At 42.6% G+C, this 71,789-nt stretch overlaps 1 protein-coding gene and 1 non-coding gene across 7 annotated transcripts; both read left to right on the forward strand.

Moving 5' to 3' along the window:
- Window positions 1-9,675: 9,675 nt before the first annotated feature.
- On the forward strand, window positions 9,676-56,491 carry ZNF217 (zinc finger protein 217). Of its 6 annotated transcripts, none has more exons than XM_033094800.1 (8): window positions 9,676-9,797; window positions 20,099-20,188; window positions 30,005-30,079; window positions 44,196-45,942; window positions 48,657-48,773; window positions 49,521-51,065; window positions 52,554-52,685; window positions 54,320-56,491. In XM_033094800.1, exons 4-7 carry the CDS (start codon window positions 44,556-44,558, stop codon window positions 52,661-52,663), a joined length of 3,159 nt encoding a protein of 1,052 aa, XP_032950691.1. In that variant the 5' UTR covers window positions 9,676-9,797; window positions 20,099-20,188; window positions 30,005-30,079; window positions 44,196-44,555; the 3' UTR covers window positions 52,664-52,685; window positions 54,320-56,491. The 6 variants fall into 6 exon arrangements, with proteins under 6 accessions (XP_032950691.1, XP_032950690.1, XP_032950693.1 ...); XM_033094799.1 differs by lacking the exon at window positions 9,676-9,797 and adding an exon at window positions 18,628-18,661; XM_033094802.1 differs by lacking the exons at window positions 9,676-9,797; window positions 30,005-30,079.
- Window positions 26,432-26,505, forward strand: TRNAN-GUU (transfer RNA asparagine (anticodon GUU)). The gene has a single exon. It is a non-coding gene; the product is annotated as a tRNA-Asn (tRNA).
- Window positions 56,492-71,789: the final 15,298 nt, after the last annotated feature.

Consider the following 71,789-nt stretch of genomic DNA (forward strand, 5'->3'; position numbering starts at 1 on the left):
ACATGATCTGGTCCCCCATGATTTCTGAACTCACCCACCCTGCTCCAGTCACAGTGAGTGTCTTGTTTGCCAAGAGCATACTAGATATGATCCTGCCTCAGGGCCTTTGCATGTACTGTGACATCTGTTTGTATGTTCCCTCCGATAAATGCATGACTTGCTCCCTCACTTATTTCAGTTCTTTCTTCAAATGACACTTAGGGCTCACATTGCCAAACTATTTGTGGAAAAGGCCAGGGAGTAAATATTTTTGCCATAGTGGGCCACACGGTCTCTTTGGCCTGCCATTGTCATGCAAAAGCACCACAGACAATAAACAAACGAGCAGAGGTGTGTTCCAATAAAACTTTATTTATGGACACGGACATGGAATTTCCTACCATTTTCATGTGTTACAGAGTGTTCTTCTGATTTTCAGTCCAACAAGTTAAAAATGGAAAAACCATTCCTTAGCTCAGTTGTACCAAAACAAGCAGTGGGCTGGGTTTGGCCCAGTCCCCAGTGTGTCCACCCCTGCCTTACAGAGTACTTTCTGGTCCATCCTCTCAAAAATTATATGTACACACATACAGCCTGTGATACACACACACCAGCAAAACACTGATGTCCATATCCTTTCTGCATAGCTTGTTCACATCTGGCTTTTTCTACATTGAGCTTACTATCTTGTTTATTTATTTACTTTTTTCTCGTCCCAAACCTCCAATTCTGAGGTCTACACGACAGGAATTTTTGTTTGTTTTGGTGCACTAATATGTCGTGGTGTCCCTAAGGTACCTGGCATCTGGTGTGAGCTTAGCACGAAGTGGTGAGAGAACGGCACCTGTGAGAAGACACTGCTGGGACAGACAGTCGGGGTGTGGTGACCCCCACACCAAGGAGCAGGCGGAGGGAGGGAGGCACGTTTGTGGAGCACACATTCTGTGCAGGCATCCGGCTTGAGGCTTCGTATGTGTCAGACCGAGAATATTCTTCAGCTGAGAGTGGGTTTGGCACGGTGAGATGAGATGTTTGTGGAGGAAGACGCAGTGTGCTGGGCAGAGATGGACTTCGGGTCCCAGACCTAGGTCTACCTCAGAATAACCTGAAAGTATTTTCCAGAAATTAAGTCTCTCAGACCACATGCCACACTTACCAAAATCAGAATCCCTTGAGAGTCAGGCAGTTGAGAGATTAAATCCAGACTTCATGAAATACTGACCATATGACCTTGGATAAGTTACTTAATTTTCCTGAGTGTTTACTGCAAAATGGAGATAATAATTACCTCATTGAAGGCCACAAGGATTCAATGAGCTAATGTAAATGAGTCTCCCAGCACAGCGCTTGGCACATTGTTTGCAATAAATACCAGCTATTGTTGACTTTTCATTAGAAAGGCATGCTTACTGTGGAGTAAGGAATGAAACATAGATCAACAAAAATAAGGCAAAAACCAAGGTCGTTCTACTTCCCCCAAATAACTACTGATAATGTTCTGGGAGATTTTGATCTCTCTGTGCTTTTTCACATAATACCGAGAACTGGGTTGCCTGTCATCTTAAATGGCACCAAGGAATCAACCCTGAATTTGATCAAGGCTATAGTCTAATCCTGTTTTTTCGTTGATTTGTTTTTCAATTTTTAAAAAATATTTTTCACTTACAGTTGACAGTCAATATTAGTTTCAGGTGTGCATCAGAGTAGTCAGATCACTTTATATACCTTACAAAGCGATCCCCCCAATAGGTCTAGTACCCACCTGACGCCATATGTAGTTATTACCATATTATTGACTATAATCTCTGTGCTGTACTTTACATCCCCGTGACTATTTTGTTCTAATTCCCGGTTCATAGGAGTACAGAGAAAGGAGAAACATGTTAAATGACGTGGGGGTTTGGAATCAGCAGAGTTTAAAACGTGGGCACCTTGACAGGACAAACACCCCGTTTGTGTGGTGTTTTTTTTAACAACTATTAGGTTGGTGCAAAAGTAATTGCGGTTTTTGCAATTTATTATTAACCTTTTAAATCACAATTACTTTTGCACCAACCTAATCAATTACAAGGGGAAAAAAGCGTCTGGAGTATCCTCCAGAGAGCTGCTGTCCCCTAGGACTTCCTGCGATGACGAAAATGTTCTCTATTTGTGTACTGGTAGACACTAGCCACACATGGCTATGGAACACTTGAAATGTGGCTTGTTTGGCTCAAGGACTGAATTTTTCATTTAATAACTGTTCATTTATTTAAATAGTTACATGCGGCGGCAGGTGGCTACTGTGTTGCACTGTGCAGCTATAGATTAAAAGGGACTTAGAGATGTGTCAACTGACTGCACTGAAATGACCTTGTTTGGATTCTTAGTCAAACAAACTTTAGAGAAAAAAAAATCTATGAGACAGGGAAATTGAAACACTGGCAAAAACCTGGGATGACATTAAAGAAAATATTAAATAGAAAATTCCAGAAATAACCAATTTATGAGTTTTAAATGGTGCGCCCGTCCGAGGAGCGTGCTGAAATCTCACGTGTCCCCATCCGTCCCGCCCAGGACATGAATCATCCCTCTGTGCAGTGTCTCCATGCTGTATGTGCACCCCATCTGTTAGTCACTTAGTAGCCATCTCTGTTATCAGATTGACGGGTGGTGGCATTGAAATGCTTACGTTCACGTCACCCTTATCGTAGCCGAACGCTACATCACGATGCCTGCATCATTCATCTCACTTTGTCTCGTCACGTAGGCATTGCATCATCTCACATCATCACAAGAAGAAGGGTGAGTACAGGACAATACGATACGTTGAGAGAGAGAGAGAGACCACAGTCACATAACTTTTATTACAGTATATTGTTATAATTTCTCTATTTTATTATCAGTCATCATTGGTAGTCTCTTACTGTGCCTAATTTATACATTAAGCTTTATCATGGGTGTGTATGTACACGAAAAGACACAACATACATGGGGTTTGGTAGTATCTGCCGTTTTGGGTATCCAGTTTTGGGTCTTGGAACATATCCAAGATGGGGGAGGCTACTGTATATAAAATTACATGGCATCTAGGTTTTGTATCAAAATAACACAATGGAGGGAGTGGGGGTACAGACGGTACCAGAGGTGGTGAGCTGACAGTTGTTGAAGCTGTATAATGGGCACACGGAGGTTCATTGTAGTCTTCTCTCTACTTTGGTGTTTGCGTGAAACTGTCCATGTATAATAGAAACTTCTTAATCAACTGGTTTTATGGACATGTCTTTCTTCCTGAGGGAGTTCCATTATAAGTGAACATCGACAATTATAAATGAAAAGCCATCAATCCTAAAAGTATTATTAGAATTTTAAGTGGTAGATAAAGCAGTGCTTTTACCAAAGTCTCAGCCAGGCCCATGTCAACAGCTGCCTTTATTAGGGCTGGAATCGTTCCCTCTCTCTGCTGTCCTCGCATAGCAAACTCAACTGCCAGGAAGAGACCACTAGTTGCCCCAATATCTGTCTCCCCTTCTCCTCCAGCAATAAAAGCCCCAACTTTCAGTTGGCACATGGCCACCCAGATAAAAGAGTATGTTTCTCAGCCTTCTTTGCCCGTGAGGGGAGGTAGTTATGTGACTACATTCTGACCAATGGTTTATAAGGGGAAGTGGTATATATATATATATATATATATATATATATATATATATATATACGCGCGCGCGCGCGCGCACGCGCGTGTGTGTGTGTGTGTGTGTGTATATATATATATATATATATATATATATATGACTTCCTGGAAGTGTCTTTAGAGAGGCATGTCTCCTTTTGTGACCTTCCCCCATTCTCCCTGCTTGCTGGAATGTGGTGTGATGGCTGGAGCTTGAGCAGCTATGTTGGATCATGTGGCTGCCACACGAAAGGATGTGGGGACAGTAAGATCAAAAGAGCTCAGTTCTTGACGTGATGGAGTGCCACACAGCCCAAAATTGGCTTCCTCCAAATCTATTTTTTATGAGGGAGAAATCAACTCTTATCTTGTTTTAGTTGTTGTTATTTGCAACTGATTCTTATTCTAAGTAATAGAGTGGCTGAAATATATCTTTATCAATTCCCTAATATTTATTGAGTATTTACTCTGTAGTTGTTGCCATGGTAATTCCTGTGAGAGAAACCAAGACGAAAGTCATAGAATCAGCACCTATAAGATTATTTAAGTTCAATTGAGAGAAAGATACAAAAAATACAAGATGATCAATTAAGATACAATTTAATAATAATCCCCAGCTAGCATGTATTGAGTACTTATTATGTGCCAGACATTGTCTAGGCGCTTTACACATAGTAACTAATTGGTTCTCACAAGAAGATTAAGAGCAATTATCATTGTCATTGACAGGTGAGAAGACAGAAGCACAGAAAGGTCAAGTAACCTGTCCAAGGTCAGACAGCTTATCAGGTGTGGAGATAGGATGGATAGATGGTGATTAGGAAGGTTTCAGAAGGAGAGAAAAAGTGAGGGTCAGCTGGCAAGTCTTTGTACAAAAGACAAGATCTTGGTTCATTCCACAAATATTTATTGAGTGCCTAGTGTGGGTTGGCCACTGTTCAGGCTGAGAATGAAACAAGCATGAGCCTAAATTCTAGCGGTAAGAATGAGGAGGTTGTGACGGGAAGACAAGGTTTCCATGTTGCCCCGCTCCAAGGCGCTGCTCTGTAGAAAGCCACAGCGGTGACCCCCAAATTTGAGGTTCACGGGCAGAAGGTGGCCACCGATGCCTTTTGGTTGGTCTGTGGTGTTTAGAAAGTTGGGAGACTTCACATAAAAACCCAGGTTTCTTTCTGGTTTCTTTTGAAAAAGTGGAATAGTCATCAGTATTACATCGGCATTCTCACACTTCAATATCTGGCTAACGCTGAATATAGCTGCCCCTTCAGACTGCGTGTTTCCTCTGTTTGTCACCATTCCCAGCCCTCCCTAATGTGCTAAGGGCGTGTGGTTACAGGAGGCCCCTGTGTGACATGATGAGGCAATTTCATGTGCCTTGTACTGCAAACGTGGAGTGTGACGATAAATGAAAATCACAGTATTCACGGTTTCATTCCCCCCCTGCCCCCCCAGAACAGAATTAGTATTTTGAAACTAAAGTCTTCACAAATATTCTTACAATCAGACATAAAGCTTTTGAGATACTTCCAAACTGTAGCCCGAGTGATGACCACGCGATTATGTCGCCTAACTATCAAATCTCCGTTTCAAAGAAACCAAGCAAACTTCTGGAAGACAAAGAAGTTTGTTCATGCTGAACTTTTTCCTTCCTTCTTTTTTAGAAGGTATCCCCAAACCCTAAGAAATAAAAATCTAGATGGTCATTAGCATTAAAAAGATAACAACAAAAGCTAAAAGTAGATACTCATGCACACTTTGCAAATCAATGAGACAAAAATCAATATATCTGAAAGATTCATCCTTTCTTGGAAGCAAACTAGGAATAAGGCAAAGGAAGGGAGAAAAAACAGACCCATATTTTTCATTGTCTGTAAGGCTGGCATTTACTGGCCCCTGCCCCAGTTCACACTATTCCTTCCCAGGCTGTGGTTTCTCTAACCTTATTGTTGTCTTTTAGTTCCCCACTTTGTCATGCTCTTTCCTACCCAGGGACTTTGCGTCTCCTGCTCCCTCGACTTAGAAATCCCTTCCATTTTCTAACTTCTCCCTGCTTATTCCTTCCTTCCCTGACTTTAGCATAGTTGATTTCTATTCTCTCTGCAGGTCTTCTTAGTTCAACTGTCCCTTCTACCTGGAAGCCTTATCCAACTCTCACCTCTTTCAGGGCCAGGTCCCTTATACAGATGTATACGTTTCCCGTAGCACCAGGACTGTCGTGGGCCTAAGGTGTTTTCGCCTTCGTGGGCCTCTCCCTCCACAAAAGGATATGGAAAGTTACATTTTGCAATGGCCTGGGCCTAAAGACAAATAAAATCCAGGCTGGATTTATTATTATGTACTCATTATTGTTACATTCATTTTTTTTCTTCTGGCTTTAAAAGACATTAAAATAAAAACGTTTTTCTGGGCCCCTAAAAGCGTCATGGATGGGCCCTCTCAGCGCTGGGTAAATTTTCTACTGAGCACTGACTCCAATTGTCGTTAAGTACTTTCTGCAAGATGCCGGCTAAGAACACCTGCATCTAAATCCCCTGGGGTGACACTCAGAGGGTGAGAGACCTCTAGGCTTCCAGGAAGGCCCCGCCAATCTGCATTTTAATCAAGCCAGTTGTTAATTCTAACTCTTACAGATAGATGGTTGAGATCCACTAGGATGAGCTGTCTGTTTACTTGGCTAAAACTCCGACTCCAGTGAGGGCAATGATTTTTTGTGTGTGTGCAATTCTTCATTTTTGCGCCAGCACAGGTTCTGGCACATAGTAGGTGCTCAATACATTTTCAGCGAATAAGCCAAAGAAAAGGAATGTGCCTAGCCATGTTTTGTAAGGCTCCAATCTCGTCATGGCAGCAGGAAAGATAACTATATTTTCAAGGACCTTTTGAGTACATTATATATTATTATATTGACATTATATGTTATGTATAGCATATTGACATTACGTATCAATGTACCCATGTCCCCTAAAATATTGCCTGGAAGAGCAGGTCTGCCATAGATATATGTTGTTGAATGGTTCTCCATGGGTGTAAGATTTTCATGTATATTGCACTCTATCATGACTTTACTCAGATTGCAAATTAATCATTTCATAAATCTCTTCTTGTGTCTATTTAAATCCAAGATTTGTAATGCTAAAGACATGAGAAATCCACAGGTTTTACATAGACGGTACATTTGGCTGCATTTAGTTTCCATGTTTTCCTTTCATTAAGGTTTGGGTGAATGGAGACCTTAATGAAAGGAGGGTTGGGAAGGAGGTTGCTTCTCCTTCTTTTGCACTTGTGGTGTTTGGTTTTATCAATATAAATCTATTTTGCTCAATAAGAACTAAAATTCCTTCGAACTCTTTCATACAATGAAATCATTTTGACTTTTTCTTAGGAGATTTATCCTGAGTTCACTTTAAGATGAGAACCTTCAGGTCTTTTCATCATACACAGAATGGAAAGCTTAATTAAATTATACTTGTCATAGCATTTGCATGCATTCTTTAGTGTCCAGCAACTTGAGATAAAGTTTTAATGGCCCACATAAGTTCTTTTTTTTTTTTTTTTTTTTTTAAAATTGGGGAATATTGGAGAACAGTGTGTTTTTCCAGGACCCGTCAGCTCCAAGCCAAGTCGTTGTTTTCAATCTAGTTGTGGAGGGCGCAGCTCACTGGCCCATGTGGGAATCGAACTGGCAACGTTGGTGTTATGAGCACCGCGCTCTAACCACTGAGCCAACTGGCCGCCCTGACTCACATAAGTTCTGCACAGTTCAGTTGTGTCCCAGAGATAGCTTTACTTTCTCTTGTTAAAATTGCATTGCAATATCCACACAGCATATGCTGCATTTAAAAATGTGTGTGTGTGTGTGTGTGTATAAAAACTGAGCCCTTTTATTTTTTCACTTCCCTTTAGAAGGAGGAAGAGATAAACCATGAGAACAGAACTGATATTAGGAATTTGGTCCAAAAAAAAAAAAAAAAAAAAAAGAAGCTTCCAGGGAATGTTATGAAGTCCATGTAGGTGAAACTTAGTGTTCTCTTCATTTCATCATGAAAGATTATTCATTCAGTTCACAACGAGAACACTGAAGAATTGTGAATTATCTGAGAAAAATGATACTTTTTTCTACTCTAGGCTTAGTTTATTGATATCTAACCTCGTTTCATAAAAGGTGACATGTTTACCATCCTGCACATGTTTAAAAATTGAAAAATATTTCTTGTACATTGAAAAATGTACAAGAAAAATGTACAAGAAAGACGTTTTATATGTCTATGTATACATAGACATATAAACATATTTTAAAATACGCACTTACATATATAAAAGATGAAAGTAAACTTTTGTTTGTGGAAATCTGAGTAAGCAGAAAATATAATTAAGCAGAATATATGTTTTCTCAAGCGTTATGACTAAGTTTAATTTGTTGTGGGTTTGCTTGGTTGTGTTTTTTTTTTTTCATTTTTGTTTGTTTCTAGTTAGCTTGCTGCTTGCTGTTTTTTTAGCTAGTAACTAAGAGTCCTTCAGCTAGTGAATAAAATCCTCCAAGTTTTAACATTGTATGATGAAAGTTTCATAAGCATTTAAAATGACCTGAATCTGCTTGTTCAAAGCTAAAGCATGTAGCGCTTACTTTTAAGCATACGTCATATTTTCTAGCTGACCTGACCTAGCGAGGGTATCACTACGTGTTTGTGTCGCAACAACCCAGTTGGCTCAAAGATTTATAGGAAACATTAATGGGTAGAAGTAAAGTGTTGACCCAGACCAATGTCACACATCTTCTCTTTCTCCATGGCTTTCCTGCTCTCTATTCAATGCAAGTCTCCTTGCCGACACTCTCCTACTTTCACCTACACTCCTGTGACATTGGAAAAAAAGTATGCCTCTGGGACAGAGGTCAGTGAGCTACCTTTGTGGAAGGTTTGCAGCCTCCATTAATGCCTGTAGGGAACAAAGAATAACGAGGCCCCTGACCTGTATGATCTTGGGCAGGTTAGTTAACATTTCTGTGCTTCAGTTTACTCCTCTGTACAATGGGACCTGCCCCGTGGGGCGGTAGTAAGGATTCACTGAGCTAATGCTCATATAACATGTTTAGAATAGCACTTGTGACGTGGTGAGCAAGATATAAAAATGTTTGCCATTATTGCAGTGTGAGTTGGGGACAACTACCCCTCCCCCAATGGTGACTGCTCAGCAAATAAGAGTCTTCAATGAGAGGGAGGGATCTGTAACCATTGGGGGTGGGAAATCATTTACTAGAAGAACAGCGTTTTTCTTTTTCACATATTTTGAAAACGGAATTGTTCACAGAAGACAGCTCTTCTGCATAGCAAAAATGCCAGCGAGAGAGAGAAATGCTTACTTCTCCTAGCCTGCAACACCAAGGAGAAGGGACTTTCGGTGCCAAAGGGACTTTTAGCTGAGTAATAAAGCAATATTCCTCATGAACACCACCCTCTGTCCTTCTCCCCGTGATTGTAAACTCTAACAGAATGTTCAAGCGTCTCCTAGGTATTTTACAAAAATTACTTGAGAAAGACTGCCCCGGAATCATCAATTTTTAACCAGTGCTTACTGGGCGTATTCTAAATAAGTGAGGCCTGAATGACTGTCTAATGGTGTGTCATGAAACTCTGCAGTATTTCTTTCTATTGGTGTTAGGAATAACCACCCATTGTGTGAATTACACAATGTGACTTCCACAAAAATAAGATAGCTTTAAAAAATAACTTTTGTCCTAAATGACTGGGGAAAAAAAAAGATCACTGTAAAAAAAATGTGAAAAACACACACACACACAGGAAATTAATTAAAAATCACTGGGGACTATTAGTAACATCTCAGTGGATGAGACATGGTGTTTTTAAAAATGTCCGTCAGATATGTAGTACAGAATCTGGTAGTTTTTTTGTGTGTGTTTTTTTTTTTGGTGTTGGGATAAAATAATACCAAAATAAATTCAAGGAGAAAAAGAGGAAGTCATTCTACACTAATACCAGACTCTACACCACTTCCTTCTCAAATAGGTACATCCCCCATTGTGAAAAAGGAGCAGGATCTTCATGGTAGGGAGTGAAAACAAGACTTGAATACTCCTTGGGAATTCTGGGAGTTGAGAAGTACTGGCTGCACGTAACTGCTGACCTAGGCACTCACGGAATCTGGATATAAGGTAGGGGACATGCAGATCACAGGGAGGTACAGTGGGAGAACCAGTGAGTCCTCTTTCCCAGGAGTCCTGGAAGGAAGTTTGGGCTCTGCAAGTGATTAACTTTGTGACCTTGGAAAGCTGAGGGTCTCTCTGAGCCACCCTTTCCTAATCTGTGAAACGGGACAGTATGCGGGTCCCCTCTCTACCTGGCAGAGTGACATTAAGATAACGTATCTGTAAATTCCTTTCAAGAGTACAATGCAAACGCAAGGCGTTTGTTAAGGAGGCACAATTCCAAGCTTTTCTGTATTGTTTGGATCAAAACATTGTTTCCTTGTCTACATTATTTGTCTACATGGAGTTACAGTTATTTGTAAAGATGAAATAAGTTGCTCCCACTGGGCCCATTCAGAAACGTTGACGGTTTAACTCTTAGTGAATTTCTCCAAAGTCAATGTTTGGAAAAATAGGTACCCAGAAATACTCTTCCTCGGCAAGAGACAGGGTGACGCTCTCTTGGGGTTAAAACCACCTCATTCACAGTTTATTCCTGACCCGAGCGTTTATTGACTGTCTCTGGACAAGGTTTAATGACGCAAGCTTAAGCTCTCTCCATAAACGGACCAAGAAGTCGGTATTTCCTCGCCAAACGCATGCTCATCGGTACCCCACCTCCAGCCAAATTCTGTAGGGCTCTGCCATAAATATGTAATGCCTCCTGAAAACACGGGCCTGCCTATCTGTGGGCCCACGCCCATCTGCTGTTCCACATGAAACTTGGAGGCAGGCCAAGGGTATGGCCAAATAATGGCTGTGCCAGAACTAGTTAATCGCCCCCCCCCGCACCCCCCCACCCCCCCAGGGACCTCTGTCCCCTCCCCTCCGGACCCAGGCAGTGGTGGAGGCATCCTGCTGGGACAGTCTCCCTTTAGGACTTCAGGAATCTTGGTTAAATTACTCCAGTCTCAGGGCTAATTTGCTGCCGGCTCCCTGGATTTAGGCCACGGTTACTAGTTGGCTTTTCTGAGCCTGCTTGCTTTTGGCACAGGTAGGGAAGGAGGAGGAAAAAAAAATGGTGTAAGCAAGTTTCGAAATCTTAGATCATTTCATGAATGACTCAGTGTTTCCTTTTGGAAAAGTGCAATAATTGGCTTTCATTAATAACTTAACTTTGAAAAAAGGTTCTAAATATTGAGGAGCCTTTGTGCTATCTGAACACAGCCTCCCTCCGATCTTCATTTTTAGAGCTTCCAGAGGAATTTCATTCACTTGATAACATGGACTTGTTGAAAAATAAACCGTCACATACTTCCTCCTTCAGGCTTCCTGTTCTTTCTGAGAAAAAGCATTGAGGTCGTTTCTCTCTCTTTTTTTCCCCTTTTTTTCTTTACATTTAAAATAATCAAAATATAATCAACACATTGTATATCTTCAACGTACACAATGTTACGAGTCAATTCTATCTCACTAAAGCTATTAAAAAATATAAAGCTGTTACTCCCCTTTAAGAGACTATAGTTAGATTCAGCACAAGGAGAGAATAGCCTTTATTTATAAATAGTCATTTATCCCTTTATAGAATGAGAAGGTCATATAGTATATGTCTTCAGTGTGTGAAATACATAACTAAATATATTTCAAAGATTATCTTGAAGTCATTCAGGCACATTTCAACTTCAGAATTAAACAAACAAAAAACAAACAACAAAAAAACCCTCTATCTCTGTCTCTCTGCACGTAAAGAGTCCTGAGTTTTAATATAGAAGGCATCCATTCTTCAGGCGTTAGTACTGTTGAATCCAACTCAGAGCTGTAAACCCAGAAGATGTCTCAAATGACTCATTACTGGAATAAATGTTGCTAATGTTAAAGGTATGCAAATAGAGCTTAAGCGGGGAAGGAAGACTCTGCAATTCAATAAATAAAGTTGAGAATGTTACTGTGGTTACTGGGGACTCTATTTGCATACAGGCTTATCTTGTTTTTAAAGCAGGAGGGACAAAAAAGAGGAGGAAGAGAAAAATCCCAACTTTCACCGCCGGTTCTCAAAATACAATCTCAGAATAAGGCACAACCGTTCCAGCTGTGTTAACAAGCAAAAAGTGCTTGGTGTGGAAGAATCCAAAATGTAGTAAACACATTGTCTAGTATATAGAAAGCAAACACGGGACTCGCCTCAGGTCAGTTTACTGAGAAAATTGCACAATCAAACTTTTTGTCAGTCAAGTCTGGTGTGTTAGGTCAGGGCAGATTCTGTTACAAGGGTGGCCCTGCCTGGGTTGTTGGGCTAATTACTAGTGGGTCCCTGGCTCGTCCTCCAATGGCAATAGAATAAAGTCCCATTGAAACAGAATAAAGACAAAAAAAGAGAGGCGTCCCATAGTAGATTCTCCTGCTGTATATCAAATTACAGATCTTGCGATCTTTCATACTGTGAATTATAGCCAGATTCACTTGTCGTTTTGGAAGGAAAACTCACATTGTCCATCTTTTTATATCTGTGTAAGCACAAATTATCCATTTTGTGCTCCGGAAGAAAATGCTTCATTGCAATTGCTCATCCGTGTAAGGTGGAAATAGTTCAAGGAAATAAGATGAGCAAAGTCCATACTGACTCAGGAAGAGAATGGATTTAAACAAACGCTTCAGAAAATGAATTAATCACACCCGCAGGGGAGTAGGAGGGAGGGGAAGCCAGTCAGAGACTGGTGCCCAGAGACTGGTGCCCGGAAGCAGCCTTCACAGGGCATCTCCCACTTTGGATTCCAAACCAGACACCAGGAAAACTTCCAGTCCCTGATTTACCATCTTCAGGTGGGACGAGTCAGGAGAATGCGTGAAAAAAAAAAACAACGCTTGGAATAGAAACCATACAAAATGCTGCCAAGATGCATTTCATAAATATCTTCAGGTGTTTCTATTTTATATGGGCAGATAAATTAGTTTTGGGGGCGTTGTCAAGGCTTTTCTGACAATTGACTCAGGGACAAAATGGAACAGGTGTCCTATTTTTAGTTGCAGTGCACCGCCCTCCCCAAATAAAGTTTGATGCTGACATGGAAAGTGAGACAAGGGAGGAGTGCTAAGAACCTTCTGGACTAAGAGACAGAGAGAGGCGGTTTGTTTCTTATTGAGTGAGCTTGGTCCCTTAAGATTGTAATACAAACACATGTATTATTGTACTTAAAAAAATCTACATATGTATTTTTTAAAAGAAGTTAATACCTGCTTCTGATATCCAGTTCAAGAGGTACAAAGAGGGCACAGGGAAAAGCCAGTCCCCCTCCCACGGTGGTCCCCAGTCTCCCTGGTCCCCTCCCTAGAGGTCACTACTATGACCAGAGTGAAGATTTTTTTTAAAGGAGATAATTACTCTGTCAACTTGGTTTTCCTTTACAATGTGAATATGCCCTTTGTGGTCTTTATTCCTGGATGATTCACTCTGAAATATCTTAAGATAGTAGGGTAGGGGAAAGAGAATCTCAGTGGTATCATAGTCTTTACTTATTAGGGTTTTGATTCAACAGTCAGTGAAATGAGTTTTTTTTGTTTTGTTTGTTTTTTTCTGTTTCACTTTCACAGATATTCTGCACCATTCTGCTCGAACAAAGGGAGTTGTGGAGGAATGGTGGCGAGGGGAGGTGGGGGAACTTGTACAGCATTTCTATTTTACACATTTTTACAAGAGAAAGAAAAAATGTGACTTAAGAAGCTAACATTTTTAATACTGAGGAAAATCATCATTGTAACACTCAGGTGAAGAAGGGCAGAATGTTACTAAGTACTGTTCCATTTTTAAAAAGCTGCAAGGATGTAAAAGCTATATACATATCAGAAGGGTAGTCGATTGGGGGAAGGAGGTTACCACTTTGTGAGGGGTGTAATCGAACTATTACATTGTTTTTTGTACAGCTGGAAAAAAAAAAAAGCTGCAAGGAAACATACCAATATAGGACCCATGGTTGTTTCTGAGTGTTCTATGTGTTGGATTTATGGGTGTTTTCTGTAATTTTCAAACTCTCTAAGGAATAGTAAGGCTTTCTAATCATAAAAATCAAAAAGTATTTTTTAAGGGTGGTCCATTGCATACTGGAATATATCCTCTGGTCATTTTGAAGGATATTACAAAATTTGAGAATACTTGTATTTAAAATATGGCGGGTACACAGGCTTAATAACAGTCTTCTAGGTCATTGTGGAGTTACCACAAATAATTGTGATTCGTTTACTGGGCCTCTATTATATTCTATTTGCATTAGTTCAACACACATTTATATATAGTTTGACCATATAGGTGTCATTTCCATGCCTAGCTCCACAATTTGGAAGATAGTATTTTTTTGACATTATGCAGGAATTCTGTATCAGGTCAATACATATAAATTAAAATTGAATATTGAGGATCTGATCAGCTTTTCTTAAAGGATATATCTTGACACCTACAATAAGCTTGAGAATGGATTAGAAACTCCATCAATATGTTATAAAATCCCCTGGTAGTAGCTTCTTGGCTTGATCAGCTTAATGATTCATTTATACTTGTATTGTTAGTTTTCAGTTGTATGCCTGTGTGTGCTTAAAGTAAAAAGGACAAAAATAAGTTTCAGGGGGAAAAAAAAACATTTTAATTGCTTTCAAATGTTCCAATAAACTCAAACCCATATATTCTTGCTCAAGAATTTTCCTTGCCAGATCATTACCTACTTGCTTGCCAAATCTCTCTAGCTTTCTCCTATTTTCTTAATCTTAGGCACTATAGAAGACATTAAGGGTTGCTGGCTGGTCAGAACACATAAATGTTTTCAAAACACTTAAAACATTCAAATGTCATACTAGGAAAGAATAATAATAATTCCAAAAAAAAAAAAATCAGATCTCCACTCAAAAACAGCTACAAGTTTAAGAGTCAGAAAATAGCAAAATAATCTTAAGCCCCAGGAAAAATTTTTTTCTTTCATATTCATGTTTAAAGAACCATTTTGTTATCTTCAACTGTAGTTCCTACTGAGAACGGCCCAATAAACGGCCGGTCTCTATGACTAAGGAAATACTCCAACTTATGATCCACTGATAAGTAAAGAAATATCAACAAGGCCAGGAGTTCTCCTAGATCACTCTATCTAGCACGCAGTTCACCAGAAGCAGGCCCAGCTATGTGACAAAAGAAGCAGTGGTTTTGCGCAAACCATCACAAGTCTGCTAAGATTACTTCAGTCCATCGAACGACTCCAGGTGGGCACCATTCACACTGGATCTATGTAAACAGAATAGAATAGAATATACTGCGGAGGGTGGGTGTCCTGTGTCCAAAGTAGAAGCTTTGAATTATTACAGGTTAAAGTTCCAGTGTTTCTCTGATGGATTTAAATGTTGCGCTGCCTGCTTGAAAACTCAGAAAGATAAAATCGTTAATAAGTTGGAAAAGTAAAGAGAAGGGCAGAAATTGTTTTCTAATATACAGACACGGAAGGAGATGAGACTATAGAGTGAATTCAGGTATCATCTTTTTGTCCCAAGCAAAACGCTCTTAGGTATGAATAATATCCCCAAAATACGAATAACAACAATTTTACTTCAGTCTTGATTTCTTCGAAGGGTGAGAGAAGACTCAGCTTCTTGGATTTCTGGTCCACGTCTTACAATGTACTGTGTTTATAAACATTATTTTCGAGAAAAACAGAACAAAACTATGACATCTGTATGTCTCTCCACAAAGACAATATCATAGCCAGAGGGTACTTTTCATTCACCCTCAGAGTATCTTGTGATATAGAGAGGAAATAGGCAAACTGAGTCAGGGGTAATGTCAAACTGTTGTTCTTTTCTTTTTAAATTTATTGGGGTGACAATTCAAACTGTTGTTCTTTTATGACCCAAGAACACCAGAAGCCCAAGATCTATTTAATTTAAGCCAGTGTCCATTAGCTCTGGACTCAACTTGACATAATTGTTATTTAAAGTAAATGAATTTTAAAATACACTTTTCATTGTAATGATCACATTGCTATCGTGTAGTGTTAAGAAGTAATTATTTTCCGGGATCAGAAGGAAAGGTTTTCATTCTTAAGAGATCCCATCAAGAGTTGGTCTACCCCACTAAACAGCTTCAGACATTTTCCAATGTCACAAGACGTCATCAGAAGAAATAAAATTCCTAAGTACACCTTCTTAGCTCTGTCTTAGGACACCTGAGAAGACAGGTTTGCCACTAAGGCAAACACTTGCTTTCTCCTGGGGTTTAAGAGTATGAGCTTTCCTTGTCTACCCTCATATTTACAGCTCAAGTACTTAATTAAAAAGTAAATATAAATTTATCAACCTGGTGGTCAAAGAGGAGAATTCTTTGAAAAGACACAGTGTAAGGAAGACAGGACTAAAAGCGGAAAATAGAATAATGTGTCATGTAGCACAGATGTAGGTAGGGTCCCGCTATGTGCAAAAACAATGTTCTCCGGATAGTTTTTTTAAAGTGTCTGTCAATCACCTGCTTAGCATTATTTTACATTTTTTAAAACCTCTGTAGTTCAAAGTGAATAACTGTTAGTATGGGTTAAATCCAATATTGACAAGGAGAATGTTTCCTGAGAATTTGACGTTTTGGTGAAGGTTGCAATACGGCTGGGAGCCCTTGTCTTTTCAAAAAGAATCAAATATATCACATTGGAAAACGGTGTAATCTTCCTTGGAAATCCTCCTCACACTCTTGCACCCTGTATGAGTTCTGCCAGAGAACTTTAATACAGATCAGGAACTTCATTTAAGTAATTGGTGGTAAAAAAAAACAAACAAAAAAAACAAAACAAACAAACAAACAAAAAAAAAACTTCTGGCCCAGTACCTTACTTTGAATCTTTTGACTATTAATCATGAAGGGAACTATATTTTCAGGTTGGTGAAGTGTTCGTCCATTCTGCTCTCAACTGTGATCTCAATAGATACAGGGTGTCCATAAAGTCTAGAAACAAAGAAGAATATGCATAATGTCACCCTGGACATCTTCCATCTGCAAAAAATCAGAATACAATGGAATAGCATATAATAGAATAAAACAAAAACAAAGTAAGTTAATAAAACAAATTGCACAACATTGTCTCCATTTCCAAAATTATGGAAATCTTCTCCATGACCTCGTGCGATGTGTTGGGCCAACTGAGTGGCTGGATGAAATGAGAAACTCCACTTGCAGGAAGGGGTGCTTTTCTGATACTGCTAATTAAGGAATGTGGAACCCTTCCTTCTGAGTCAGCTTGGTGGTATGTGGGCTTCCGCGCTGCTTGCCTGATCTTTGCATGAAACTTTAGAAATAAAACCAGAGTATCTTGCCACTTAACATTTAAGAGGCAGGACGTGGTGTGTGTTTTTAAATGGTCCCTAATCTTTAAAATGGCTCGTTGCAGCTGGCCTTTTTATCTGCCGATTATATTTACAGCATAGGCTCAGATGGCACAGTGCTATCCCGCAGACAGGATTTGGACCATGTAGGAGCTCACATTTTCAGGTCCACAGGCTTATCACAGCATTCTGAGGAGTCACTACTATTACACAGCAATAAAAACATCTCTGTGGGACTCTCAACTCTTATTTTTAATCTCTTTTTGGTAAAATCAATGTTAATTTGTTTTTGTCAAAGGTATATTATAGAAAATAATTCAAGAAAATAAGAGGTAGCAAAAGGTCCTGCCAATCCCATGATCAAAAAACAACAATTAAAAATTTAAAATTTTTAATAAAAAAATGTATTAAACATTTTTTGAATAGCCATATATGGCTATTTAAAATATATATATATGCATATAAATTTGGAAATGTACACAGAAATAGAGAATATTAAAATGAACCCCTCCCATCCAACACCCAGTTCTGCAGTTTCAATATGTTAACCACATTTGCTTCAATTCTCCCATTTTTAAAAATTTGCTAAAACATATTATAGATTCCACCATAGGATTCTCCTCCTAAATGCTTAAGTATATGTCTCTAAAAAAATATGTCTACATATTTTTTTCTAATAACCCATAATATGCCATTATCACAGATAATGGATTAACAATAAGTTCTTGGTGTCACATAATGCCCTGTCCATACTAAAATTTCCCTAATAAGAAAACCAATTTCAAATTTTTATGTATACCTATAGCCTCCCTTTTTGTTCACTAATAGAGCTTTATAGTTTGTTAAAAATATGATTTTGCATCTCGATTTTTCAGTTTCCTATTATAACTATTTCCCAATGGCATACTTTTCAAAACTTTCTAATTTCGAAATGGCTGTGTGCAAGAGTTGGGAGGGGGGTAACTTGGATGATTAATCATTCCTCTATTTGTCTCCACGTATATGGAGAGAGAGGGTGTGTGTGTGTGTGTTTCTTCCCCTTATAGTAAACTTGTTGCCATGAATATCTTTGTTCATAACACTTTTCCCTTGATTGGGGCTATTTCCTTAGGATCCATTCCAGGAGTGTTACTGCTGCACCCAAATGTATGAACATTGTAAGGCCCTTGACTTGTGTCCCTGAGTTGTTTACAAAAGGACTGTACCAATTTACACTTCCACTTACAAAGGATGAGAGAGCCTCTATTAAAATGTTTAAAGGCAGTGCTTTTCAGAGCTCTTATAAATCATTGGCTAAGGCTGGCTTATGTTTGTCATATGGTCATAGCCATCTCAAAATAAATAAATACACATTTTCTATAGCTATGAAAACATGGCATGTGCAGACTGCCAAACAACCACAAAGTAACTTTGATTAAAAGAGAAACCGGTCTATTTGAAAATGTGGTAATGAGATAGTTCCCACCCACCGGGAAGCCCAGTCCTGCAGGGGGAGGGGAGCCTGCATTTCTTCTTGCCTCTCTTCCCATCCTGAAGAAGGTAGAAATGAACAGGTCAGCGTTCTCTTCGTTTACTTTACGTTTTTGGTTTTTTTTAAGCTGGGTATTTTATTTGTTTCCATCTGGCTGAGTTGGTGATACAAAAATACGGTTGAAAACTAGCAGAAAACTTCTGGTGGCAGGCGTTTCCTGTAAACGCAGCCCCACAGTACTGGGTAACAGGATTAAGGCAGAGCCATTTTAGCTTCGAGTCCAAATTCTACTTTGTTTCCTTGGGGACACGTTGTTCTTATTTGTTGACTTCAAATAAAACTGCTTCAGAAACTGTTTATTTCTGTATATAGCATGCTTATTGTCTTTAAAGAATATAGCCTATCAGTTACAAATCCTTGTAGAAAATTCAATTGTATTGATTTGGAGAAATTTATGTGACAGATTTATTTATTTATTTATTTATTTATTTGGAGGCAGGGAGAAAGGAAAACTATCTCATTACTGTCGTGTTTATGGGGGAGAAAAAAAAGAGGAACTTGAAAATACTTAGCGAGATGGTCTTTAAAAGCCCAACATCTGAATCTTTATTTTTTGTTTCCTTTTTTTTTTTTTTTAAAGTTCAAGGATGGTCCTATTATCCTCATTTGCTTTTCACTGTTTTCGTCCCACTCAATGACGCTGAAGTCGTCCCTCAAAACAAATGGGAACAAAACATAATCTCTTAAAATAATTTTAAGAGGACACGCAGGCTTGGTGTTTGTAATAATAATAATAATAATAATAATAATAATAATAATAGTAAGTGAACAAAATATGCTAACTACATTTTTTTAAAAAAAAAGTTGTTAAAGGAACTAAAGGGATTTAGTTAAGTTGAAGGGCTGTTTTAGAACAAGGAGACATCCAGAGAAAATAATGGCTAATGCCATTTTGGCTGACATATTTTAAGTGATCGCCATGGGCATTGTTAAGGTTTCATTGACATTAGCTTATTTAATGCTCAAAAGCGCCCGTTGCGCTGGGCGACATTCTTCCCATTTTACAGGTGAGGCTGAAAGGTTAGGTCTGAGGTCTCCCAGCAGCTGAGCAAGAGAGTCAGGGTTTGGATCCAGGCAGGCTCTGAAGGCTGTGTTTTATTGAAGGCTGTGTTTTATATGAAGGCTCTGAAGTTCTGGTTTCTGAGGAAACCTTCTGTGTTCTCGGTGGGAGCTACTGAGCAAAATCCCATCAGCTCGAAGTGGTGAAGGAGCGTGGCTTTGGATCAAGTACACCACTGACGTTTAGGGCAGCTGTCTGAGCTCGAGTCTAGACTCATGATTTTTTGGTCACTTCGATCAAGGGTGTGGCTCTGACCTTAATCTCCTCTCCAGCATTTCCCCCAAATCCTGGGACTCTGTTTGAGGGCGTGGTTTGAGGGCACACCTTCCGGTCTGGAGACTTGGAGCTCTTTAAGTCCACATCCTTTCCTGCCTCCACTCACTCCTGACTCCTTCTCAGGTGTCGCTTGACCTACTGTTTGGAGAAGATCCCCAAGGAACACGGAAAGGGAAGACGTCTCCCAACTTCCTGAGGATCACCCAGATCCAGGTATCTTTCCTGTTTTGTGTAGCGTGGTCTAGCGGATGACTGATTGCTACTCAGGTTCTGGAGCGGACAAATCCGGGTCCAAATCCGACTGTCTCTCTCGCCTGCTATAAACATACTCGCTTCTCTTTCCCAGCCCAGGAGGACTAAGGACCCTGGCTGGGCCCTGCAGTGGTTAAGAACAAATCTGGCTTTGCGTGCCTGCGAGCTTCTGTGCCCTGGGCAATGGTCTTTATGATAATAGGTGTCTTAATTGAGTGCTTACTATGTGCCAAATTCTCCCTGAAGCATTTTACAAGTGAGGACTCATTTATTCCTCCCCAAAACACTTGTTAGTGAGTACTCTTACCTCCATCTATAAAATGGGGAAACAGGCGGAGGGAGCTCAAGTGTGGTGGCACAGCTGGTAGCCCAGAGTCTTAGGTTGAACCCAGAAAGAGGGATTCAAGAGCTCACTAGCCGGATCACTGCTCAGAAGCACAGCTTTCTAATCTGGGTGACGGGTGCTGACTCTGCCTGGGTGTCCAGAAAGGGTACACATAATGTGCTTGGCCTATAATGAGTACTTAATCAATGATCGCTATTATTCTCTATTTTCCTAAGGCCAAGGTTAACCACTTAGTACAAAAGAAAATGGCATGACTCAGCATGGGCTATTAGATCGGGCTAGCATTCCACTTTATTCTTCTTGTATGACCTTAAGTAAGTTAGAGAAGTTAGTAAGTCAGAAAGCGAGTTAACCACAGATGGCTACAGTTTCATCTGGCCATTACAGATGGCCAAATGAATTAAATATACAGGGGTTATCAGGAGAGCTAAACACCATGATTGGATAAATTGGATGTGTTCTTAAGACTGGCACATAGCAGGGGCTCAATAAATTGTAGTATTTTTTGCTTTTCTTATCCTTATTATCTCTTCTTACTGTTACTATTATTGTTATTGTTGTAAAAGTAACCTGACGTTGTGGACACACTTAAATATCTGAGTGATTTCAGCAAAGGGGACTATTGTCATTATTATTTTAGGAGTATTCTTGGTTTTATCAGTCTGTTAAATAAGCCTCTTAATATCCGAGCCAGGTCATACTCCTCTGCTCAGACCATTCAGGGGTTCTCGGGTTCATTCAGAGTAAAATACAAATCCAGTCTTTACCATCCTCCAACAACCCCAAGCAATCAATACGTACGTCCGCCACAAGTATTTTCTGACTTGTTTCCACTTCTTACTCCGAACCAACCACAGTGCCATGCTGGCTTCCTCGAGGCACTGGGTACACTGCTTTGAGGTCTTTGCATGCCAGGTCCTTAGTTAGCATGGACTGTCCTTTCCCCAGAACTCTGCGTGGCTCACACTGTCACCCCTTCAGATCTTCACTCAGTTGACCTCAGCTGTGGAGTCTTCCTGGACCAGCCTATTTAACATCACTCTTACCTGCCCCCTCCACTCTCTGGCTCCTTTGCCCCCTCTTATTTTTTTTTTCTGTAGCGTTTATCACTTAATACACTATCATATTAAATGTTAAATCCACAAGGACAGGCATTTTGATAGGTTTAGTTTCCTGCTGCATCCCCAGCACCTAGTACAGTGGCTGGTACAGAGTACGTGCTCAGTAAATATTTATTGAGTGAGAAAGTGTATGAATGAGTGAATAAAAGAATCTAGGGGGCGTATTTACCTAATTAAATAGAACAGCTAAATACTGGGACACTTTCTGTCTGCCCGCCATGTTCCATGACAGGGAGGAAATTGACCCTTCCCTTTTGAGGGGCCTGCCATCTAGTCAGGTGGTAAGACAAACACACAGCAAATGTCATAATGGAGGCACTGAACAAAGGGTGATTGAATAAAGAGAGTGGTGGCATTTCGAGTGGGCCTTGGGGGATGGGTGGGATGGATGCAGACTAATTTTTGCATATACTTGGCACGTGCTTTGGGGAGATTCAAAGTCAGGCTGGGTCAGACAGCAGGCACACAGCAAGGAGATGGGTAAGCAGACCACGGTTTATCAAATGTTTATCAAAAAGCAGTATATGGAAAACCTAAACATTTTATTCCCCATGTTTTATTCCTCAGGGCATTGAACACAGTTTGGACTTCTTTGCTAATAGGCCACTCAGTTTTAGCTATACTGGTACAATATGAATATGTTTTAATATATGTAAAAAGATCAAAATATTTAGCCACCACCAAACTGTCCTGGGTCCTTGCCAACACTTGAGAATTAACCACTTTTGGCATGGGCCTTCCTAACTTTCACGTATTTGCATATATATTTCTTTCTTATTTATTTATTTAGATATAAGCAACATAGAACATTATATTAGATTCAGGTGCACAACATAATTTTTCAGTATTTGTATATATTGTGAAACGATCAGCATACATATTTTTTATGACCAATGTGTGTGTATATCCAGACATAGGTATATATAACATGCATAATATATGTATATACACATACATACAGAAGATGCCAAAAAAAAATGTACACACATTTTAAGAAAGGAAAAAAACTGTATTAAACTTTTACCGATAACAAAAGATGAATACAAGTCATGTGTATACATTTTCTTGGCATCCCGGTATTTTACACATATACATAAATTTCCTTTAGAAAATATATCATAGTGTGTGTGTGTGTAAACAAAAACAGCATACCTTTTTGCAGCTTGATTCTTTTATTTCTTACTCCACAGTGTCTTGGTGATTTAGCCACCCAAATATATGTGACACTACTTCATGCTTTCCAACTGCTGCCTATATTCTTAAATTGGGATATAGCATAGTTTATGTGGCCATTTTCCTTCTGATGGACATGCAGGTTCTAATTTTTCACTATTATAGACAATGCTGCAGTGAATATCCTTGTGTGTGCTTCTTTATTTACCTGAGTATTACTATAGGGTAGGCACTGTATGTTTATTTACTTATGTTTTGATTTGTTTAATGTCTGTTTCTCCTAGTAACATGTAAGCTCCACGAGGGCAAAAATACAATTTGTTTTGTACCTCACTCTTTAATTACTACCTAGCCGAGTGCCTGGGACAAAGGAGTCGTCCATAAATATTTATGGAATGAATCCAGCTGAAAGGTTGGCTGGGGCCATGGTGCGATTTTGCATCCTTAGAGAGAGAACGATGACTTATTTTGGTAAAATCTGAGACTTTTGCACAGGGCAGTATAGCAGGATGGTTATTAATGGGGTTTAGCAAAAAGTATTCTGGGCTAGGAAGGGGACAGTTTCAGGAGCAGAGGTTATGAGATCATTACACAGATCAGAAGGCAACAAGAAACAAGGACAGTGGGAATAGAAAGGAAAGGGTGTGTTTGAGAGATATTGGGATGATAGGATCTGTAAGATTTACTAACTGATTAGCTCTGAGGGGCCATGTAAAGGCAGGTATGACTTGGTCTTGGACATTTTCATTTTATAAACATTTATTGCTTCCCAGCTCCATGCAAAAAGCACTCTGGTAACTGCTGTTGGGACATGAATTTGCATGACCTTTCTTCCCTGCTTTCAAAGGAGAGTTGCAGTCTATTGGGGAAGATGGACAAGTACACAGGGACACCAGGAATGCAAGGGAATGACTGAGGTGGGAGGGGATTAGCCCTGGGGCAGCCAAGTGAACTCTAGCTATTCCAGAAATGGGGAGGAGGGGAGGAAGGCTAGGGTGAGGATGTTTCACCCTTGCCCTGAAGCCACACACAGCTGACTGGTGAATATTTAGGAAATAGGGTGTCTAGAAATGTACATCAGTGTAGATTTTTAGAAGTGAGGAAACTTAGGTTGGTGACAGCTGAGGTTTGACCTCGGGTTCAAATGGCCCATTGACTTCAGTGTAGTCTGGAAGGTAGGGACAGGAAAGGGTTATCCCTGTGACCTCAGGCAGGCCACTTAATCATCCTGAGCCTTAGTTTCTTCTTTTTAAAGAAAAGGCAGTAACAACTAACTAACCGGGTGAAGACTGATAAGATTACAAAGGCAGGGCCAGCCCGGTGGCACAGGTGGTTGGAGCACCGTGCTCCTAATGCCGAGGTCGCTGGTTCGATTCCCACACGGACCAGCGAGCTGCACCCTCTACAGCTAAGATTGAGAAGAACAGCTCTCCCTGGAGCTGGGCTGCCGTGAGCGGCCATGAGCTGCTGAGTGCTGCCGCGGGCTACCGTGTGCCACCATGAGTGGCCAATGGCCATCGTGAGCTGCCGGCAGCCAGCGTGAGCAGCTGTGGGGTGCGGTGTGCTGCCGTGGGCTACCGTATGATGCCAGGAGCAGCCGGCAGCCAGCGTGAGTGGCCGGCAGACAGTGTGAGTGGCCGGCAGCCGGCGAGAGCTGCTGTGAGTGGCTGACCCATGACTGGTGACCGACTGCCTCAGCCGGGGGGAGCGCAAGGCTCATAATACCAGCATGGGCCAGGGAGCTGTGTCCTGCACAACTAGACGGAGAAACAATGGCTAGAACCGGAGTGGGGTGGGAGGGAGGCGGAGGAAGGGGGAAAGAAAAAAAAAAAAGATTACAAGGGCAACTTCGAGTCTGCCATGTCTTTGTTTAGCTGGGATGAGACCTTTGTGGAGATACTTTTGAAGTTCAATAGTTCTTTTGGTTTTACTTCCATTTCCTTTTGGTGGCTTCCCGGTGTCCTTGGAGTAAAATCCTTCGCTGGGTCCACCAGATCCTGCCAGCCATGTTATCAGAAATTCTGTTTTCATCCTAAGAGACACTGGGAGTTTCAGGCAGGGCCATGATGTAATCAGATAGGACTTTTGAAAAGATCAATGTGACAGATATGTGATTGTCTGCATTTCTGCTGGAATGGTACAGCTGTAAACATGGAATGCATGTTCCTTACAGTTATATCCCTGGCATGCGGGGAAAAAAATGTCGGTATACAACATAGTAGGTGTGTGTGTTAATGGTTGAATGTATACTTAACCTCTTCGCATTTAAAGCAAGACTAAAAATAGCCATTTGGTTGTGTTACTAGGAGAATGTAAAGAGATAATGGATGTAAAGTGCCTGGCACATAGTATCCATTTACTCATTTTTCATCTGGTGTGAATGAGCACCTACTACGTGCTAGACACGGTTCAAGCCCTGGGGATGCACCACGAGGTGTGGGGGTGAGGCTTTGCCAGTGTCTGCACAGGAAAGGAGTCCATTGTGCTGACGGTTAGGGAGGGGAAAAGAGGGAGACAGGAGCTGAGGTTGGAGAATGGGCTCTGAGGGAGGCCGTATACCTGTGGAGAAGCTATGGGCCCTAGAGGCAGGTGCTGGATTTAGTTTCCTAACTCAGCCGCTCGTTACCAGTGGGCGTTGGGAAAGTCCCTTAATCTCTGCCAGGTTCTTCATCTATAAAAATGGAAAACTATAGACCCTACCTCACAGGATCCTTAAAAGGATTAAATGAGTTACAGAGTAAAAAGCATACACTGAGAATGCAGTGAATGTTAGAGCTTATCAGCTAGCCTTTCAGCTTGCTGGTCCTGCTTTTGGTATAGAATTGTTTTGAAATATCAGTGCTACAGTCCACCCAACCCTTCCCAAGACAGAGCAGTGCAGCAGAAGGCACTGCCGGGTGTGAGTTTGGACAAGTTCCTGCTCTTGGTGGAGCTAACCAGTCTGATTCAGACCAGAAAATAAAATTCTAAACCAACCAACTATACAGACAACTTAACAGGCCATTTATATCACCCAAAAGGGAGAGCCGGAAGGAAAAGGAGAAAAGTGAGGTCAGAGACTCTGAAAGTTCTTCCTAGCAAATGCGGTATGGCTGGGGTTCCAAGTCTAATGTAAATGTCATCAGGGGAGCTGAGAGGAGAGATCCAGGTGTATTCAGAATGGGTCCTACACAGAGCCCTTTGTGGAGTTGATACGCAGTTCAGTTGACCCTCGAACAACCCAGGGCTTGGGTCACCCACTCCTATGCAGTCGAAATTGTGTAGGTAACTTTTGATTCTCCCAATACTTACCTGCTAATTGCTTACTATTGACCAGAAGCCTTACTGACAACGTGTACAGTTGATTAACATGTATTCTGTGAGTTATAAGTATAATATTATATACTATATTCTTACAACAAAGCGAGAGAAAAATGTTAAGAAAATCATGAAATAGATTTTACAGTGCTGTACATATTTGAAAAAATATTCCTGTACAGGTAGACACGTGCAGCGCAAACCTGTGTTGTTCAAGGGTCAGCTGTATTCCCATCAAGAGTCATCACAAAAACAACCCTTTGGGGTGGCCGGTTAGCTCAGTTGGTTAGAGCATGGTGCTGTTAACACCAACGTTGCCTGTTCAATCCCCGCATGGGCCACTGTGAGCTGCGCCCTCCTTAAAAAATAAAAAATAAAAGACCGAGTAGAGGTTATAATCCCCATGAGGAAACTGAGCCAAGACCCCAGTGACTGGCCTTGAAGACCCACATTTCAATTCCCTTCCCACTGGAACTCACTGCGGCTGAGTTCTATGTATTATTATTCATTTCTATATTCATTTGTTTTGAACACGTTTATAGATCACTGCTCTAGGCAGATATCATGCTACGACTTGGAGGGACCATGGAGAAAAGACGGTGTCATCTATTTTTATAGAGTTGAGAGTCTAATAGGAGGAAGGCAGGAGGAACAAATAATTACTACAGTATAATGTGTAGTGAGTATAACTGCATGGGTTTGAGCTCTAGGGGAACCTGGCAGGGGTGCATGATCTAATGTCCGTGGCTCACCCATCTCTCCACCCACTCTTTCTTCTCTATCAACATTCACTTCCTGTAGTCTCGTACAATTCCATGATATTGCATACCCATTAGTGGTGAAGAATTGCAGAAGGTCAGAGTGAAATCTAGAATTCATTACTGGATCTCTAAATGGAGATGAAGTAGACAGTTGGAAATACTCATATGTTTTGGGAGTCGAGGGGAAAGCTCTGGGTGAGAAATATATGAATTTAGGAGCCTTACAGATGGTGTTTTGAGCTACTGAATTGGCTGAAACCTCCTAGGGAATAAATAAGAAACAGAAGGTGCCAGCACTGGGCCCTGGGGCACTTTAAAGTCTGGAAATCAGGGAGAGGAGAATCAGCCAAGGGGACCAGGAAGGAGCAGCCAGTGAGGACTAAGGGAAATTAGCAGAACCTAATGTCCCAAATGAAGGGAAAAGGAAGAGGAAGGGATTGAGTTTTCAAGAGCTTGTTGATGAGGTAAATAAAATGGGGACGGAGAACTGTCCATCTGACATCCTCCTGCAATTAGAGTCAACCAGCAGTTCTTGCACTGTCTTTCCAAGGTCTGGCCTTACTTCCCTGCGTTCCCGCCTTCACCTGCTGGGCCCCAGGTGCAATGGCCTCTTTGTACTTGTTCTATCTCCAAGTCAGCCTCCCTTCAGCCCCGAGTCCTCCCACCTTCATCCTCCAACCTGCTACCCGACTTCCTGGAGGTCACTGCACCTCAGGGATCCCCCATCTAAAACAGCAAGCATCTGACCCTCCCCAGTGACCTTATATAGCAAATATAACTATCTCTGTGTTGTCTGTCTCCCTCTAGAAGGTAAGTTCCAAAGAAGGCAAGGATTTCATCTGTTGCTTACTATAAGCTCTATCGCCTGTATTAAGAACCCCCTCCCCACCGTGACTCTGGGATGACAACTTTACAGTGTGCGTCATTGAATTCTCCAAAGGGTCTTAGATGAAAACAAATATTTATTATTTACATAATTATGTATATTTCCTTTTCCAGTTTTATTGAGATATCATTGACATGATGCTGCATCAAAGGTGTGCAACATAATTCGATGTACATATATATTGTATAATGATCACAATAAGTTTGTTTAACACCTGCCATGTCATAGTTACAATTTTTTTCTGTATGATGAGAACTTTTAAGTAGTTATTCTTCTTTCTCCTCTTCCTCTTTTTCATCATCATCATCATCATCACTCCAGTTTTGTGGATGAGGAAACAAATACAAAGAGATTAAGTAATATTCTAGAATTAACCTAGCTTTCAGGAGGTGGAACTGGAGTATTTGAGCCCAAGTGATTGGAGAGAAGACAGTCTGACACCTTGTCAGAGAGCACCCCCCCAACTCTGGGTACCCTCTCTACCCCCACCCCCCCAGAAACGGTTTAAATGGGGTTTAAACCATTTTCAGGAGAAACTGAATCTGATTTCTTGAAAGGATGGGAAGGGAGCGCTAGGCAAAGGGAACCCCAAGTCTGAAGGCTCTGAGTCAGAGAGGTCTAATGGCTGAAGCTTAGAACCTTAAGAGAAGGAAGGGTTGGCCAAGACTTGAGGCTGGAGAGTTGGGCAGGGGCCAGATGTACAGGGCTGGTGAGGCAAGCTCGGGAGTTTTGTTCTTTTTTCCTGAGGCAATAGGAAGCCATTAAGCAGGGTGGTGACATGATCTGATTTACACTGTAAAAGACCTCTTGGGCTTCATGGGTGGAGAATGTATTAAGGCAAACCTAGAAAGAAAAGCTTGGAGAGACCTCACTTACACAAATATTTGGAGGAGACAGTGAGAGTTTGTGGTGCTGTGGAGTAGGCCTGTGTTCAAGACGAAGTGGATGAAGTTGAGATATATTAAGATAGAAATTATAGGGTTTGCTGATAGATTAAAGGTGCGTGTGGGGATGGAGATGAAATATAGTTTGGCTTCTGGGTTTTGGCTTGAGTAAGTGGGTGGGTGGAAAATGGTTCCATTTATTTATTTTTTATTTATTTTGTTCTTTAGACTCCACATATAAGTGAGATCATATGGTACTTGTCTTTCTCTGTCTGATTTATGTCACTTAGCATAATACCCTCTAGGTTCATCCACATTGTCACAAATGGTAAGACTTCATTTAAAAAAAAATTATGGCTGGGAATTATTCCATTATATATCTATGTACCACATCTTCATCCCATTGTCTATTGATCGTCTATTACTTCCGTATCTTGGCTATTGTAAATAATGCGGCAGTGAACATAGGGGTGCATATATCTTTTCGAATTAGTGTTTTGGATTTCTTTGGATAAATACCCAGAAGTAATTGCTGGGTCATAAGGTAGTTCTATGTTTAATTTTTGGAGGAAACTCCAAACCGCTTTCCATCGTGGACGCACCAATTTGCAACCCCACCGATTGTGCACAAGGGTTCCCTTTTCTCCACATCCTCGCCAACACTTGTTTGTTGATTTATTGATGATAGCCATTCTGACAGGTGTGAGGTGATATCTCATTGTGGTTTTCATTTGCATTTCTCTGATGATTAGTGCCCTTGACCATCTTTTCATATGTCTGTTGACCATCTGTATGGCCTCCTTGGAGAAATGTCTGTTTAGGTCCTTTGCCCATTTTTTAATTGGATTTTTTTTTTGATGTTGAGTTGTAGATGGTTCCATTTATTGAGATGAGGATAGGAATCAGATTTTAATAAATGTTACTGTCCTCTAACTCTTATCTCCTCTTTCCCAAAATTCCCCACTTGGAATATCAGATGAATGCAAAAAGCTTCAAAGAGGTGCTCTGAAAGTTATATGACACATGTAATTTTTAAAGAGAGTTTACATTTACATTTTGAGCCAGGTCAACCTTGGAAAACCATCCAGAATATCAGAGGGAGACAAAAGTTGTGCTTGCAAAGGGGAAAGGCACTGATCAAACTTGCCAATGGGATGAATACAGTTAAAATAAACACTGTCCCCTGAACGTAATCAAGTTAATTTAATCAGGTCGGGATTGTATCTAAACTTCTATTTAAATTGAACCTTATTGTTGGCCCCTCCCTTTTTGGTTTGCTTGTAAAATCCAGCAATCACATCTCTTTCAGTATTGTTCCCAGCCAGGTGGACTGGCAAACTCAAGCGAGTCCCCAGGTTCCGGACGCTGCCTCCACTTCTGAAAGGTAATTTCTGCCATTTACTTTTATCATCTATTATTATGATGTTTTATAGAGGGTTTAAAATTTTGAGGTGACTTGAGTGAAATCAAGAAACTTAATAGAAAAGAGAAGTGTGGTGTTTCCTGCAAGTTGCTGGTGATCCCTACTTAACTGAGTGTATTGAGTCATGTTAAAAGGGCTGCCCCGGTTTCCTTCTCAAATGTCCTTTGTAGTTTGCAGAAGCTGGCAGGTTTGGCTAACTTTTCCATTCTCTTTTCCTGCTAACTCCTCACTGCAGTTTTTCAGGTTTTCCTGCTCTGAACACTGAATTCTTTTTAAGTCAAATATCTGTGTTGGCTCCATTTCAGCTCCAGCGTTTTCTACACAGTTTCCAAATCGTTTTTCTGTAATAGTTCCACAGTAAAATAAATACTTGCAAAAGAAGAAGATCAAACCGCATTCTGCTCTTCTAATTAAGGCTAAGTCTCAAAAGAAGATTCCAATGAATGTTAAATATAGCAAGTTAGAAGGATTTTTTTGTTTCGTTATTAGGTCTGAGATTGCTGTGGCAGGCAGGATCTGGAGAGAAAACCAGAAGTTAGCTAAAAGAAGAGGTCTCAGATCACTAGGATTAAATCAGAGATAATGGTGCGATTTTTAAAGCGTACACTGGGAAGCATATCTTAAGGAGAGCTGCTCTGTTTGGATAATTGTGAAAAATGAGGTGCAGCTGATGTTTGTCGCATTTAAAAGAGGTGAAGTGGGGCTTTTTCTGCCCTTTCCCCGAGTAACATGTGCAGAGCATCAGCTCACATCTGAAGGGACATTTCTGGTTCCATTCTTTGTGTTGCCTGCCTGTTTGCAGCACCTGACTCCTTTAGAATTAGTCTAGCTAGGGGGGGTGATGGCAAAACAGGATTACTCGTGGGTGGAGCTAAGTACATACAGACCAACGTTCGATTTTTAATTTTCATTTCAAACAATAATAATAGAATTATTAGCTTTTATTACAAAACCAAATGTTCCGGTGTTCTCCTGTTAGTTTTGGAGTTTCCATTTTTAATTGTTTTAACTATATGTGCTTTCCAATACATCTTAGGTATGAGTCTCTACATTCTAAAGGAAGAATGATTCTCAGACAGCTAATTCAGATCACTCACTCTATGTCCATTTAAAAACACAGTATGTGTTTGCAACCCAGCACTCAGTCACTAGCAGAATTTTGCAATGATTTCCCAGTTTTGTTGGCGTGCTTCCAGGAATAAGGTTCTTTGTAATTCTTTGCTCAGACATAAGGATCACATATAAAGTCTTAGCAGATAGATCAGTTAATACAATTATCTTTCAATTTCGAAAGCTACAACATAATAAAATTGTTTTTTTTGGGGGGGAGGAAAGAAACAATAGCTAACACATCTTACGATTACGCTAATAAAGTGGTAGCTTTGTGAGGGGCATAGAGAAAAGCACAGCAGTTTTTGCTCAGAAAATCATTCAGTAGCAACAAGGTCTGAGAGCCAGGAGCTTCATTGTTCTAAGTGAAACGATCATTTGTCAAAACTTTTGATTGTTTCCCTATTCCTACTGAAGAAAAGTTTAGACTTTTCTTTGTGCTCAATTTTGATAGCAGGATTTTTAACTACTATCAGTGCTATTGTGTTTACAGCATTCAGGGTTTCAGAGTTCAAAGGTTATCCATTAACATGTAGAGTGAGGCTACAACTTATGTTAAGACTCAACCTGGTTGCACTAGTTCACGGTTTCTTTGTTTCTGAGCAGTGCTGGAAGTCATTTGTTTTGATAAGTTCAATGAAGCTTCTTGTTTATGAAGAGTATGTCTTTGGACTGTGTATTAGGATGTCACTATTTACAAAACTCTATAAAATATTTTAAAGAAAGGTATTCATCTTCCGGGAGAAAAGGAACCGTACTACTAGAAGTGATCAGTATCAGTGTACTTGAGTGAAAAAAAAAAGAGTTCTGGCCTCAGAATCTACTTCTGGCGCTGCTAATTAATTAAGTGTGAGTAAGTAATTGGTTCACTTCCTTTTTAAAAAAAGACTAACCAGACCATATGTGGGGTTAGTAGTTATATATAAAATGACAGCAAAACATCACACTTGGCAAATTCTTCCCCCTTGCTAAGAAGCTGTTGTCTCTCAAATTCCATTTCCTATTTATGAAGGATTGGATTGCTTACCCGCTGAGCATTTACGTAGTGTTTTTTTGGTCCTGACTTATTAAGTATATACTTTGCCTTTCTTGATGTGTTTTAAGTGTTTACATTTTGGGCACACGGAAAGCCAAAAAAAAAAAAAACTGCGCTAGTTTGTGGTGACTTGCTTAGCTCCGTTTATATTTGCATTCGTTTGCATCTGGGGGCAGAAAACTTAGTGGATCTGATCGTTGCTTCTGTGGTTCCTCCCTGGAGCTTACTTAAAATGGGGGAAATCAGAGTCCTCGGAATCATAACTTCTTGTGTGTGTGTGTATGTGTGTGTGTGTGTGTGTGTGTGTGAGCAAGGAAAAGAACAGGAGGGAAATGCTTTAAATGAGTTGAGCGTGGGGAGGAGAGGAAATGGCTTTTTTTTTTTTCTGGTCCCCGGGTTTAAGCCCGGTTTCATCCACGTGGATTTCTATCAAACCCAAGTGGTTCTTGGAACCTAGGCCAAATTTAGAAATCTCAAGTTATAATAGCGTAAGTCTAGCCTTTTAAGAAAAATAACAATTAAAGGATAGCTTTATGAAGGTACTAATTAAAAAAACATTTTAATCATCTTATCTCATAGATTTTCCTCACACTTGAAGAAAATCTGAAAAAAAATCGTTGTTTTGTCCACAGCTGCCTTTTAACCTACCCAAATGGGTGTTGTAAAGGCTTTTTGTTTGTTGGTAATTCTGGATGACCCAGGAGTTCGGGATACAAGCCCCTCCCCTCGCCTGGGCACACCTTACAAGGGAGGGGGAGGCGGCGAGGCTGAGGCCTGGATGTGCGCCTGCGCGCGGTCTCCGTGGCCCCCTCCCCGCGTACCTGTCACTAGAACCGCCGGGCGCGCGCGGGCCACGTTAAGCCGGACGGCGGGAGGCGGGGGATGTGTGTGTGTGTGTGTGTGTGTGTGTGGGGGGGGGGGGTGAAAGATGCGCGCGTGCGCGGAAATCTCCCGGGCGAGAACAGGGGGTGCGCGTGCTCGTCTGCTCGCTCGCGTCCCAGAGGAGGAGTCCACGGCGGTGGGAGGGGCAGGGGCGCGCCTGCGCGGGTCACGTGGGCGCGGGGCGGGGCCTCGGGGCGGGGCCGCGCGGCCGGTGAAGGCAGGAGGCGGGGCGTTTCCGAGCGGCGGGGCCGAGGGAGGGCGCAACAGCTGCTCCCTGAGCACTTTCTGACCCAACAGTCCCCGTGCGCCGGACGCGCCGCGCCCCGGCGGCTCTAGGGACCCCCCGCGCCTGCACTGTCCCCGCGCGGACGAGTAGGGGGCGCCCGCGCCTTTGCCCCTCGTGCGCACCCCCACCCCGCTCACCTTAGCCCCGCGCCCGAGGTGAGCCCGGCCCCCAAATCTTCGGGGTGGGGGTGGGGGCACTACTTTTGGGGGGTCTTCAAGGTGCGAGGCTCAGAGGAGCCGTGGGGGATGGCTCGCCCCTCGCCCCGTGGCCCCCCGTCTCTTTTGGGGGGCCGGTGCGGGCGCGGAATCCGGGAGGTGTCCGCACAAAAGGCCGAGAGAAACTCCCCGTCGCCTCCCCTCCCTCCTGCCTTCCCCGCCCCCTCCCCTCCTCGCCCGCTCCCTCCTCATTCAAACCTCGGCTCGCTCGTGTGGTGTCAGTTCAGTCCCGGCCGCCGCCGAGCGAGGAAATGGCCGAGGAGCCGGAGCCGCAGGTAAAGGGGGCGCGTCCCCCGCCCGCGCCGGGCCCCAGGGGGCGCCCCGCTTCGCCCCTCCGGCGTACCCCCGAGCCCGACCTCGAGTCTCCAGTGCTCGTTATCTCGCCTCCCTCCCCGGATGATCGCCCCGCCCGCCCCCCCATTCCTACTCTATTCCGCTCCTCTAGGGCGCCCCCTCCCCACCCGGCGAGAAGGTGTCGGGCGAGCCCCCGGTGTATACAGACAGTGTTTTACCATCACACTCACTCTTAAAAATAGTCGAGATGGCTTGGGGGCGGGGGTGTCCCTCTTCTCCGGATCTGGAGCCAAGGGCTGGCCGGAGGGAGCCTGGGGGTTGCGAGCGTGGGTGCGTGGGGGGCTGTTCTTGAAAAGTTGGGTGGCTCCGCGGGGCAGATCTACCGGTTTGCCCACTCGGTGGTGAGGGGCGGGGGCCGGCGCGGGGTCCCCAGCGATGGCCCGGGAGGGGCCGGGGCAAGTTGGAAACAGCCAAAACAATGCGTCCTAACAGGCGTCCCCCGCAAACAATGGCCGGGACCGTCCACACGGGCCGGGCGGAGGGCGCGTCTCCTGGGCCGGGGGAGGGGCTTGGCCTGGCTGCGGACCTCGAAGCGCACCCCATCGAGCCCCCCGGGCGCCCCCAAATCCATCATCCCCCAGAGTCCCGGTCTTCTTCTGCCCATCTCTGAGCAGGCGGTGCACCAGGCTACATTTCCTAGATGTGTGATTGGTTTTTTTTCAATCTCCCCCTTTAATTTTAAAGATTTAAGAAACTTGTAAAATAACCCTTAAACGCTTAAAGAATATCTTTATAACTCAATTCTAGTGGGAGACCCAAAGCCCCAGCTGGAAGCAGAACTAGGAACTCTAAAGGGCAGGAGGGATTGAAATGTTAGCCTAAAAGTGTTTCTTTTTTTTCTAAAAGGGAAGTTTCTGCCGGTAGGCGCTGAGTGGCGAAACCGCGCAGTTTCAGATGTAGAGTCCTCTTCACTCTTGATTTGGCCCCAAAATGCGGGACGGGGAAGGGGAGGGCGCTGCTGGAGGCCCGGGAGGCTGGATTTGGGGCGGCCTGGGCGGTCCTGCCTCCGAGCGGGCGAGATCTGGCCTGCGAGGTGCTCAGGCCGGGTACCTGCGCGCCGGGGAATTTGAGGTCCCGGGTTGGAATCCACATTTTAGGATTCCGGGTAGGGCCACCGAGGACGGGAAGCTGCTTTCTTGGGCGGGTGGGGTGGGCCGGCGGGGAGTTTTCCCGCAAGGTTTAGTTTCAGGGAAAGGAAGGAGCCACCAGTGGCCACTTCTGGGACCCCAGTAGTAGCCTGTTCACACTTGGAGCAGTAGAAACTACCCACCCCTCCAGGAAAAGGATACTCCAACTTCAGAGTTTAAGGCTTTGGTGTGTTCCCCTTTGAAATTCTTTGAGCCTCAGTTTATCTTTCTGAATCAGCCTATAGGGTTTGAAGCGTTGAACATTCCTAAACGTGTATGAAACAAATGGCGGTTGTAGTGGTCCTTTGGCCCGTTTGGGGTCGTGTATTACTGACCACCGTGCATACCGCAGCCTAGCTGGTTTCCTGGTTTTCTAGATCGTTTGCAACCATTAAGCTGTATGTTTTAAGAAGCCTAGGTCTGATTTAGTTCAGGTTGATTCAATTATGTCTTCATCGCTTTTGAGTTGGTTGAATGAGTTGACATGAGATTAAGCTCAACAAAAGAAAGGCAGGGTAACAACAGCTGCCGGCCAGGCCTGGCGACTAGGTAGGGGTCTGAGCAGGCCTTTATCTCCTCTTTTCTATATGTCAAGAAGTTCATTTAAAATGTTTGTTTACTGTACTTTCTCCCCTGGAATGGATGGACTGCCTTGATATCAAGTAAGACTTAAAATACTAAATTTTATCACATTTTGAGAATGAGTAATAGACCTAGAGTTTTGAAAAGCCTTCAGTCTCTGTAGTGACAAGTGCAGAGTAATAACCTAATTGCTTTTTGACTGAAGAATATAACAGTCAAACCACTAGTTTGTGCTTGCTTCGTTAATATGTGCTAAGAACTTGTAAGGCGTGTCCTTAATGTTAGATGACTTTTTCTGAGAAGTCATGTTTATTTTAGATACTATTTTGTTCAGTATTCCAAAGACTGGAGTAGTGTGTGTGTTTTTAATCCCGGTGTTTTAGTCACCCCCCGCCCATTGCTGCCATTTTTAATCAGTTACATAAGTATTAAATTCTAGAAGCAGTGCCTTCTTATTTAAAAATCTAGAAGTCAAGAGCTACAAGACAAATTTATAATGTGTTTGGCTTGTTTGTTAGACTAGGGTTAATCTGATTGTTTGGAATTTTAATTATTTGGTGTGAAGGCTGCTGGTTTAGCTCTGCACATTGATTTGCATGCTGGAGGAGGAAGTAGGGGAGAAGATTATGACTTTCATAGGTGAAGGACACAGAACTTCTTCAGTGTCCAGCTTCTTGCAATCCTTTTATCTTCACAACACCTAACACTTTGCAGTTTGACCTTTGCTGTGTGTCTTTTTTTTTAAGTAACTGCTAGATTGAAGTTTAGCAGTTGTCTTGGGTTCATATTATTCCCTTTCACTTCTTCATTTAAAAAAGGAACTAATACATTACTTAGATAAAATTTGTAGAAAATATTTTCCCCCTTCACCCTGAAGAATCTTATTTAGATAACAGCTTGCCCCCCCCTCGCCCTTCCCCCCTCAGGTATTAGGGGAGGAAGAAGGAGGTGGGAGGGTTTTGACTTTGCCTGTACTTTAAGGTTTAAGGTGGGTGGAGGTAGATTTGCATACTCTTTGTCAGCCTCCATTTTTGGCAGTGGCACTTGGAGGAATGGCAGCCCCACTTTTCCCTTGCAGTGGTCCTTTTAAAGAGGAAATCTGGAAATAAGGCTTAATCATCAAGTCACTTACAAATGGATGAAATAATTAAGGATATAATGGCCTAGCCAGGACAGTCTCTCTCCTTATTTCAGATAAATGCTAATCACTTTTCTCTCTCTTAACAGTGTTGGTGATGAAATGGCATGTTGTCGCCACAGCAGGGTTGCCTTTTTCCAACTCCCGAGCACTCTTAATTCTGAAACGTTTGATGAGTGCCTCAGGGGTCCCAAAAGATGTGCTGTTTTCCCACTTTATACAATTAAAATCTTTTCTCACAGTTGTCACAAACATGATATTGGCTGATAAGAACTTCTGAGTAGTTTTAATGACTCTTGACTGCCTACAATCTGCTACTTAAAAAAAAAAGAGATACGCTTTTATCTGATTCTTCGGACTGGAAGTGATTGGACCTCTTTCATATTTTACATGAAGTTTTGTTTCCATTTGCTTAAAAATTTTTTTCAGTTCACATTGTTCCATCTCATGGGTGCCAGTACGGCCTGTATGCTGTGGTTTTCGAGGTTGCTGGGTATGACTTGTTTTAAATGGTTTATTACTAATTCCCTATTTCAGTTTAATCCCGTGGCAGTATGGTTAATAAGTGAAATGGAAAGGTGATGCCAAAGTTCTGAACAGTGGCTGGGTATTTTTAAGCCTTCAAGTTATACAATAGGAATCAAACATGAGACAGCTGTATACACTGATGAGTGTTCCAAGAGAATAAAACAAATGTAAGGTGATTTTAAATTAAATGACTACAATTGGAGTATATAGAAGAGTTTTTAAATTACTGAGGTATAACAAAATAAAAACCTGGAAGGTATTTACGGAACAGGTATGAAAGGAATCCCAGTCATAATGAAGTATTCCAGATAGTAAAGGGTTTAGTTCCAGCGTGTAAATTAGACCTGGGACAGTGGGAACAGTCTGGATTTTGTACACCCCATCCCCACATTTTGCCAGGAGGGGTGTTGACTAATTTAAATGCATGTGGAAGAAAGAATGACAACACACAGACAACAGGAAATTTCTTAAGTTTGGGTGAGGGGGAGCTTGATCATTTATAACTCCATGGCCTCGTTTTGGGTGCAGCATAACATACTGAATGAAATGCTGCTGCCTTGTAGGAATAAGTGATTTGGATTGTTTTTCTCCAGCCAGTAATACAGTTAGGCCAGTTTGCAGTGGTATGTGGGGCAAAGGATTTTGAAGGGAGACTATGAGGGCAGGGAGAGGACAGGGACCATTCTTTGCTAAAATCTGCGGCTCGTGATGAGCAAGCTCAATTCTTGTATAAATCTGTCTTCCAAATAAATGGAGGGGCAGCCCCTGGCAGCCAGCTGCCACTGCCATTTTATGCCTAACATTGGAATGCTCGTTAAAAAGCTTCACATTTGAACATTTGTTGACTGACTGTTCTTAACATCCCCATTACTTCCTGCCCAGGGTAACAACATAACTGAGTTACTGGAAATTTGGGGCCAGTTTGGTAATTTTATGATAAAGTTGAGAAATAAAATTACTAAACCTGAAAAGACAGCTGAGTTAAGTTGTATGAGAAAATTCGTTTTATTCCTTAGCCTTTGTCCTTAAGCTTTGGCAAAGTTGTTTTCTGTGTCTTCCACATAGAAAAGCTACCCAAGGGGCAGATGCTGCTTTTTTAACAGGTTCTTGTAGTGTTTTGTGTATGGGTGCTCATTATTTTCTAGTGTCAGAAAATCTTTTGAATTTAAAATACAGTTATATGGCCTGGAGATTGAGAGTCTAGGTATGTTTTGTTCTTGAATCTGTATTAGGAGAAATACTTGTTTTTATTTTTCCTACGTGTATCAACTCCGGATAACTTCAAAACAGTTCAGTTATACCAGAAGAGTTTCTTTTTTTTAATCAGTGGATACGTTTGTTGTTGTTCAGCATATAAATCTACTGAACAGTGACTGTATGTGTTAATTGAAAGGAGGCTTTCTTCCTTCATTTTGAAAGCAAACTGGTAATTTGAAAGGGCCAGACATACAAATTTAGTATTTGCTGAACATAGATAGGGAGGGGAATATTTAAATGCTGCTAAAGAAAGCTCTCATGCTTTGACAGGCATTGCCATGTATGTAGTTAGTCTGAAGTTAAGTTGGGTACAGTTAAGAGCACTCACCATTTGGCCCTGTGGAAAAAGAGGTGTAGGTGTGGAGGGTGGTGCTGTGACACAATGGTCACAGTTATTTGTGTATCTATCTATACATGTCTCTCTCTATGCAAGTTATTTGTGTGTCTCCACATTCACTGTTTTCTCTGTAGAGAATTAACACAGGTAAAGAGAGAACAGCTTATTTTTTCAGTTCTCCGAAATCACTCCCTCTCTTTGGAGTTAGTCTAAAATCTTTTCAAAATATTTAAAGTAGTACTGGTAAGGTCATAATAATAGACTCACTGATAGTAGGGCTCGACCTTGCTTCATTAAAAATCTTTTTTTAAAATCCGTTTCCCTTATAGTTCTCTTTCAGGTCAAGATGGAATTTTTAAAAGCCAGTTTACAGACTACAGTATCTGTAATACTGATAATATTGAAACTAAAACTAATATATGGTGCTTTTTAAGTTCATATTAAGGTCCTTTAACTGACCTTACGTGATTTGGAATGATCAGGCATAGGTTTTAATCATGACATTCAAATGTGCTAATATGATTATGTTTTTATTGCACTACTTTGGTCTTTAATTCTATTTAGAAGTGAACACTTATATATACAGTTTCAAGAAAATGACACTGTGTCCTTCCTACAATAGGACCTTCCCAAACTTTGCCTTTGAGCAGTCATCTGCTTTTAAATAGTTTAGGCTGTAATGTTGAATATCAGCTTTGAGTATTTGTATCTTTCTCTTCCACTTAACTTTTAAACATCTTTCCACAGCTATATTAGGCAAGTTGGGTTGACTGACCATTTAGCTCACGGGTGTGACCTTGGTGATTTCCTTGAAATAGTGTTGAAGGATTTAAAGTTACAGGTTTTGATTGCTACTGTAGATTACTAGGTAGAGTTCTCTACTTGTCAGATTCAGAAAAAGTAGTATGTGTAAAATACACAAGGGAAACTTAGAGAAAAACTGTAAGTTTCCTAACTAGATCTTGGAGATAAGTTTACAGTTTCAAGGGTACAAATGAATTGGTCAACAAGTAGCAGTTTGTTCAGGTTAAATGTTTTAATGATTGTTTAGTTGGGCACTTAGGTGGGGGTGTTGCTAGTAGAGTTGCTGGATATAAATAGAATTTTGTGTGTTCTTGCTTGTCTATAAATAGAATTTTGTGTGTTCTTGACAGTTTTTGATGACTTTGAATGCCTTATTGCGCCTACTATGGTGATGAGTATTCCATATGAAGAAATGTTAGAGATAACCTGTTCAGCTCTAGTAGAGCTTTGCTGTCTCTAAAGGTTTATAGTCTGAGCACAAAAAAGAACAATATTGAAAAGTTAACAGCAGCTGTCAGCATGGTGGCATTTACCTCTGTTCTGTTGTCCTTAAGCACAAATTATTGTGCTTTTTATTAAGCATTGTCTAATGTGTGACATTTACTAATTTGCAGAACTGGTAGTGGCAGAATTTGCAGTAGCTTTACTCACAACTGAATTTCTGCTTTAAACAAAAACAGAAGAAATGACCTAAAGAACCATCAGAGTTATATTTCAGGCAGTTATAGCAACATAGTTCCTACTGTTTTTCCAAAGAGTATGTTGTGGTTAATGTTTTAAAAATGTAAGTGATCACAATATAAATTAATACTGGTATTCTCTCATCATGTAAGGTTATACTGAATAAGCTCTTGCCTTAGGTGCCTTGGGGTATATGGCTGCAGGTTAATTGCTGTTACTTACCTGTGTAAAGGTTCAGAAAAAACTTCTTAAACATTGAAAAATATTTTTGCAAAGTGCCTTTCAATAAGCTTAGTGTGTTCAGAATGCCCCCCTTTGCTGTAAACTAAAAGCATTTAGCCTGTAGGTGCTGGGTTAGTGCCCTGCTTCCCCCCCTCCAGTGCTTTGTCGGGACAGTTGACTTGACCAGCAGTGTCATGGGTGTCACATGGCTTCCGTGTGCTCCACGTGGGGAAACGAGGCTCTGGGAAGGCTGTGCGCATGCGCACACACGCTTCACCCCATTGGAAACGGCGATTTGTTGTGGCCAGTAATTGGGCTGGAATGTCTGGTTTTCCTAAGTTCTGTGATTATTAAAGTCTTTATTAGTATAATCACGCTAAAGGTTTTTGTTTAGCAGGTTGGTTTTAAGCGATGTAGATCCTGATTTATAGTTTAAGGAAGTGTTTTGTTTGTGTATAGTTTCTCAGGCAAGGGTTGAAGATGTTTGCCGTCAGAGATTTCCGTAGCACGCCCCCCACTTTTGTTCTGGTGCCTCGATAAGGAAAGTGCCTATATAAACTCAAGGGATGCAGTTTTGCTTGTGTGCTGGCCTTCATGGTACGATTAAGTGATTTTTTTTTTTTAATTACTCTCTTGAAATTGTGGAGCATGATAATTAGATGGCAGCCATAGATAGCCATGTGGAAGTTTTGATGAACATTCCAGTTAATTTCAATGTCAGATCAGTTATGGTTGGTGGTGACTGGCCAGAGATGTATGTGCACACTCATTTCTGCACCTGTACTGATTATGTAGCGTTGGTTGATTTCTTCACCAGGTGTTTGTCCTCAACCCTGTGCCAGGCACCCCTTCTAGGCCCTGGGGGCAGCGGTGAACAAGGTGGACAGGGTCTGTGCCCCTAGGATCTTACTTTACAGGGATGGCCCAGGGTTTTCATCCCTTCTGGGTGAGTAGTACAGATCGCTATGACCCAAGGTAGTCTAGTGCTTGGGACAGTTGGGCAAAGGGAGTGACTCTCAGATTCTGTCTCAGAAGCTTTCCTGGAGGAAGATGTGCTTCAGTTTTCTCAGGAAGGTCATACTCATTAGATCGCAGGCAAGGGCGCCCTGGCCTAGGCTCCCCCCCAGCGTCAGGCCTCCGCCCTGTTCAACCCCTTCCCCCCAAACTGAAGCTCTTCTTTCGCCTGAGATTTTCCCCCCTATTGTGCCTCCTGTACCAGTCCCTCAGGTCTCATGTTAGAAGCTGATGATAACTTACTTAACCCAGATATTTGAACATTTCAGAGGTAAAAATTGAAACTTAAACATCTTCCTAAGGTAGGCATTTCCAGTCTATGCTGTTACCTCAGGTGGGAAATAATAGGATGCACTCACGTCATCTTTCTACTCCAGAGATCGAGGTTGGGGTCTTTTTGGGAAAGATTATTTATAGAAAAGTGGAATTCTCCAAAACTTAAAAATGTCACAGACTAGTCCAATTTCTTGAAAAAAAAAAAAAGTAGCTTTGAGGTTAGACCTGGGGGGCTAACTTTGATTTTGCCAAATTATGATATCTGAAAAAAACCTGAAACCCTCTACTATTTGCCACTGCCATTCTTTCATTTTTTAAAAAAGGGTATTTTGGTACCAAAAAGTAGAAAAGACCTCAAATAAAGGCCAATCTTTATTTAAATTGAAATTAATCTGAACTCACTGCACTGTTCTCTGTTTCTCATTTAGCTGTTGGCCAGTGAAGACAGTTGTCAGAGTTTGGGAACTTCTTTTCCAGAATATGTGCTGTTAATTTCTTTAGTTAAAATATTACTTGGGACACTGGCATTCAGCAAATATTTGTTGAATGAGTAAATGCCTACATAGAAACCTAAATGATCAGTCATATATCCAAACATCGTTTAATATCTTGATTACATAATCATTAAATATTCTTTTGAAGATATCTGTCCATAAATACAGATCTACCCTGCAGAAGCATAGAATTCTGGAACTCTGAGGTGATCCTAGAATTTAACCATCTGCATTAAATTAGGTGCAGATGAGGTAGGTGGCGGCGACAACTGTCAGGTTGTGGCTGGCTTAGTGAGGACTAGAACTCAGGTCTCTGGTGTGTTCTTTTGTATCCCACCAAGCTGGTAGTCAGCCCACGTGTTTATCCTCCATTGTGATTGCAACAAAAGACTAAGAAGTTAAGATAAAACACTTTTCAGTACATGCTTTCTTTACCCTAATCTTTGATCTGAAGTCTTATTTAGAAAAGCTTAATGTTAAAAATCTAGTTTATTCAAAACTAAAGATAACAGGGAATATGAGAATTTTCTTTTTTATGAGTGTAAAGAAGGGGAAGAAATGTTTCCTGGTCTTCTGAGCCTACAGGCCCTCTCTTTGAGGAAGTGGAGACAAGGAAAGTTTTTTTTTTTTTTTTTTTAACGATGCCTGTGGTAGTAGTAGTTTGCATGTCTTTTTGTTTTCTTGGGTGGAATTAACTGACTTCAGTTAAAGTAGTTGGCACTGTTTAAAAACAATTCCTCTGCTTGCCATAAAGATGGAGAGTATTGGCTTTAGAGGTTATTTCTTCTCCAAGAATGAAAATTAGCTTCTAAATCAGAGCCTGCAGAGCTAAATAAAGTTATCCATTTTTCACCTGGCCAGTGCAGAATGTGAAAGATGGATAAAATAACGAGAGGATCCATTTTCTGATTAAAGACTAAGCCATTTGAAAGCAGCTCCAATCCATGGTGAGGATTTTTATTTTAAATGTGTACATTTACAGAGTAGGTTTGTGTGTGTGTGTGTTTCCTTATTTATTGTTTGGACAAGGAAGCCCTACCCTGACGCTTGTTGAAAGCAGAGTTGTCCAAAGAAAACTGGGATTTGGGCAGTGGGTTGAGGTTTGGAATATCCAGTGAACCAAAATTTATCCAGGTTCCCCTTGGCTGGGATGGCACCCATTCTGAGGTGTTCTGTATGTCCCGAACGGGGGTTTTAGGAAGGGTTCCTGTGTTTCTGTGCTGCCGCTGTTGACCTGTGTGTGTGTAATGTTCCAGTGTGCTTTTAGGCATTTCTCTAGCCCGTGTGTTTGTATATAAAACAGTTTGAAGCTCTGGCTTTTAAATTTTTACCTAAAGTGCTTTCTTTCATTGTCATCTTATAATAAGTCTCTAGACTTGTAGATGCTGTTTATAAGGATAAGATACACACGTGCCTTTTAGTGGCATTTTAAACATATTCAGCTGCGTTTAACAATTTCTGTCCTGGAACTTCACGCTTTAGACTTAAAGCAATTAAAGCTTTCAAGTTACAAGTTTCTTAACTGGATGAAATTCTAGGGGTTGAATAAAGGCGCTGATTGGATAAAATGCTAATGATGTAACTAACAAGCATGTTTAAGAGGATAGCACTGTATTAGTTAAAAGTAAAGCCATTGAGTTAGGTATCTTCTCCCCCGCAGTGGAAAAGACCACTGAATCACGCATGCCAGCCTTCTCTTGAACGAGCTCACCGTTCCTATTTTTTTTTCTCTAGGTTTCGGAAATCCCTTGTCTCCAGGTTGCTGGAATTCACTGGCTCCACTGAATCACTCAGTGGAGACAACGAGAACTAATGCTTTGTGCTGACTCATATTTGAACCAAAGCATTGGGGAGTCCGTCTGCCTTTTTGTGGAAAGGACCGGTGATACTCTCTATCACTGAGCTTCCTAAGACTTCTGAAGATAGGGCGTTAGAGGAATATACACTTTCTTTGGAGCTTTTATAACAGACATTTGCTCTAGTTTTGAAGCCCAGGGCTGCTTGCGGTGTGAGTGACAAGTCTTATAAGTGGCCTTATTCCAACTCCAGGAATTCCTCAGCCGGATTCTGACTTTAGATAAAGTGACAGGAAACATGCCAACTCAATCCCTCTTAGTCTATATGGATGGACCGGAAGTTATTGGCAGTCCTCTTGGCACCCAAATGGAGCTGGACGATGCCATGTCCCTGAAAGGCACCACTGCTGTCCCTTTCAGAGCCACCCAGGAGAAAAGTACAATCCACATAGAAGGACACACGCCCCTGGACTGCATGTTCTGCAGTCAGACCTTCGCACACTCGGAAGACCTTAATAAACACGTCTTAATGCAGCACCGGCCCACCCTTTGTGAGCCCGCAGTTTTGCGTGTGGAAGCAGAGTACCTTAGTCCTCTTGATAAAAGCCAAGTGAGAACAGAACCTCCCAAGGACAAGAATGGCAAAGAAAGTGAAGAATTGAGCTGTGAAGTGTGCGGGCAGACGTTCAGAGTCGCTTTCGACGTTGAGATCCACATGAAGAAACACAAGGACTCCTTCACGTACGGGTGTAACGTGTGCGGACGGCGGTTCAAGGAGCCCTGGTTTCTGAAGAACCACATGCGGACACACAACGGCAAGTCTGGGGCCAAGGGCAAGCTGCAGCCGGGCTCCGAGAGCCCGGTCACAATCAACGAGGTGGTCCAAGAGCACGCCGCCGAGAGCATCTCCTCTCCTTACAAAATCTGCATGGTTTGTGGCTTCCTATTTCCAAATAAAGAAAGTCTAATAGATCACAGGAAGATGCACACCAAAGAAACGGCTTCCGGTAGCAGCAGCACCCAAACAGACTCTCAGCAGGAGGGGATGCCGGCCCCGGGAGAGGAGTTCCTGCAGTTCTTAAACTTGAGACCAAAAGTGCCCCCTGAAAGCGGGAGGCAGCCCGCCAGATGGATACCTCAGCTCGATCCGTTCACCACCTACCAGGCCTGGCAGCTGGCCACCAAGGGCAAGGTCGCCGTCTGCCGAGAAGTGAAGGAGCAGCCGGGACAGGAAGGCAGCACCGACAACGACGATTCGGACAAAGAAGAGCTTGGAGAGATTTGGACCGTGAGTAAAAGCCATTCTGAGGGTTCTGGAAAGTCCAAAACCAGTAGGAGCGGTTGTCCGGGCCTCTCCCAGGATAAGGAGAAGCCCAGACACGCCAATGGTGAAGTGCCTTCCGGGGATGCGGACCCCAAGCTGTCGAGTAACAAGGAGAAGCCCACGCACTGCTCTGAGTGTGGCAAAGCTTTCCGGACCTACCACCAGCTGGTCCTGCACTCGCGAGTCCACAAGAAGGACAGGAGGGTGGACGCCGAGTCGCCAACCATGTCAGTCGATGGCAGGCAGCCGAGGATGGGTTCTCCGGACCCGACCACCACCCTGGACGAGAACGGGGCCATTGATCGCGAAGGTGGTTCTGAAGATGGATCTGAGGACGGGCTTCCCGAAGGGTTCCACTTGGGTAAGCTGCTGTGCTGCGTGCTGTCCTCTCCTCACACTCAGGGAGCGCTGGCAGGTTAGGGGGTGTGGGGGCTGGCTCTGAGCCCAGGCTCGTTTGGTAAGTCACCCAACCCCTCTGGCTTGAGTTAAAAGTCCTTTCAGGGTCGCTTCCTGTTCTGAAAATTCAGTGATTTTTGTATTTTGTGGAATGGACACGCAGACATTGTTGTAACTTGTGGATCAACCGAAAGCTGTGTTTCTTTAAAGTGTGCTTAGCTGGGGTGATTTTGCCCCCACAAGACAGCTGCCATCGTCAAGAGACATTTTTTGCTTGTCACGACTGGGGGGGTGGTGTGTGTGCTGCTGGCACACAGTGGGTGGAAGTCAGAGGTGCCGCTATAAACATCCTCTCATGCACAGGACACCCCCCCAAGGTATCATCTGGCCCCAAATGTCAGTAGTGCCAGGGTCGGGAGGCCAGACAATATATGGGACTCTTCATCTCCTCTTAAGCCCGTGCCCGGTTCTTTTTCTGATCGTGTGATGGATGTGAGAGCAAGTTTTCATACCAGATATTCAGGATGTGTTAAGTTTCCTGGAACACAGGAAACCTAGCACTTAAAGAACTAGTTTTCAGAAATCTAGAAAACATCTTGTAGTTTCTTAGTACATCATAAAAAGCTTTAAATGCAGACCTCCAGTCTTCTAAGTGATTTTTGTCACCGTCAGGACTGTGGAGGAGCATGCAGTAATGGGGAAACAATTAGGCCCAGGAGACGCCCCGTGCCCTGAAAGAAATCAAACGTCCAGTCGGGCTCTGCCAGTAGGTGGTGTAGGCGGGCAGAAGAATCAGGTGGAAAACGTGGGCTCAGTCGTCAGGCAGCTGGATTACCTGTAATAGCCGGGAGTACCAAGGCTTGGGCTTAGTCTGGTTCTACCACTGCATTGTTTTGGGACCGATTATGTGTTGCTTCACCTTTCTTTGTCCTGATTTTCCTGTTTGCAAAATTGGCTCATTGACCCTTGTCTTTAGCCCTCCAAGGAATTTCAACCGCTTTATTTATAAAGTGTTTACAGTCCTTTAAAGAACAGCACTGTAAAACCAAGCAAAGGTGATGCTTAAAGGACAGGAAGCAGGTAGATATGGACATTTCATGTCCTTTCTGTTAAAACAAAGGCATTTCATCACTTTTTGGATGTGATGCAACGTACCCTAAATTGTGAACACACAGTTGGAAGTAGGAAATTGCAATAAGGTCCAACCCCAGCTGCAAACCCAGCTCGTTGGGTGTGATTGTAAGAAAGCAAGCCGGGCATCCTGTATTTAGGGAATTGATTTTCCTAGGTTTGTATTCTGATGTGGTCTAGTCTCCATTTATAGTATCTTACTGTAACTTACCATCAAACTGGCTTTTTTTAAGGTTTACTTTTAATTTTTAAGAAGATTAAAAAGCAAAGTAGATTATTTAAAAAAAATTTTCAACTTCTATAAATGGGTTTAATAGTTGTTCATGCGATGCATGATTTTTTAAAGTCTTCATGACACCTTTTTAGATTGAGGATTGTCCCTGCTGTTTTAGAGTGTTTAGAGGTGAATACAGTTTCCTCAGGGGCGTTTAGGGGTGACAGATTGTACAGTTCTGTCTTTACTGTATCTGGAGGCTCACCAAGGTTTGCTTGTAGGCTGCTTTTTAAAATCAGTAAGCTATAAATAACCTAGAATGTAAAATGTGGAAGGAGCAGGAGAAGAGGTCTTTCCGTTGGAAATAACAGTTTTTCAAGACAAAACGACCAGTTAAGAGACAGCCCAACTTCAGAAGTTGTCATATTGTAATGTCTGTACTATGAGCTACCATAAGAGGCGATCTTGTTGATCTAAAACTTAAACACGCAGTTTTGGGGGCGTGGGTATTTTAACTGTCACCGGTCTAGTTACCTTTGGAGGGCTGGTGTTGGCGTGAAGTACAGCCATCCTTTAATTAGTGTCCCCAGTGGACACTTTCCCCTTTGCACGTAATACACACTGTCCTAATCCTCCTGCCTAGAGTGAAGTTGAAAGTTTAACGTGTTGTCCTTTGAGGACAGACTTTGGTTTGTCAGCTGTATCGTGGCCACGTGAATGCTTGTGGATGATACAGTCTGCTTTCCAAAAGGTTGCTAAATTTTGACCAACTTTCCTAGGTGTTTGCCCGTGCCATACCTTTTCTTTTCTGTGCAGATGAAGTTGTGCTTGCTACCCTCTAGTGGTAACTTGCCCAATCTTAACATAGAAAACTTGTTTTTGCCCCTGGTGGTTGGGAAAATTGGTGATTTCTATTGGCTCAGTTTTCCAAATGACTTAGCCTGAAGAAGCTGGTTGTTCCAGCCCCGTGTGTCAGTGCGGCTCCAGCTGGCCAGTTCCTGCCCAGTTCAACCATGTCGAGAGAAAGAGAGCTGCCCCTGCATCTGTCTATTCAACAATCTTACCTGTGATTAAGGCAAATGGAAAACCAAATCGTTGACAGTGAACTGTGCTAGACTCAGACAGAAACCCAAAAAACAAAAAACCACATGCGTCTTATACAACTTCAAAACTTCAGACAACCTCAAAACATTTGGTGTGTGTTTAGCCTTTTTGGTTTACCCAACACTAATAAAAATGCTTTCCAAAAATGTTTCTATCAAGAACATTTACGTCACCGCCCTTACTCATGTACTTGCGCTGTCTTCTTACATATTTTTTGTTTCTGCTTTAAGATAAAAATGATGATGGAGGCAAAATAAAACATCTTACATCCTCAAGAGAATGTAGTTATTGTGGAAAGTTTTTCCGTTCAAATTATTACCTCAATATTCATCTCAGAACGCATACAGGTAAGGAGCTTCTAGATTTTTTTCAAAAGGATGTATTAGTGAAAAGAATTATGACATAGCTCTGTGTCTGATTTTTCCCCCCCAAATATTTTGCTAGACACCCAGAGTAGCTTAAGAATAAATGTGGAGTGTGCAGATTGCAGCTGTCATTTTAATTCTTTCAGTGTCATTGTAATCTGAACTGCTGCTCTTGTTTTGAAGTTAGTTTCTTGTTTAGTTTCTGACTACTGTAGCCTGACTCATTTTCAAACCTCTTAAATGTCTTTTAATGCCATAGCTTCTTTGTATTTTTATAGTTTAGAATGAAATGTGAATATATTTAGTACCCTTTTCTTTAGATTGCAGAAGCAGCTGTAACCGTGGTTTAGGAGGCTGCATGCACCATCTCTTCCACTCACTAGCTGTGCAACTGTGGGCAGGTTATTTAACCTTTCTGAGCCCCCGTTTTCTTAGCTGTAAAAGTGGGATAACAAATACTTACTTCCATAGGGCTTTTATGAAGTTTAAAGAAGTTGCAAGTGTTATTTTGTTGTTTTAATTAAAGACATGTATTCACAAGTTAAGAGATTCAGTATAGTAAGCATGATAAAGCAAACACTTCATGAGGAATCCCGGATATGAAGATTAGTAGATACAGAAGGAAAAAGGAAAGAACCCTATATTCTGTATTAGATTCTTCTGGTTTCCAAAGATCTATTTTGATGCCTCTCATAAGCTTCTGTAATATAGCAGCATTTCTTGTTTTAGGTGAAAAACCGTACAAATGTGAATTTTGTGACTATGCTGCAGCCCAGAAGACTTCTCTGCGGTATCACTTGGAAAGACATCACAAAGATAAGCAGGTTGACATTGCTGCTGAAGTGAAGAGCGATGGGAAAAACCTGGAGACGGAAGATGCACTACTAACCGCCGACAGTGCGCAAACCAAAAATTTGAAAAGATTTTTTGATGGTGCCAAAGATGCTAAAGGCAGCCCACCTGCAAAGCAACTTAAGGGGGTGGCCCCTGCTTTCCAGAATGTTCTGGGCAGCGCTGTCCTTTCACACGTACACAAAGATACTCAGGAGTTCAATAAAAATGCAACTGAAGACAGTGCTGATAGAATGAGCAGAAATCCTGCCCCTGCCTATTTGGACACATTAAAGAAGAGACCAGCAGGTGAACCTCAGGCCAGTAACCTCATGTGCAGAACGGAAGTGGATGTCAGTGCTCACCCAGGTGGCAGTACCACCGCCCATAATGCTGAAGTCGGCCACAAAGAGAAGGTGGAGGTGGCAGTGGACTGCAAATTCAAGCCCAGTGTGGACTGTCAAGAAAAACCTTTAAATTTATCCGTAGGGGCGCTTCACAGTTGCCCAGCAATTTCTTTGAGTAAAAGTTTAATCCCAAGTATCACCTGTCCATTTTGTACCTTCAAGACGTTTTATCCAGAAGTTTTAATGATGCACCAGAGACTGGAGCATAAATACAACCCTGACATTCACAAGAACTGTAGAAGCAAGTCTTGGCTGAGAAGTAGACGGACTGGATGCCCGCCAGCTTTACTGGGAAAAGACGTGCCTCCCTTATCCGGTTTGCCCAAGCCCAAGCCCCGGCCAGCGTTCGCAGCCCCGTCCAAGTGCCTGCAGCCGGACAAGGGGAAGCAGGGGCCCCCAGGGCCAGGCAAAGCCTCTCTGACTTCAGGGACTGACTCGAGCACTTTAGCCCCCAGTAACCTGAAGTCGCACAGGCCACAGCAGAGCACTGGGGCGCAGGGGGCTCCGGCAGCCAGGCAGCAGCCGCCTGAGATGTTTCCTAAAAGCGGTGCTTGTCCTGCCCCGGAGAAAACAAAGAGGCCGGAGGCCAAGCTCAGAGCCCCGGCGCCCACCGCAGGCGGCAGCTCCATCAACGGCGCTGCCGACTTCCCGGCCAAGCACGACGGCCCGTGGGCGCCCCCGGGACGAGACTATTTCTGTAGCCGGGGTGCAGGCAGCGCCGGCCCGGAGTTCGGAGAGCCGCTCCCCAAAAGGCCGAAACCCGGGCCGGCGGCCCTGGACACCGAGCAGCCCGGGCCCAACTACAGAAGGAGCTTCGACCTGCCCAAGTACCACGTGGTCCGAGGGATCACGTCGCTGCTGCCGCAGGAGTACGCGTGCCCGCCGCCCGCGGTGCTGCCCCCCAAGCCCCGCTTCCTGGCTTCTGGGGAGATCGACTCTGCCAACGTGCTGACGGTGCACAAGCCCTACGGCGGGGCCGGGCAGCTGTACGGGTGCGGGCCTGCCGGCGGCCAGGCTGCGGGCGCGGCGCTGGAAGGTACGCGCCCCCCCTCTGTGCAGTCGGGGCACAGAAAGTTCAGGCGGGCGTGGGCGGTGGGGGGCGGTGAGATGGTCTCAGATTTGGCAACGGTTTACGGCCCCCACAGCCCAACCTCCCAGGATAAAGTCTTCGTCCGGAGTGTTTACCTTCTTGCTCCTCCTCCTCCCTTGTAGGGGTGGGGTGATAGCAAAAAAGATAATTAGGTGGAGAAGCCACTGGTCTGGCCCTGGGTGTCATTTAGGCCCCGCTCACCTCCCGCCCTCAGGCCGCCTTTGCACACTTAAGGGTGTGCCCACCCTGCCGAGCATAGGGGAGCTTCTGTCCACGTGGTACCACCCCTACTGGGCTGCGAACTCCTTCAGAGCAGAAAACGCACCTTCAGAGCTTTGCATTGCGCCTCGCGTGCAGCCCTGTCACATGCCCCACCCCCCAGGGGGGTGCGAGGGCGGGGGGGGGGGTGCGAGGGCCGGGGGCACACAGGACCCTTGACCTGACAGGGTAGGACACGTAAGAACTGCTGGTGAAACAATCTTTTGAGCAGTTTTGACGTTCGGCCCTCTCGGATTACACTGCCTGATTAGCCCGTGTGAAGGACTAAGTGAATTTGACAAGTGACGTTACTTCCCCGTGTTTGTCAATTGTCGCACTTGTAGATTACCCTGGAGTGCTCCCCTTGGAGATGTGTTTGAAGCCCCTGGTTGCTCGCGCAGCCCTTCCCAGAGGTGGCTGGCTCATACCTGTGTGTAAAAGGGTAGCTCAGAGTTGCCTGCACACCTGCCGGGCTCTGCCGCCCCCCCAAACCTGATTAAACCACCACGTCTTCCTTGGTGGGACCCCAGCTCCGCTGGTTTGTGCTGCTCCAAAGAGACGAAGCCATTTGAAACCTCTCAGTTTGTATTCATTTCAGATTAAGCATTCTGTGTGATGACAGTGCTCCATCAAGGAGAGCTTGAGGCCAGTTGATCTAGTAGGGATGGCAAATTTTTAAAAAATTGCTTTCAGCACTCCGGTGACTTACAAACACTGCGATGAAATATTAATTTTTGCTGCCTTTTGATTAAAAGTGTCCATTTTCCCCCCTCAGCATTTCAAATGGACATGAGTCTAAACTTTGTCTTTACTTGATGAGAAAAGGCCGTGTGGCAAGTAAAGTCCTTTTTTAAATGGGAGTTTTTCCTCCTCCTCTTCCACCCACACACAGCTTTGGTTCTTGATGGATATAGGTTTAAAATATGTTCTGCTGCCATTTTCTTTTGGCTTTTTAATTCTTTCTAATGACAACCTAGTACTTAGATAATTCGGATGTCTTCGTGGCACTTAGAAACATGGCAGCTATAACTTGACAACACGTGTGTGACTGGTATATTCTGACTACATTATCAAAGTTAGGAATTTGGAAAATGGACCTCTAACAACCTCCTCACTGCTTACCTAACTGCTTGAACTTAATTCTAAATGCCCTTTTACACTTTTGTTTTCAATCAGGAAAAAGGCCTGTGTCGTATCAACACTTATCTAGCAACATGCTACAAAAGAGAAACTATGAGAATTTTATTGGGCATCCACATTATCGACCAAATGACAAAAAAACTTGATTTCCTATTTTGGGGAAGACAGGTGAGCATATGTAATGTATTGATTTTATTGAATTGAAAGGAAACCATCTAGTTTATCCAGTATAATATAAAGTAGAATTGCTTTTCATTTTCATTTTGATTTTTTTTTTTTTAAAGGTGTTTTAAAACTTAGAGTGCCCAGGATAGAGACAGTAAAATAGCAACTGGAAGTTACCAACCATTTATTTTGTGCCAGGCATTGAATGGTTTATGAACATGGCCTCATTTAATCCTTCTTCCAGTGGGGGTAGGGGTAGGTCAGGCATGAGCAAACTGTTTGTTTTCTGCTTGTTTTTGTCAGTAAAGTTTTATTGGCAGCTGGCCGTGTCCATTCGTTACCCTTTGTCTATGGCTGCTTCTGTGCTACCACTGCAGAGTTGGGTAGTTTTGATAGGGACCCCATGGCCTGTGACGCTGAAAATACTTACTGTTTGGCCCTTTTTCAGAAAAGGTTTTCTGAGCCCAGGTGGGGATGTCCAGTACACACTACATAGATAAGGAGGCCGACATTTGGGTTACGTCACCTGCCCAATGCCCCACTCGGCTTGGTTTTTGTCCAAGGTCTGCAGGTCCCAAGCCTGTGCCCCAGTCATCCATTGAGAGCTTGTTCAAAGCCTTTGTCAAGCCTTGTCTGTCGGGGGAGGGGATTAGGACAGGGGCAAGTACTGGGTTTGTTTTGACTTTTTGCTTCACGTGGCGCATGGATCTAACTGGAGAGTAACCCCGAAAGAATCTCGTGTTCTCAGAGTTGTACGCATGTTAGTTTAGCTCCTCCCAGGTTTGGGCAGAGGGTGTGATGTGCCTGTAAGAGTTCCAGTAGGACTCCCGTAGCAGTACGTTACTGTCAGGAGCAGACGTTAGTAGCAGATCGTTGTGCTATACGTTATAAGCAGTCAGTAATCGCAGATGCTCTCTGTCCTGTTTGTCCAGCCCTAGCCTCTTTCTGCAACTGGGGGGCTTCCCAGCCTGCATGTCCCTCTGCCCGGAACACCTCTCTGCAACCTCTTTGTCAAACAACTTTTCTGATACTTCAGGACCAGCTCATGTACCTTTTCTGCAGAAGTTTGCTGCGAGCTAGGGCCCCCCCATTGTTTTCCCTGCGCATGTGCTGTTCATCCCCATTTCCGCCTGTCTCACCTGTGTGTCCCGCTTCCACCACTAGCTGAGCTTGGAGGAGGTTCCTTTATTCAATGCTTAGCCCATTGCCGGGAATACTGCTGAGAACTTGATAGATGTTGGCCAAATAATGTTATAAACATTTTGTGCATCCTCCTCATGGAGGGAGGTTATTCTACGTCATTTGTTAACTACTCCTGGTCCATGCCATACATGTCCCTTCATAAGGTACAAACTTTCGGGAGTTTCTTGTAGGTGGCAGTGGCTTTGCCAGACTTAGTGTAACTGATATCCTTTCTGATTCTGGGTTAAAATCATCTTCATTAAATGACGGTTATTACCATCCAGGTAGTTGCAACATTATCTATTTACTTAGTTGCTTGATACTTTTCATTGCAGAATTCAAGCTTACATAGAATCCACTGCCTTTCTAAATTTCTTTAGTTTTATTTATTATACTTCTTAAAATTAAACTACATCACTACATCTTAATCACTTTATAACCCTTTTCCTCCGCAGGTCTTGATGGATGTGTGTACTCTCCGTGAAATTGTTAAGTTCATCCTTTGAGAAAGCAAACGGTGAAAGCTACTGAAATAAGCTGTGATTGTACTGTGTATACAACATACAAGAACACTACAGTTTTGTAAAGTTGTTCTGGAAACTTTTGTACCAAATAGCAATAAAAAACTAGATTTGGAACAGTTGGGTTATACACAAATAGAGACTGCAAATCTCTATTTTGTCCCTGAATAATATTTTTTTTTAGAATTGACCAAATAAGAAATAGAGGTTTTTTGCATACTTGAGCGCTGCTGAAAAGAAATCATTTGGGTTGGGGGGTGGGGTGGGGAGAAAGTATATAATGCTTGCACCTCAGGTAAAAATCTGTAAATATATAAGTTGTAAACCTGCTCGTTTAAATACCATGTGTGCTCTTTTTCTCTGATGTAGCTCATCACTTTGAGCTGTTTCTGCTTTTTTGTGCTCTCATTTAAAATGTATGTTTTTTTAAAAAAATTTCGCAATGATTTGTATCATGTTAAATCGTCCGCAGTCTCTTGTCTTAAAATCGTAATGGAAGTAGTAACCCTCTGTACTTGCTGCGTATATTGGGGTTAGCCATTCGGAATTAGGTGCCCCTTTTGTTGGAAATCTCAGCATGTCAGCTGAGGAAGGGTCCAGAGCCATCGTCCTTTGCTGCGGGAGGGGGGTCGTTCATGGGATTTCTAAGTGCGTGTGTCTGCAGGGGAGCGTTTCCTCAGTAGAGCAGCCAGCTAGCCAGTAAACATACCAAATTGTATGTGGAGTTGCTTAAGTTAGTTTCCTATCAAATTAATCATTTTTGTTGGAAAATTCAATGTTTGGGCATTTGCCTAAATGAGTAGATTAAAAAAAATAAACTCAGTGATACATGTGAGTTGCATATGTTGGAAGCAATTTTAAAGGAAAATGCAAGTTTTGGGGTCAATTTTAGGTTTGTATCTGGAGTCTTGGTGTGTCTGCATTTGAGTTAACCGTGGACATGTTCAAGTGACTTGCAGACACATTGGTTCTGAGTAAGGAACTGCTGGCTGAGCCTTCTGGGAATCGGGGAAGAGGTACTCTGTGTCTAGACCTCAGTTGTCTTCTCATTTGGGGCTGTTTTGAAGCATTTTCTCAGTACACATGCAATTTGGGTTTTAAAGAGAGGAGAGCCCCCAGTGGGTTTAGTGGGCGTTTTAAACTTTTGTTCCTTCAATTTGCTGTAATCGCTGAGTGTCTTCAACAGTCCCTGCGTTTAGTAACCACAAAATATTTTACTAAGAAAACTTGCAAAAGTAAATTTGCACTGTTAATTTTTCTTGTCCTGCCCTTCTCCACTAGAGCAAGGGTAAAGTCCTAAAAGAATCCTAATATTTTCTTTTTTCTGTTGTTTTGTTTTCATTATGCAACATGAAGCGTACTTGATAGATAAGTCTTAACTCCCGCCTGGCAGGGAGAGCGAATCTGAGGGCAGTCTGCTGGCATTGCAATGAAGTGCTTTGTATCAGGAAAGTGTACACTATTAACCTGTTTTCCTGTTCACAAGCTGAGCCATATGTACATAACCTAGATTTTTGTTTTCATAGTTTTGCACTTTTATAGCGTATTTTTGAAGATTAACACATTCGCAAGATGATAGACTTGATCGTTGCCTAACGCAATGAGTGTTACAGAAAGCTTGCTCCTGACTATAAATGTAAATCTTAAAAGGGGATATGTGATAATAGAGGACTGAGATTTAAACCTGTATTTAAAAAAAAAAAAAAATCAAAAAAAAAAATCACCAAATCTATTTGAAAACAAGTCAGTTCACGTTATGCTGAAATTTGGGGGTGGGGGGGGCTTTCATATTTTTACTTTCTTACCACATTTCTGAATGCATAAAAAGACCAGTTTTTCCATAGCCCTTGTACTCTAAAATAAGTTTTTTGTTTTGTTTTTTTGTCCATCAGTATTAACTATTGGAATACTACTGGTTTTGTATGTTTTTTTTTTCTTTGAGACAACAGTACATGTAATAGAGGTACAATCTGTTGGATTTTTGTTTATGTATTTATTTCATTCCAGTTTGATTTATTTTAATTGTTGATACTTATGTTGTCAAACAGTAGACATTACTTGTTTTATTTATGATATATTTCAGCTTAAAGTTATGTTATTATATGTGGATGTAAATATAGATTTGGTGTTTTGCATTCTTGGGTTTGGCTCTTTATTGTGTTCTTGGTTTCTGATTTTGTTTTAACTTTTTATAAATGTAGTTTTAAACATAACAGGACAGTAGAGAGATGAGTATAATGACCACCCTTATTCTCGTCTGCAACATTCTGCGTCCTTTTGCGACTCCCCCGAGTATTTTTAAAGCAAATCTCAGACATAGTTTAATTTCATCCCTAAAATACTTGAGTGTGTACCTCTGGCAGGTAAGGGCTTTTCATGATCACACCTGGCTAAATGCACAGTGATTTCTCGTAACCAGCCTCCGTGGCGGCATTTCCCTGTTGTCTCAAAAACGTCTTCTTACGGTTGGTAAGTTGCAATCAGGATCCAAACAAGATCCCCTTATTTTCAGATTTCTTAAGGTTTCTTAAGCCTGTTTTAATCTGACTCCCCCACCCCACACACACTTGGGAGACATTTTATTTATTGAAGAAACTGGGTCATTTGTCCTATAGAAGTTCTCACAGTCTTATTTGGGTTTCTTGCATGTCTGTGGTTTCATCTAACCTGTTTCTGCAACCTCTGTATGTCCTGTAAACTGGTAAATTACATCTCGATGTTTAACGTAGATTTGAGCTCAGTTATGGGGAGGAGGTGGCGGTGAACTTCTGATGGCATCACGACTGGGCACGTACAATGTTTGGCCTGCTCACCTGTGATGAGGTTAGGTTTACAGTGCGTTCAGATGTCACACGAACCAGCCACTGTCAAGTTCCCCATCAACCTTTCTCTTCTGGATTTTAGCAGCCATTGGTAAACAGGAATGTTACGAAGGGGATTTTTTTAAAGAAAGTTCTTCCTTCTGTATTTACTAGTTGGAACTCACTTATTATTTCGTTATCCTGAAATACAGCTTAAATAAAAAGGGATACACCTTGATTTTCCTCGATGAACCAGCTTTGGGAGTAATGAGTTGGTGCCCAGCATGTTCCAGATACGACTGGTGAACGAACGTTTCCATTTTTTGGTATGAACTCATGGTTCATGCCATGTGCTCCGAGCAATTGCAGGCATCAGTTTCCTGTCTGACCAATGGGGGCTCTCAGCTAACTCTGTTTGAAATGACATTCTGACTGCGTCTGGGCTTTTTGCCGTGACGAGATTTTCTCAGCTCATCTCGAGCATTTCTTGACCCAGACCTGGAGCGTTTGCTCGTGTTTTCCTGAAAATAAGACCCAGCTGGACAATTAGCTCTAATGTGTCTTTTAGAGCAAAAATTAATATAAGACCCGGTATTTGTTATGTTTGTTATATATTTATTATAGATTATATTTATTATATATATTATATTTTATTATTATATAAGACCCGGTCTTATAGTAAAATAAGACTGGACCTTAATTAATTTTTGCTCCAAAAGATACATTAGAGCTGATTGTCCGGCTGGGTCTTATTTTTGGGGGAAACACAGTCTCTCTCCAAGGATCCTGGGTTCCTGTTATTGGGATACGGTGACTTGTGGGTAAGAGGTGATGGTTACAACTGGGTTCCTTCAGCTGGGCCTTTTTGATGAAGGGAACAAAGAAATACATACATTTACATATACAAAATATATATAAAATAGCTGGATGAATTAGACTGTTTTGAATTCAGATTTAAAATGTTTTTACTTCTTTGATTTGATATTTCATATTTCTGAAAACCTGGGTTCCTGATGATATTCACATAGTGACTTACCTGCTTTATCCTACCGTATGTAACAAATCATGTCACTATTATTTACCACATGATTACTAAGCGAAGCTTTCAAACAAAAATTCTTTGTATATAGTTCTGTTCACAGCAGTGGTTCTTAACTTGTGGTCCCAGGGTAGCGAAGACATCACCACTGGGAAATGGTTGGAAATGCACATTATCAGGTTCACCCCAGACTTGCTGAATCAGGAACTTTGGGGGGGGAGGCCAGCGTTATCAAGTCTGGCTGTGTTGACTGGCCCCTGGAATACAGTCATGTATTATAGGGGAGTCTGCAGTTACTTATCCAGGTGGTATGGCGACCACTTCATATACTGTTAGATCCAGTGCTTTCCATCTTTAGACCCTGCTGGTTTTTTTTTTCCTTTTTAATATAATTTTGTTATGTAAGACATACTTTCATAGTCAAAAGTATAAAACCAGGTATATTCAGAGCCCTTTAGCTTTTCATCCCTTTCACCCTGTTCCCTCATATAAAGTACCATTTTTAAGAATTAGTTTTTGATTTATATCCTTCCATTGTTTCTTTTTGAAAGGATAGGTATACATGCAGGTAATTCATATCCCCTTCTATAAAAGGAGCATACAATACCCAGTGCAGGCAGATTTTAGGGCTGTTTCATTTTTCCTTAAGAATGAAAGAGCACACTTTTCTTCTGAAAATCAAATGACTCAAAGAAAAAGAAAATCTCATTTGGAGAGGTGAAAGTAGGTGACCTGCCTGATTTTATTTATTCAGCACATAGTTATTGAACTCAGTGCTGAGTGCTTAGTGCTAGTGCTAGGTGCTAGGTGCCAGGTGCTGCCTTTCATGAGCCCCAGTTCTAGTTCCTGTCCTCATGGAGCTTACGTTCTCTGTGGACTGCTGACGATGGGCTGAGAACTGGCCCCCAGACCCAGCTGACACGTTGCAACAGGAGAAAAACCGGCAGGAGACAGAATAATGGGGAGAGTCACAGGCTGGGTGGTCAGGCCCAGTTCTAAGAAGAGACCTAAAGGCTTCCTCTATCCCTCTTGTTTATTATGGCAGCTGCAGGGGACTTGGTTTTCCTTCTGGAAACTTCTAGGTGCCTTTCTCTTTCAGCAGTGGTCCCTGGGCTGTTTCAAACCTTGTAACACTCGGACAATGCACATTTGGGGGCTCATGTCACCTGCCCCCAAAGCCTTTCCAGCCCTTAGTATCTGTGCTTTTGGCATTAATTTTCTTCCTAGCATTCAGCACTGCCTGCCATTATAGTGTGTGCATTTATTTGTCAGTCTCTTGAAGGTGAGCCCCCTGAGGGCAGAAATTTATTTTATCTATGTTTCCTCCTGGGCTTAGTGCAGGGCTTGGCACTCTTACCAGTTGTTGTTAGGATGGATGGATGAATATACGTGGTTTATAATGACAAGCGGTCCAGAATTATCTCAGAATAACTGCATTCCTTTGAGATTATTTACTAAATTAGTCCATGTAAGCATTTCCATCTCTCCACAGCAGTGAGTGGAGTGCACACTCAATGCGTGTTAGTTTGTTATTCCTTACACATCATTATAGCAAATGAAAGGAGTTTTACAGAAGGGACAGTGCATGGGTGTGGCAGGTATTTTAGAAGAATCAAAGGTAGCCAGGCCTAAGACAGTTTTGCTCTGGAGTATTTGAGTGGTTGGTATTTGTTTCTGGGTGTGTGTGGGTGGGGGTGAGAGGTGGAGATGGCTGGAGGGTAGGGTTTGATGATCAGATTATAGAAGATGAGAGACGGGTATACCTCATTTTATTGCACTTCACCAATACTATGTGTGTGTTTTTTTTTTTTCTGTTTTTTTTTTTTACAAATGGAAGGATTGTGGCATCCCTGCGCTGATCAAGTCAATTGGTGACGTTTTTCCAACAGGCACAGATGATGGTTAGCATGTTTTAGCGATGAAGTATTTTTAAATTAAGATAGTACAATTTTTTTGGACATTCTATTGCACACCTCATACACTACAGTATAGTGTAAACGTAACTTTTCTGTGCACTGGGAAACCAAAATATTTGTGACTTACTTTTTTGCGACACTTATTGTGGTGTCAAACCCACAGTATCTCCGGGGTCTGCCTGTAGTGCCTAGAAATGGGTGTTACTCACATCCGAGAAGAGTAGACCTTCTCAAGTCACATATATATATATAGAAAAAGCTTTCCGAGGTTCATGCCAATCCAAGCACCATTCATCATAGGAAAGGTTAACATAATATGGCCATTCTTAAAACTTGTGGCTTCAGAATCCCTTTACACTCTTAAAAATTATCCAGTTTTTGTTCATGTGGGTTTTGCCTATTGACATCTACCATATTAGAATTTAAAACAGAATTAAAACATTAATTCACGAGGAACAACCATACACCCACTGCATGTTAGTATAAATAACGTTTCATGGTAAATAAAATTTTCAAAGCAAAATCTTTTGATAAGAAGAGTGGTACTGTTAACCCTTTTTGTAATTGTCACTAGTGTAATAAAAAAAGGCGGATGGTCTCTGTCCTGCCTCAGTCTTTTGTGACATCACACATCGTGTGGCCTCTGGAAAACTCCACTCACGAGAGAATGACAGTGTGACAGTCAAATAACTTCATAAGATTAGATCTTTTATACCCGGTGGCCCCCTGGAGGGGTCTTGAGACCTTCAGCGGTCCCTGGAACACACACGTAGAACTTCTGGAATAGTCTAAGGACAGAGGACTTCACGGGAGACAGAGATTTGGCTCCTATTTGCTCCATTAAAAAACCCACGAAAGGACCAATATTGTATGATTTCCACTTAAATGAGGTACCTAGACCAGTCCAGTCCATAGAGACAGAGAGCAGAATGCAGGTTACCAGGAGTCTGGGGAGGGGAGTTAGTGTTTCGTGGGGACAGTGTCAGTTTGGCAGGATGGAAAAGGTGCTGGAGATGTGGTGATGGTGGCACAGCAATGAATGTGCCGAATGCCACAGAATTGGACACTTGAAAATGGTTACAATGGTAAATTTTATGTTATGTGTGTTTTACCCCAATACAAACCCCTCGAATTTAAAAATTACAAGCATAATATATATAAAAGTATTGCGATTTAAAAGGTTAAAAATAATTGCAAAAACCGCAATTACTTTTGCACCAACCTAACATATATGTCTTTATAAAAAAGCGAGCCTCATGTAAGACTGTAGTGTGGATGGTGAAATTTCACTCCTAAAGATAATTACCTTTACTAGTTCAGAATCTGTGTCTTCTGATTTCTCTCTGCCCATGCTACTATTTATTTGTTGTGATGACCAGAGAGGAGATTATACTATAGCCTTTTGAAAACTGCTCGCCCCCCGCCCCCGACGGAAGCATTGAGCATTTACTATGTGCCAGAGACAGCATAGGGCATTATGGTAAAGTGGCAGATTTATTTTACAGAAGAGGAAATGAAGTCCCAGAGACGTTTGAACCCTGAGGAGGATTAAATAAACTGCGCCACAAGGCGGCGCTGTTGTAAACAAATTTCTTTTCCCATCAGTTTTGATAATCATCTATTTGGGACAAATTTTCAAAGATAGAACATTTTTGCTATTTCCAATGCTGCAGGAAATATGAGACTATTCATAGGAATTTACTGAAATATTTAACATTTTTATAGTTCAACATTCCATGAGCTAGCCTTCACGTTCATGACGTAGTTTAGTCTGTGCACTTACTAGTGATTCTAACAGTAAAGCAGAATGACACCACATCTATTTTGGTATTTCTTTCCAGTAATGCCCCAAACCCAGTTTAATTCTTTCTTTTCAAAAAGAAAGAAACTCTGGTCGCTATTGTCTTCTCCATGTTGCCCTCCAATGTTGGCTTCTGAGAGTGAGCCAGGGGCAGGACGGACGGGCCTGTGCCTTCTGGCTCGCAGGAAAGGTGTAGGGCAAAAAGGTCCAGGTTCGAATCCGTTATCCTGGAAGGGAGGGCTGGGTCCTTACAGGAAAGGAAATCGAGTCCTGGGGGAAGGGTATCTCAGGCTGCAGCTAGGGCAGGAGGGTCGAGCCTGTCATCTCCTTCCCTCTTTCTTCCTCTTGTCCACCGGGCCCCCTTCCTGCTTGTGGTGTCCGTCCACTTTGCTGCCCTCCACTCCCCCTCCCCCTTCTGACTCCGTGAAGACCTTAGTGTGGATCTCGGGACCTAAAGCAAACTAACCAGGTGAATGCTCAAACTCACCCAGTCGCCCTGAAAAGGGGCATTAAAATAACAGGGTGACAGTGATCACCAGACTTCTTGCACTTCTGTTCAGATACGAGTTTAGTGCAACAAATATCCCTTGTGCCACATGATATAAATAATTCTGACGTCAGATATTTTTTTTTAAACTTAGAAATGCTGGTATACCAGAACAATAATACTGATACGTCAGTCCCTTAAAACAGTGTAGGTGCAAATAAAGGCCTACCAAGAACAGAACAGATAAGGGCATTGTGGGATTTCCTTCCAGTAGAATACTACACCGTGGTGAGAATGAATGATCTGCCATTCCACAGAGTAACAAGGATGAACCTCACAGACGGTGCCAGGCAATAAGGAGAATACTCTGTAGGATTCCACTTATGTAAAGGACAAAAACAGGCAAAACTAACCTGTGCTGTGAGAAGTCAGGGGGTGGGAGGAGGTGTGGTGGTGCTGGGGTGACCGCAGAAAGATAGGTACAGGCGGCTTTCGGAGATGCTGGAAATGCTTCATTTCTAGATCTGGGTGCTGGTTCATTTTGTGAAAATTCATTGATGTCTATAGTATAGTTTGGGTACTTTTATGTGTGTGTGTGTGTGTGTGTGTGTAGGTGTATAGGACACTTCTATTTAAAAAATGGGGGGGGGGGGAAAGCACCGTAAGGCATTTTGGAATGCCGGAATATAAAAACCAGAGCAATATTGAGGTTTCCACTCACAGTGTTTTTTTATGATCGGCATTATTTAATGTCATTTTCTAAACAGGTAAACTGAGGCTCAGACAGCTTGGCACCGTGAGTCTGGATGTAGGTAGGGCTGGGCCGGTGGGAGTCGGGTCCTGGGTGTGGCTGCCTGTAGAGCCTTGGGTGTCTCCGGCACAGCGGGCCCCTCTCCTGGATGTACGATTATTGTCACACCATCACAAAACGAGATGTCCTTTTGTGTGAAGTCGGCCAGGGGCGGACTGCCTCTTGCAAGACTGAGCTCCATGAGGCAGGCTCCATTCATTCGTTCATTCATTCATTTATTCACTCACTCATTATTTGAGGGCCCATCACGTGAAAAAGATAAAAACCTTTGTCCTTACGTAGCAATACATAAGTACATAGGATGGCAGAGCTCATGGTAGAACTCTGCAGAAAATAAACCGGTAAGGAAAAAATCAGGAGCTCGGGGTTGGGGTGGGGTGGGGGTGCAATTTCAAATATGATGTTCAGAAAAATCCTCACCGGAAAAATGACATTTGGACAAAGACTTGAAGGAGGTGAGATAGTGAACCATGTGGTGATTTGAACAGAAGCATTCCAGACAAAGGAAATCGCGGTTGCAAAGGCCCTGGATTACTTAATGGTGAGGAGACACAGACGGCTGGTGGTTCAGGTGGGTGAGGAGAGGAGAGGAGATGGGGCCTTGCTGGGCCTTTGGAAGGATCTTGGCTTTTGCTCTGAGCGTGGTGGCGAGCCACTGGGGGCTCTGAGCAGAGGGTTAATATGATTGCCCGTAGTCCCAGCTGTATCCCCAGCTCCCAGGATGGTGTCTGACCATTGTCACTGAATCGCTGATGTTACTGCCACCAAATGGGGTTGAACATTCATGCCACAGAGACACTGACGTGGCTGCTCAACCCACCATGTGGAACTTGATTTCCACTTCAGGAAGACGCCACCTGTTGGTGCATCTGACTCCCATGAGGAGGGCCCGGAGGGCTTCCTGGAAGAAGTGTCATCTAATCTGAGACTTGCACTAGAAGCCAGGAGAGCTTACAGCTGCTGCTCCCTCTGAACTTCCCTCCTGGGAGGATGAAAGCAGCACAAGGGATCATCAGCAGGTGGGGACCATTTGAGTAGAGTTTCCTGCTGGGGAGGGATCTGAAGAGGCTGTAGAGGTGCTGGTAGCTGGTAAGGGAGTTCACATCATATTGTGGCCGGTAGAAACAATGCAGGGTGCAAAGTGGCAGCACGATGAGATCCATGGTTTTATCGATCAGAAGCAGAAAGGCAATGTCAGAAGCAGATATCAATGGCAAGACTTGAACTTTTGGTTGAACTTGTATTGTCTCCCTCATTATTACTGGTTCGACTTTGAATGTGAGCAGGCAAGTGTAGCGAAATGGAAAATGGAATCCTCTAATGACTCTTTTTATTGCTTTTTGCTGATCCTTAATATAAAACAAATAATCACAAATCACAGCCAGCTCGATGGCTTCCTTTCATCCACAGCACAAGCGACACCTGTAGTTGACAAACAAAGATTTTCAAAAGCAGCATCAGCCTGACTGGACCCCAGCTGACACAGGGAGGTCTTATTGCACATAAATTTGAATGATGCAAATCTAAAATTGTGGCTCAGCGACATGTCGAGTTCCATTGTATGAACCAAATTTGCAGTGGTGAGAATCCCACATAGTAAATTCTCCGAGAACCTTATTTCAGGTGAACTGAAGATTGTAAACATCACTGCCACATGGGGGCGCCCGTCATCAGGTAAAGAGAAATTTGGGCAATCCTTTGTTGAGATTAGGCTTGAATGATGTGGTTTAGAATGATGGGGCTTTGGGTTTTCTTCCCTGGAAAGACACACAGCTGCTTGTAGTTCCCAGCTGGATATGCCTTTGAAACCAAAGGCCATTTGGCAAAAGAAACCTCTTAAAAATTCAAATGAAAGATTGTAGCTAATCCCTTAATTGAGTAGTGATCGCGTTCCTTTATGGCATAGCTCTTTCCGGACCATTGGAATTGTTCTTTAAACAAACGTGAACAAAATGAGATTTGCAGCTGGTTAAAACAATCAAATAGTATTTATAATGAAAAACGGGGGTCTTGCAGTGGCTCTCCCCATCCCATCCCTGCTCTTCAGATGCAAGGCTTCCGTCTGGCCAAACTTCTACTGGTACCTCCAGGCACACGGTTAACGCTTGCTTCTCGCAGCCTCTCCACGTCTCTGGCCGGGACTTTCAGCTGACCCATCGTAGAGTTGCCCCTTGGAGGCACTGTTGGCATTAGGGGTGGGACGTTTTGTGGCGTGGGACTGTCCGTCCACTGCAAGATGGACTGTGAGTATTCCTGTCCCCACCCCCACCCAAAGCGGAGGAACTGCCGGTGACATGAGGAAAGTGTGTCTGAACGTCCTTTTGGGTGGGTGGTGCCTCTCTTCGGTCGAGAGCCTCTGCCTATTGCTTACCCTTGTGTAACTCTAGGAGCGCCACTTGTGTAACTCTAGGAGCGCCATCTCGTCTCCGTTTCCTCCACACTTAGTATGTCTTGCCCCCACACTGCGTGAACTGTTCTGCTATGGACGCACGTGTACAGGTTTTTAGTTTGAGTCTGTTTTCAGTTTTTTCGGGTGTATACCCAGGAGTGGAATGATTTGGTCAGATGAGTCACTATATCACACATTTTTTTTCTTGTATTTTAAAATATGGGAACTCATTTTTAGTGTCATACTTTCCCCCAGACTTTTAGTCTAAATGTTAGTAATAGCCCTTTTTTACTATTGAATCTCTAATGCCTGGAACAGTAACTGATAAACAGGAGACGCTAAATAAATATATTATGGTAAATGAATGAACGATATCGTTGCAAGCCTTAATGACAAAAAACCCACCGAAAAAGAAGAGTGAGAACGTTCTCCCCAGGCTGAGTGGTGCCCTTTCGTTGGCGACTTTTATTGTGCTTGTCAATGAATTTGTACCGTATTTGTTACAACAGCTGAAAATTTGTTATGTTTAATATGGGCATATCATTGAGTCTCTACAAAAACTGAATTATAGTGAATGTTTAATGAACCTTTATTTACACCAAGAAGCCTAGGCCGAGTTGTGTTTCTAATTTTTCTGTCTGAATCTCACATCTAGTGTGTGTTCCAATTGGGTGACTTTCTCTCTCCGGGGAACTCGGGAACACTCAGAACCCAGACACTGGTAGAGAGGGCACTTGCACTTTAGTTTAAAAAGCCCATTAGAACGACATCCTTAAACGGTGGTGGACCGGAGTAAAGGTTTCTTCTCCCAGGCAATGGTAATGCAGCCTCTGTCCACAGGGGGGCAGTATTAGCTAAGAATAGCAATTGTTGGAACAAAGGCGCCGTCACCCACAGAGAAGGTGGCTACTAGATTTCTAGGGCAACTTTAGGAAATTAATCAGGAACTGTGGAACTCGGGGTTAACAAGTATAAAACAGACCAGGCATCCGCTCAGAAAATCACAGCGAGGATTCTCACCTAAGTAACGGGAGGGAAAGGGCCTGTTTACCGGACAATTGCACGCAGAGCTGCCCAGACGCGACCAAGGGGTTTACTCCCCTTGAGTGCTTATATTGTCACCGACACCAGATGATGACGCCAGCGAAAGGGCACCACTCAGCCGGGGGAGAACGTTCTCACTCTCCTCTTTCGGAGAGGGCAGGCCGATTTCACAGGCTTATTACAAAAGCAGATGAAAGCCAAACGTCCAGGACGACCTCTCATTGTGGTGGGGGGACAGTAGCACTCTGAAGTTTGGGGATTCATTAACCAATACCGTTGAAAAAACTGGTGTCACCGTAGGGAGGGATACCAAGTTTTGATCTTGTCAGTTAAGGGTATTAAAAAAAAACACAGTTGGCATTTAGTGTCACCATCATTTCATAAAAGCCAGGGCAAGACCGTCGCAAAAATATATTGAAGAATAAAGAGCAGTCCTTTCAATTGACCAAAACCAAAAAACAAACAACCGCCCCCCCAAAAAAACCAAAAAGCACAAAAAAACAACCCTCCCTCATGAAAAGCAAATCAGTGAAAACTTCATTAAAACTCGCACGAAGACCCCCGCTGGGAGGCATTACTCTAAAGGTAATTCCTTCCGATTGAGAGAAACTTAAGGACATCAAGATAACAAAGGACCAGAAAGTCCTCTGAATTCCCCAAACACGTGGCCAATTTCCACCAGGCCAGAGAAGAGTTCCTTTTTACTGAGCACATGCAATGGGCCGTGTACTTTCCAAGCGATGTCTCATTTAATTCTCACAACTCCCCTTTGAAATAGGCGCTTTTTATCATTCCCATTTTACAGGGAAGGAAGCCAGACCTTGCAAAGTTTATGTAAACTGCACACAGCTACTAGTGCGGGTGCTGAGATATGAATCCAGGCTGGGGCAAGAGCAAAGCCTATCTAACCACTGGGCATCCTGCCTTCCTGTTCTCTGGTTGCTCTAGGATGAAAAAAAAGCGGTGGGTTTCTTGATAAATTAAGAAACAACCACCTCAGTTGAACACTAGAAAAGAAAATCACCCATAATCTCCCAGTTTTGAGGTAGCTAATGTGTGAGTGCAGTTCTTTTCATTACTAAAGAAAAGGCTTTTTTTTTGAAGTTGACTTTTATAAACAAATGTGCATGCTCCTTGGCTTACTTAACAGTGTAAGATATGCTTTCATTTCACCCAGTTATTACCATTCTTTGTAGCCATAATTTTGCAGGTTGTAACATCTTCCCCTGATGAATGACATGTGTATTTTGACACTACCAGCCTATACTCAGTTTCTGAGTCTGTTCTGGCTCCTGCTGTATAACAGGATACCACAGACTGGATGCCTTACAAACAACAGAAATCTATTTCTCAGAGTTTTGGAGGCTGGAAGTTCAGGATCAAGGTGTCAGCTGGGGCCTGTCCTGGGTTGCAGACTTCTTGCTGTGCGGTAGGAAGGGCAGGGGAACGCTGTGGGGTCTTTTTTAGAAGGCATGTTCCCATTCGTGACCTAATTACCCTGCAAAGGCACCGCCTCCTAATACCCTTCCATGGGGCATTGAGATTGCAACACACGAGTACCGGGACACACACATACAGACCACAGCACTTACTTTATTTATTTGTTACTTTTTTAAAGATTTTTTTTTTTTTATTGGGGAAGGGGAACAGGACTTTATTGGGGAACATTGTGTGTCCAGGACTTTTTATTGGGGAACAGCGGTGTGTTTTTCCCAGGACTCATCAGCTCCATCCAAGTCAGTTGTCCTTTCAGTCTTAGCTGTGGAGGGCACAGCTCAGCTCCAGGTCCAGTTGCCGTTGTTAGTTTTGGGGGGTGGTGGTGCGCAGCCCACAATCCCATGTGGGAGTCGAACCAGCAACCTTGCGGTTGAGAGCCCGCGCTCTAACCAACTGAGCCAGCCACACTTCGGCCCCAGCACTTATTTTAAATTGCATCCAAATAACTATTCATTGTTTATAAAAAAATACTGTGTTGGACATCTTTGTGCTTTTAGCTCTTTTTCGCATTTCAGATTTTCTCCTGGTTAGACTTTTTCAGAAGTGGAATTACTGGGACAAAGGCTACACTGTTTTAGAATTTCCCAGAAAGGCTGCACAAGGAACAAACATTGTATCAGAGGCCAAGTAGAAATAGCACTAGTTGCTGATTACACTGTAGGCAGTTAGTACCAATTGTCTTTAGATAGTGCCCCAGGACTGGGTTTGTTCAAATCCAGTCAAAGGATCACTTTTTCACAGTTTCCACTTTTTTTTAAAAAAAAGGCTGCTCACGTTCGTCACGTTCAACCTAGACTCTTGAGCAGTGATTCTGAAATGGGGGTGATTTTGCCTCCCAGGAGCTATCAGGTACTATCTGGAGACTTCAGGTTGTCACAACTTAGGGGGAGGTCCCCATATTGTAGGTGGAGGCCAGGGAGGCCGCTCAACATCCTGCAGTGTCCAGGACGGCCCCGCAGCAAGGGAATATCTGGCCCAAAATGTGAGGACTGCCAAGGTGGATAAACCCTGAGCTAGAATCTACCGTCGTAATTCCAAAACAGTGTCCCTGGGCACGTTATTATTCCAGAATATGTTATTAGCAATGATTCTTAACTCAAGAGTTCTTAACTCTGCTGAAGAAGAAATGTGTAAATCCCTGGAAAATGTTAACTTTGGTCCTTGGCACAGGTCACCCTAGAATAAGATCCGTTATTCTTGCTGTTAACAAGGCAGGTAGGAACCACTGGATGATAGGCACGTGACTCGTGGATTTACTGAGAACGTTAGCCCAGCAAGGGCTCAGAAGGGTTCTCTAGAACAGAAACTCATTAAACCTAGAGTTGATGCAAATTTATTTGACAGAGTAGCTCCCCCCACCCTTTATCTTTATTTTTGAGAGACATCTGTTATCATCTCAAGGAAGGACTCTTTCTCAAGGAACACTGGAAAACGTTTAAGTGCAGGGTTTGGCACATTATGGCCCAGGAACCAGTTCCCACCTGCTGCCAATTTTAGTAGGGCTAGCAAGATAAGAATGGTTTTTACATTTTTAAATGGTTGACAAAAAAAAAAATCCAAAGGAGAGTAATATCCCGTGACACATGAAAATGATATGATCAAATTTCAGTGTCCATAAGTAAAGTTTTATGAGTGCACAGAAGTCTCACGTGCTTACAGTTTGTCTGGGGCTGCTTTTGTGTTGCAGCGTTGAGCGGTGGCCATGAAGATCGTATAACCCAGGAAGCCCAATATACTCGCTATCTGGCCCTTCGCAGAAACGTTCACCGAGCCCTGATCTAGCATCTGTCCTTTACATGCCTATGTGTTCCCATGAAAATATAATTCTCCCAGAAACTTTTTGACTATTACAGTAACAAAGCATAGTTTGTTAAATAGTCATGTCCATACAAGATTTCCAAATTTCTGTTTTGAGTCCTTGGTGAAATGAGGCAGAACATAAATTTTAAAATGTCATAATAAAAGGCCATGTGATTTAATCTAATATACATGGAAATATCATCTATGAATTTTCTTATGTGAGAAGAGAAACGATCCCTCTCTGGTTAGTCATTTCTGGAGCCCAAGTCTACTCAGAAACATCTTTTAAAAATTATGTTTTTGGGGGGAATAAAATCTGAATGTAGAGAGAAGAGGGATGGCTTATTTCTTAAGGTCCCAGCATTCCAAGACAAGGCTTGCCTCAGTCTGTTCAGTCTGCTGTAACAAATACACCATAGATTGGGTGGCTCGAACCATACATTTGTTTCTCACAGTTCTGGAGGATGGAAGTCCAGGATCAAGGTGACACCAGGTCTGGTGTCTGGTGAACGCCCTATTCCTGTTTTACAGATGGCTGTTTTGTCATTTCGTCCTCACGTGGCAGACAGCAGAGAGAGGAAGCAAGCCCTCATGTCTCTTCTTAAAAGGGCACACATCATGGGGGCCCCGGTCTCGTGACCTAATCGCCACCCTCCAAAAATCCTATTGGGATTAGGGTTTCGACACACGAATTGGAGGGGGAGGGGGGCACAGTCCTTAACAGGGATCACTGTGAAAGTCTTCTAGTTTTTTTCTTTAATGAGTTTACTTTTTCCATAACGTAGATCACTCTGAATATACAATTTTGAGTCTTCCCTCTTCGTTTCCATCTCTTTCACATCAGAAGCATTTTCATAATGAACGTGTAGTGAGCGCTCCCAGTGGGCTGAGCAAGGCTCAGACCATCCAATGGGAGGGGGAAACGGGGGAAGAGAGTGAGGAGATGAGAAGAGACAGGTAAGAAGGCACCTGAGAGTGCAGGATGGAGAGGAAATGCCAAGGGGGCCGACCTGTGGCCTTTTGGTTTTCTCTTTAGCTTCCTTTATTATTTTTTCCCAGCTTTATTGAGATATAGGTGACGTGTGACATTGTGTACGTTTAAGGTGTACAATGTGTCGCTCTGATACGCTTCTATGTTGCAAAACAGTGACCATCATCGTAGCCTTAGCTTGTAACACGCCATCATGTCACATAGTTACCATTTCTTTGTTGTGGCGCTGCAAACACTTAAGATCTATTCTCTTACAACTTTCAAGTATATAATACAGGATTATTAACTATAACCACCAGGTGTATGTACATTAGGTCTCCAGAACTTATTTGTCTTCCAGGAGCCTGAGATCTTTTTTTTTTTTTTTAATGATCTTTACTCTTTATTTTTTATTTTTACTTTTCAAAAGATTTTATTGGGGAAGGGGAACAGGACTTTACTGGGGAACTGTGTATACTTCTGGGCCTTTTCCAAGTCAAGTTGCTGTCCTTTCAATCTTAGTTGTGGAGGGCGCAGCTCAGCTCCAGGTCTAGTTGCCGTTGTTAGTTGCAGGGGGCACAGCCCACCATCCCTTGTGGGAATCGAACCGGCAGCCCTGTTGCCCAGAGTTCGTGCTCTAACCAACTGAGCCATCCATTCGCCTGAGCCTGAGGTCTTGACCTCGACTCTCTCTGTTCCTCCATGAGACCTGCTGTATATTAGGTTGGTGCAAAAGTAATTGCGGTTTTGCAAAGGGTTATTTTTAACCCTTTAAGCTGCAATTACTTTTGCATCAACCTAATAATTTGCAATTCCCTTGACTACCGGTTCACCCCCCACCCTACCTCT

Source organism: Rhinolophus ferrumequinum, chromosome 23 (assembly GCF_004115265.2).
Source record: "Rhinolophus ferrumequinum isolate MPI-CBG mRhiFer1 chromosome 23, mRhiFer1_v1.p, whole genome shotgun sequence".
Lineage (NCBI taxonomy): Eukaryota > Metazoa > Chordata > Mammalia > Chiroptera > Rhinolophidae > Rhinolophus > Rhinolophus ferrumequinum.

Excerpts from the sequence above, each read along its gene's own strand:
- ZNF217 (XM_033094800.1), top strand. The coding sequence starts at position 44,556 with ATGCCAACTCAATCCCTCTTAGTCTATATGGATGGACCGGAAGTTATT. Across the intron at positions 45,943-48,656 it reads TCCCGAAGGGTTCCACTTGG|ATAAAAATGATGATGGAGGC; the intron begins GTAAGCTGCTGT and ends TTCTGCTTTAAG. Across the intron at positions 51,066-52,553 it reads TGCGGGCGCGGCGCTGGAAG|GAAAAAGGCCTGTGTCGTAT; the intron begins GTACGCGCCCCC and ends GTTTTCAATCAG.